Source organism: Hibiscus syriacus, unplaced genomic scaffold, assembly GCF_006381635.1.
Source record: "Hibiscus syriacus cultivar Baekdansim isolate YM2019G1 unplaced genomic scaffold, ASM638163v2 tig00111973_pilon, whole genome shotgun sequence".
NCBI classification, from domain to species: domain Eukaryota; kingdom Viridiplantae; phylum Streptophyta; class Magnoliopsida; order Malvales; family Malvaceae; genus Hibiscus; species Hibiscus syriacus.
Genome location: NW_024063225.1, coordinates 406,791 through 478,879, shown reverse-complemented (window position 1 = coordinate 478,879; position 72,089 = coordinate 406,791). Strand labels below are relative to the sequence as shown.

The 72,089-nt window shown below is 33.3% G+C and overlaps 1 long non-coding RNA gene and 1 pseudogene across 1 annotated transcript; one reads left to right on the top strand and one right to left on the bottom strand.

Annotated features, from left to right (window-relative positions):
- Window positions 1–22,598: 22,598 nt before the first annotated feature.
- Window positions 22,599–28,835, bottom strand: LOC120173583 (annotated as a pseudogene).
- Window positions 28,836–31,176: 2,341 nt separating this feature from the next.
- LOC120173584 lies at window positions 31,177–33,292 on the top strand. Its single transcript, XR_005521083.1, has 5 exons — window positions 31,177–31,277; window positions 31,355–31,404; window positions 32,533–32,684; window positions 32,888–32,972; window positions 33,154–33,292. It is a non-coding gene; the product is annotated as an uncharacterized LOC120173584 (long non-coding RNA).
- The last annotated feature ends 38,797 nt before the right edge of the window (window positions 33,293–72,089 follow it).

Here is a 72,089-nt window from a genome sequence, read left to right as displayed (position 1 = left end):
AAAAAACATATATAATATATACAATTTTTGAAAACATATTATATAGTTTTTGAAAATATATGTTATATAGTTTTTTTTATTATACATTATATATTATTATTTTATAATTATTATATTATATTATATTATTATTATTATTATTTAATGTTATTTTAATAAGTCCAATTCACTCCAAAGTGCAGCCCAACCGAGCCAACAAGCCTGACCCAGCAAACTAGCCTTGTTAGGGGGCCTGACCCAGCTCGAAAATAATAATTAGGGTTCTATATCAAGCAAAGGCACCGCATGGGGAGCACGCGTGGCTTGAACAGTTTGAGAGTAGGTCGGATTTCTCGGCCCCTAAGAGTAAAATCCTAACAGCAACGACGTGCCGAAATATAAGCCAACACCTCTAGATATTTGAGACCAGACACAAGGCTATAAAAGCCCCCGACCAGGCAACGAAGAGGCACACAAGAAACCATCATAGAAAAAGCTTCAAAACAACAAAACCAATTATCATCGAGTAACAAGCATACAAGAAACCAATAAAAAAAAGAAATCAAACAGCAAGCATACAACGAAAGTCCACTAAAAAATCGAAAAAATACAAAGAGAAAGGTTTCGTCGTAGGTGATAGGCCAAAGGACGCCGGGAAAGCAAAGAGACGCTACCAAACTAAGGTAAAACTAAAACTCCAAGTGTAGATATATGCTTCTAGGGTCTTTTTAGGACTATTAGGCTTCGATTTTGTGCTTATCGGGTCAGAGAGAATATTTTTGGTGGTTTTAGGTTTTTCGACCACCCAGAGGCAGTGACCGGTGCGGCCGTTGGCAGTGGTGGGGTTCCACCGGAGGATGGCCGAAAATAGGGCGGTTGGGAAGTGGGGAGAGAGTTTTGAGAGGTTGGGGGAGAGTTATTTTTTAGGAATGAGGATGAAATAATTTTTTTGGGTTTTATGGGCTATTTATAGGGAGGGCATTTATGTAAATACTAAAATGTTAAATTATTTTTGTAGCCCCTGCAGTTTTGATGCATAATTCGTTTGGGTCACATAGTTTAAATTTTCCCTTGAATTTCGAATTTATTCAATTTAATCCTTGTTTAACTTTTTTATATCAAATTGACCCCTCCTGACTTTTTATTTTTTCTTGCAGCATTCAAATAATATCAATTTTGTCCTTAATTTTAAATTTGTTGCAGTTAAATCCTTTTAATTTAAAGTTTTATATTTATTAATTTAATTTGTTTTGCTTTAATATTTAACACTAATTTGATTATATTTTTATGTCACTTTTAAATTCTTCAATGGCAAGTAATTCGAATCAAATTTATTAAATTTAAATTTTCACAATTAAGACAACCGGGAAATTAAATTGGTACCGAAAGGGTAGTACAGGGGTACTAATCCTTCACTAACTGTAATCGGTTCTCGAATCCAACAAATTTCTTGTAAAACGTAGATCCGATAAAAGGTAAGTTAAGGTGTCCGATCAACCTAATTTAAATGATCGATGGTCGCTCCAACACATTAAATTTAAGTCGAAACCCGATTCCATACCCACCCAAAGGACGATTACGACAGCTTGGCGACTATGCTGGGGAATAGGTAAGAGAGTCAGGCTAAAATTAATTTCTGGTTGTCTTCTTGACCGAAAATTGTAAGTTTAAATTTAAATTTATCTTTTCGATCCTTATTATTTACCTTTGATTATTATTTTTCAAATAAATAGTCGTACTGATTTTTTTAATGGTTTCAGCTTTTTAAAAATTTCTCTCAGGCTCTATACCTGAGCTCCAAACCGTTTCATAAGTGGAGGTGAAAGCGATGTCTTCATGAGAATTTATTTTCCGTATAGGCCTAGCAAGTAACCTTAGGGATTCATATACCTTATGTCTTCGTGTGAATTTATTCTCCGTACAGACATAAGGGAATGTATCATGTCAAGTTTAACTTGGTTCATATGAGCTTGTAATGGGCTTAGGACTGATGGTCTGGAAGCCCAAGGGGGCACCAAAAAGGAGAACTCGGGTACCTGTTTTTAGAACCTAAACCTGGATGCTGCAAGGAATTAGAGCCCACTCCGAAACTCCATTTCAAAACCTAGGTTGCTTGGGTTATTTCTTGCTTTATTTTCTGTTCGAGGCATGCGAATTAGAAATATATACGGTTAGGATTTGTGTCGAAAATTAACATACGTGATAAAAATCATGTCCGAGTAGGAAAAAACATGTAGGGGTAAATATCATGTTGGGTAGGAATTTTTATTTTTATTATCATTTTTATATACCTTTATTTTACTAACTTGTTTTCTTTCATATTTTATTCTAATCATTTGCATCATTTAAAGAGGTGTTGATCCACAAAAAGTGTTCATTAAAACTCAAATAATTTGCATTAATGGACAATATGGGTTATAATGCAAGAGGTGAAAAATGAAGAGGTTTGACTATGGTCAGAGAAGACTCAGAAGGAAAAGGGGGATAGTTTGCAAAGTAATTATATGTCAGATCTAGTTGGCTATGCTTCTGTTAGCCTTAAGCATAACGATATTCAGGAGTTGCGGAGCATTTAGGATAGCTAGAAAAATGACAGGAAATAAAGATTCTGCCAGCAGTATGGTGATATTGTACATCTGCTCTATGTCAAGATTGATTAATCTTTGATTTGAGTCTTAGTGCAATTTTGGAATCCGGGTTACAGATGTTTTACATTTAACCAAGAAGACATGGTACCCACAATCGAGGAATACATACTCTCTTATATTGTGAATGAATCAGAATGGATCGAGTCTACACCAAATATATCAAAAGTCAGTCTTTCAAGAATGGGTTGGCAAAGATTGCAGGGTAGATGAAAAATAAGTAACTGATCGCATTCATCACAAAGGCAAGGGAGAAGGAATTGTTTGGAATCACATTAAGAAATTAATGAAGAACCATACTAATGAATGGAAGGTGATTAACCTTTTTCCGCTGGGTATATATGGCTTGGTTATCTTCCCAAAAACTTTGGGATACATCAAGGCACCTGTGGTGGAGCTGTTCGAACAACTACCTAAACGAGTGAACCCTACGCTAGGAATCTTAATCGAAACTTTTCGTTCAGTAAACCATTTCAGAATGAAGGGTGGAGGACGATTTATAGGGTGCATACAGCTTCTTCAGGTTTGGATCCATAGTTATTTCTGGAAGACATATGGGATTTTTTACCATTGTTTCAACACCACTTACTCTCATTTGGAGGAATTTCTTACACAAAGGTGGCGAGAAGGCATTTTGAAGGAAAAATGGTTAAATGTATTCATGCACCTTCAAGATAAGGAAATTGTATGGATAGCCCCTTGGATGACTCATGGTGACCTCCTTTATCGATATGGAGAGTCATGAGTCATAATGTTACTTGGGTTATGGGAGTGGTTGGCTATTCTCCACTTTGGCACTTTGGCGGTATGGGGTACGACAGTTTGTCCTAGTTACGCATGAGATATATGGATCAGCGTTTGCATACCATGAGGACAACTACAAGAAGAAGGTCAAAGATGTAGCTGAGTCATGAAAAAATATTTCACACAGATGTTGTAGCTACCAAAGACACACTTACTCCATATTATATAGAATGAAGTAAGCTAAGGAAGAATGACAATGTTCCCATATCAGATCACAAGGATACTTATACCATGGAATATCATCTTAAAAATGTTCCTTCTGAATTATAGATAGCAAAGAAGGAATTTGAAGCTGAAAAGGAAGAGATAAAACAAAGACTAAGGGAACTCGAAGCCAAAAAAATCCAATGGAAATTAGATGTCGATACTCAAAAGGATCGAGCAGACAGGCTAGAAACTGAACAAAAGAAAGTATGCTTTGAGTTGGAATATTTAAGAAAAGGTTATCAAGAGCAAGTTCAAAATAATTTCAGTTTAAAAAGATCTTCCAAATACTGGAAATTTGAAGCCAACAACTTGTAAAGGAATTTCAATGGACAAGATGAAAGAGAGACACTGAAAAAATAGATAAAGACTTCCCAAAGATGTTTGTTAGAAAGCCAACACCATAACAAATGGTTGAAGACTAAGGTCTCTTCAAAGACAGCAAGAACAGGATGGCAAAACCATAGCTGAGTTGGAGGCCATTGTGGATAAATTCAAGAAACAAGCAAATGAGCTTCAAATAGTTCCTTTTGATGGAGGAATGCAATGGTGTTTCCATTGTGAACTGGATCAGCAAAGGGTGAAGGCTAGAGATGTAGTTATTCGATACTTCTTAGAGAAGGTACAGAAAGTGGCATGTCACTTGCACAGTTTGGCGATAGAAGCCGGGGTGGTTTGACAAGGTATTCAGCCAGTAACAGATGAAGCAAGAAGACTTGTCAACCTATTAGAAGTTGTTTGGGGTCTAGAGAACTTAGTCAGAATGTACCTTTGAGTTGTTTTGATCTCTTATAAATAACATTTTTGTCCCCAATAAAGATTATATATAATAACATACATGTTTTAGATCAGTGCCTCAAAATTCATGCATCATGCATTCTTGCATATTTTGCATTTTTTCTTTTTCTTTTCATTTCTTTCCATTCACATTAACTAACAGAAAATGTCTCATAAAAAAGGAACAACCACTGGACTTACTACCTCAAGCATTGGACAAACATCATCCTCACAATACACGTTCAAAGAAAAAGAAGATGGAAGCTAAGATCGCTCAACTTGAAGAAAACATGCTAAGGTCACAGAAGGAACTTGAAGAAAAAATAAGTTAAAGTCAACAAAATACCTTGGATTCCATCATTAGGAACCAAGAGTCCTTAGTTCATCATATTGTTAAAAGGCTATATGGCCTAAATCAAATGAATGCTCCTGGGGCAGGGGCATCTGAAAGGGTGACTGTACCACCTACCACACAGCTGATTATCTCACCTAAAATCTTACCAGGACTTCAAGGAGACTCATCTGATGCAAAAGGAAAAGCTTCATCGGTTACAAAAGCATAAGCTTCTGTAACTAACCCTCAAAACAATTCAGATGACTATCGTATCTCGAATTTTGATGAAGAGGATAAAGAAAAGAATATGGAGGAAAACATTAAGTAGTAGAAGATTAAATGAAGTCAGTTAATAGAGAGGATAATTATTACAAAGTTGATGCTCTAGAACTAAGCTTAGCCCAGATCTAATTCTTCCTCCTAAGTTCAAGGTACCAGGTTTAGAGAAATATGATGGGAACAATTTCCCTTCAGCTCACATTAACATGTTCTATTGAAAGATGACAAGATATGTGGGAAATGATCAGCTCTTAATTCACTGCTTTAAAGAGAGTCTGTCAGGTTCACCATTCGGTGGTATAATCAGCTAATCGTTCATACATCAGAACATGGAAAGATCTCACCAAGTCTTTCTTAGAACAATAAAAGCATGTAAACAACATGAGGCCAGATCGTGTCATGTTGCAAAGTATGGAGAAAAAACATAATGAAAGCTTCAGACAGTATGCACAGTGACGGAGGGATTTAGTTGTGCATGTTCATCCTCATTTGGATGAAAAAGAAACAAGAAAGCTATTCATACATACTTTGAAGGCTCTTTTCTTCGGACATTTGGTTGTAATTACATCTGGGAATTTCTTTGATCTGATTATGGCTGGAGAGATGATCAAGATGACCATTAAAGAATGAAAGATATATGGAGGTGAATCAAGAAAGAGACATCCTATGAAGAAGAAAGAATGAGAGATCAATAACATCAACACCTTTAGTGCCAACAAAAGTGTTATGATCTCCAAGTCAAAACCAACTGCAGCTGTACTATCAGGTACTTCTAGACAAGATGCAAAGGAACCAATAAGGGAAAATGAGTATTTCAAACCAATTCCCATGACATACAAGGAACTGTACCATTAGCTTTTTGACACACATGTGGTGTCACCATACCAAGTAGAACCACTAAAGCCTTCATACCCCAAATGGTATAACGAAAACACATATTGTGAGTATCATGGTGGTGTCTCGTGGCATGCCATTGAAAACCTCCTCACCTTTAAGATGATCATTCAAAGGATGCACAACATGATCTGGATTCATTTCAACAACTTAGAGACACCTAAAGTTGCATAAAACCATCTACCTAACCACTAAGAAAGTGGGGTTAATGTAATCATCGAGGAGAGAGGCAAGAAGGTCAAGATGAGTGTTTCCGAAATAAAGTCTCCTCTGCCTGGGTATGGAGATAGATGGTAAAGGCAGGATTTCTTGCACCACATTATAGCACAACGAAATACGAAGGTGATAACCATTGTTGTTATCACAATGAAAAAGGACATAATGTGTAAGAATGTTCTGAATTTAAAGCTTTGATCCAGCTAATGATGGACATGAAAGAGCTGGAATTTTATGAGGAATATAAGGATACTTCAGAAGTTGTTATTTGCGCTACTGGAGATTCATCTGATAAAAGATTCGGTGCGACTCATCCTTTCATAATCACTCCTAAGGAAAATGTGGTAATAACGGCACCAAGACATTTTTCCTATAAAGACAACAAACAAGTACCTTGGAAGTATGAATGCCAAGTGAGTTCTTTGAAGGAATAAGTCAGTGAAGTGGGAAATATTATTGGGAAATACCACTCCCAACAGTCTAACTTACCCCATAGACCACTCGAACCATTCAAAGAAGATGTACCCGCAGTAAATGAGCCAATAAAAGAAGAAGAGGTTGTAGAGTTCTTAAAATTGCTAAAACACAGAGAGTACAATATTGTGTAACAATTACATAGCCTATCAACACGTATTTCAATGTTGGCACTGCTAAGTTTGGAGGAACATAGAGAAGCACTTCTAAAGGTCTTGAATAAGATATTTGTGCCAAAAGACATACCAGTCAATAAAATAGATCGACTGGTTAACTACATTCAAGTTGATAACCTCATCTCATTTTCTAACGATGAGATTTCATCCAAAGGAAGGGGTCAGGCAAAAGCATTACACATCACCACTCATTACAAAGGGCATGCTTTGACAAGCATGCTAATTAACAATGGCTCAGCCCTTAATGTAATGCCCTTGGTTACTTTGAAAGGCTACCAATGGATACCTCTCACATGAGAGCATGACATAGCTTGGTTCGAGCATTTGATAGGATAAAGAGAGAAGTACTCGGAAAGATTGAGGTACCATTGACCATTGGACTAGCCACTTATAACATAGAGTTCCTGTGATGGACATTATGTCTTCTTACAACTACATTTTAGGAAGGTCGTGGATCCATCAAAATGGAATAGTAACATCAACACTACACTAGAAAGTCAAGTTTGTTATCGACGAACTCTCATAATCATTAATGCTGAAGAGGATACAGTGGTGAGTGTGACCACTGATGCCCTTACATAGATGTTAAAAAGGAGGCTTTAGAGTGTTAGTTCCACTCTATAGAGTTTGTTAATACAACATTTGTGGCTGAAGGGGGTAAGATTTCCAAACCCAGTTTTCATAATGCACCAAGATGGAAATTAAACAGACTTTGGGGAGAAGTGCAAAGATAGGAAAAGGGTTTGGGAAATCTCTACAAGGAAGAATTAGCCCAATTTTTCATGTTACCAAGCTAGATTAGTTTGGGCTCGGATTTCAACCTAGTCATTAACAAAGAAGGAAGGAAAACTAGAAATGCCAATAAAGAAGAATGGCAAGATTGACTAGGGAAGAAATTCAAGGGGAGCCAATGCCTTTTCCTCCTATTCACAGTACATTCAGGTTTGGTAGTTATGCTTTTAAGGAAGAAAAAATAAATGACATACCTAACATAAGAGAAGCTCTAAAAGACTTGAGCATCAATGTTATATCAACAGATGACAATGAATACATGGATAGATCTGGAATTTGTCCATTACCGCCAAGGTTTGTGCTTAACAACTGGGCGACTGAAGAATTACCTGCGGTTTTCAAATCCCTTTCAGAGTAATACTCAAACTTTCCATATTTACCTATACCCAGGGCAATAGGTGATCTTTTGTAAGGGTCAATGGATTGTTTTATTTATATTTTAATAAAAGATGCAATTTTCCTTTCTGACAAACATTTCTTTTTCTTTTGTTTTCTTTCGTATATAATTTTATTTCCTTTCTTCATTCTATGTGGGATATTTCTCTCTCTCGTATATACATATTTTTCTCCTTACCCTTTAGGTCTTTGGATCTTCATGATGTGGACAATAACAATTCTAACTCGGAGGCGGATTTTGAGCAGTTCAAGTGTCTTGGGGAAATTGATGAATGTGACCACGAAGAAGAGTACAAATTACCTTTTGAGCTATTGAGAATGATGGACAAGGAAGACAAACAAATATTTCCCCATGAGGAGAAAATTGAAATTTTGAATTTGGGTACTGAATAAGAAAGGAAATAGGTTAAAATTTGCATAAAGATTTCGTCTAAAGTAAGTCAAAACTTGTTAGACTTACTTTGGGAGTACAAATATGTGTTTGCATGGTCGTACCAAGATATGTGTGGGTTGGATACAGATATGGTGGTTCAAAAACTTCCAATCAAGCAAGAATGAAAACCTGTACAACAGAAACTAAAGAGGATGAGACCATAAAGGCTCCTTAAAATAAAAGAAGAAGTCAATAAGCAGTTCGATGCTGGTTTTCTCCAGGTGGTCAAATATCCGAAGTAGGTGGCTAACATAGTGCCCATGTCAAAGAAGGATGGAAATGTGTTCATGTGTGTCGACTACCGAGACCTTAATAAAGCAAGTCCTAAAGATAACTTCCATTTGCCGCACATAGACACTTTGGTGGATAATACAACCATATTAAGATGCATCCAGAGGAAATAGAGAAAACCATATTTGTCACGATGTGGGGTACATTTTGTTACAAGGTAATAACTTTCAGATTAAAGAATGCAGGGGAAACATACCAAAGAGCCACAGTGACCTTGTTTCATGACATGATGCATAAAGAAATCGAAGTTTATGTTGATGACATGATTGTCAATGAACAAACTGAAGATGAACGCATCGAGAATATGAGGACACTTTTCCAAAGGCTGGGAAAATTCCGATTAAAGTTAAATCCAAACAAGTACACCTTAGGAGTAACATCTGGGAAACTGTTGGGCTTCATTGTTAGCAGAAGAGGCATTGAGGTTAATTTGGATAAAGTCAAAGATATCTAGAATCTACCTCCCCACGAATACAAAAATAAGTTCGAGGTTTTCTGGGTAGATTAAATTACATTGCTCGAGTTATATCCCAGTTGACAAACAAATATGATCAAATTTTTTATTTTCTTCGAAATAATAATTCTGGAACATGGGATGAGGATTTCCATATCTCTTTTGAGAAAATAAAAGAGTATTTGTCTCGCACTCCTGTTCTAATGTCTCCCATTCAAGGCAACCCTTTGTTACTTTATCTCTCCAAATTTAAGAATTCGATGGGATACGTCCTGGGATAACATGATGAATCTGGAGGAAAGAAATAGCCATTTACTACCTGAGTAAGAAGTTCACCGACCGCAAAGCCAGATATCCACCCATTGAAAAAGTTTGTTGCGCTTTAGTCTAGGCCACACGAAGACTCAGACAATATATGATATACCATACCACTTGGTTAATTTCCAAGTTAGATCCGCTTAAATTCATGATGGGCGTGTCTGCTCTCTCTCTTGAAGGTTAGCCAGATGGAAAATGCTATTATCTGAATTTGACATTGAATACATGAGCCAAAAGGCTATAAAGGGAAATGACATATCTGACTTTCTAGTAAGCAGAATGTCTAAAAACTATGAACCGTTAGACTTCGATTTCCCAGATGAAGACTTGATGGCCATATCTTTATAAGAAGCAAGTAACTCTTGGAAAATGCATTTCGATGGTGCATCAAATGCGTTGGGGCACGATATTGGGGCTATTTTGGTCTCACCCAAAGGAAATCATTATCCGTTCACTAACAGATTAAACTTTGATTACATTAACAACATGGCAGAATATGAAGCTTGTGTTTTGGGAATTGGAACTGCTATTGGACAGAACATAAAGACTTTGAAGGTATATGGTGATTATACCTTAGTGATATATCAGCTCCGAGGAGAGTGAGAAGCAAAAGATGTCAAACTACTGGAATACAGAAAGCTCATTCTGGATCTACTTAAAGAATTTGATGAGGTCACTTTCCATTACGTACCAAGATAAGAGAATCTTTGTAAAAAAAGAGAATTAAATGACAGATGTTTTAGCTACCTTGTAGGCAGTATTCAAAATTGGTGGGGAATTTGACATGATGCCAATCAATATGAAATCATGTGAGTACCCGACTTATTGTTATCAAATCAAAGAGGTAAAAGATGAAACACCATAGTACCATGACATTCTACAATATATCAAAAATCAAAGCTTTTGTTCGAATGATAGTAGACGATTACACACCAATAATTAATGTTTATGATATCGTTGAGGCTGCTTCAAAGGGACAATGTATTGATATTGAGGGTGAATTTTAGGAGGCAAAAATTTCATTAGTTAATGCATCGCAGAATGCTCCAAGGGGCTAGGCCCATTCAACAACATCCCCTCAGCCCTAAATACCTCAACCCAAAATACCTCACTATTATCATCCAGTTGCAATGCATGACGTAAAATATGTTTTCAAGATGAATCTTAATTAATGTGAGCACACCAAAGCCATCTTCAAAGGATATGGAAGTAATGCCACAAGGACCAATCACTCGATCAAGAGCAAAACTGTTCAGGGAAGCTCTTACAACCAAATGCATTAAAACCTTTGAATCATTTAAAAATACATCCCCAACCAAAAGTAAGAGCTTGTCCACCGAAGGAAACCACTGAGACTAAAAAAAGGACAATCAGAAGAATAGCAGCTGAATATGTTCTTGATGGAGATGTCTTATACAAGAAAAGTCATGGTTAAGTCTGCTAAGATGTGTAGATGCAAAAGAAATGAAAATGATCTTAGAAGAGGTACATGATGAAGTGTGTGGAACACATATAAACGGGTATATGATGGCAAGACATGTTATGAGGTACAACTACTTTTGGTCCACATTGGAGAGTGACTACATCAATTATGCCAGACGATGTCATAAGTGCCAAGTCTACGGGGATAAACTAAATGTTCCACCTAGTCCACTTCATGTGATGATATCATCGTGGCCCTTTTCCATGTGGAGCATGGATGCCATTGGACAAATCCATCTAAAAGCTTTAAACGATCATTGATTCATTCTTATGGAATTGACTACTTTACCAAATGGGTCGAGGCTTCATCATATGCCAATGTCACTCAGTCCACTATTGTAAATTATTGAAAAAAGAGATCATATATCAGTATGGTTTACCAGAAAGGATCATTATCGATAATGCAACCAATTTGAACAACAAGATGATAGATGTTGCATGTGAACAATTCAACATAAAGCATCACAACTCCACTACTTATCGACCAAAGATGAATAAAGCGGTAGAAGCATCAAATAAAAACATCAAGAAAGTAGTGGAGAAAACGACTAAGACATATAAAGATTGGCACGATGAGTTATCTTTTGCCTTGTTTGCTTACCGAACTTATTTTCAAACCTCGACTGGGGCAACCCCATTTTTATTAGCATATTGGATGGAGGTTGTGTTTCCCATTGAGGTGGAAATCCCATCACTCCAGGTTTTTTTCAGAAGTTAAACTGGATGATGCAGAATGGTCGCAAACTCTATATGATCAATTGAACCTAATAGAAGAAAAAAGGTTGAAAAACATTTACCATGGTCGACTCTACCGAAAATGAATGATCCGAGCACAAAATAAGAAGGTGCGCCCAAGAGTATTCCATGAAGGAGATCTTGTACTAAAAAGAAATGGCCAATCCAAAAAGACTTCAGAGGAAAGTGGATGTCAAATTAGGAAGGGCCTTATGTCATGAAAAAAGGCCTTCTCCGGAGGAGAACTAATCCTGACCAAAATGGACAGGCCGGAACTACCAAATCCTGTAAACTCTGATGCAATCAAGAAATATTTCGCTTAGGGTGAAATTTTGAAAGGGCACTCTAAGTTGAAAAAAGGGTTTAGGGAAAAAACCTGAAAGGGCACTCTAAATAGAAATAAAAATGAATGATGGATCCAATATGAAAACCCACAAAGGGTGCCTTGAAACCGAGCGAGGATCAAAGTTGAAAACCTGAAAGGGCAGCTTGGGTAATGATCTAGGATTCATGCACAGGAAGTCCCGGATCAAGGCAATAAAACATCACGGCATCCAAGTCTTCAGAGAAGTTAGTGATTTGGGAGGAGTTTTTCATTCTTCCAAACGTTGTCACATCTTCGAAGTCCCCTTGAAAAAGTTGCACTCAAAAGTCATCTAACGGCGTGCCAATTTAAAAGCGTCCATATTATTGAGATCTAAGGCACCTATTTGTATTTTTGAATAACTTCGTCTTTTTATATTTGCCATGTATTTTATTTTTCCACATAAATAAATATGGCCATTTTTATGAGAGAAATCAACCCCTTCGCATCTTACATTGAATTTAAATAAGGATAATTTATTCGTTTTTTAAAAAGATCATTGTGTATTATTGCACAAAAATTTCTTGAAAGGTACATGTGTTTAGAAGTCTATAATGGTTCTTGCACCATACTCGAAATAATGGCATGGATATTAGGCATTGATCAAGATTAGAAGCAAAGTTTCTTTCTGAAAATTCCTGAAGGATATTAGATCAAAGCTCGTCAAGGATTAGAGAGTCCAAATCAAGAATCATAAATTCAAGATTGACAGGGATCAAGAGACGTCAAAAAATTCAAGACTGACAGAAAGTGATTGAGATTTCTCTCTAAAATCCTAAAATAACGTACTTCACATGTAATTTTATGCATACTGCATTCATAGCATCACACATGCATATTTTTTACATATTTTTATCAGAGTTAATTTCAACTTCACAATAAAGGATATTGAAATTGGAGAACAAGCAAGGTTAAGGACAATGCATTCCATCCAAATTGGATTTCAACTTCATGACGAATGATATCCGACTCGAAAAATATATTCAATTTGGACTCAACTTCACGACGAAGGAGTCATCCACGATTTCAACTTCACGACGAAGGATACCGTGCCCGTAGATCGACTTAACTTCACAACGAATGAGGTATCTTCAACAACGAGGAACTATCTCAACTAAAGTCATCTAGTCAAATTCCAACTTCACAGCGAAGGGTATTAGGCTAGAAAAAGATGGCGATGACTTACAACCTACTCCAGACATCGAGCTTTATTTCAACTTCACAGAGAAATATATCACGCTCTATTGACTCAACTTAATGACGAAGGGGTCAACCACGATTTTAACTTCATGATGAAGGATAGCATGTTCAAATACATATCAGGATCGACTCAACTTTACAAAAAAGAAGTCACCCGTAATACAACTCAACAACACGAAGCCATATTCTATTTTTACGTCGAATTTCCACTCAGCGATGGAGGATATTCGAAAAATAGTCGGCTACAACAGTGAGTCAGATTTTAAACTCAGGGATCGAAACCCTCACAGGAACATGCTTGCGTCCAAGTCTATGTCCACCGAACGAAAATTTGTGTCTTTTTGTCTTTACCCTATTTTCGTTGCATAATAATGGACAAAGAAGGGCAGTTGTAGTCGTTCATTTTCGTTCGAGGCTTATTTAGTATATAATAAATAGTATAGTTTTTGAAACTATTTTTCAAACAATAATATATAGGTTTTTTTTCAAAAATCGGTTTTTGAAAACATATAATATGGTTTTGAAAACACCTTTTTAAAAATGTATAATATATAGTTTGAAAACATATTTTTGAAAATATATAATATGGTTTTGAAAATACCTTTTTGAAAATGCATAATATAAAACAGATTTGGAAAACATATATAACTTAGTTTTGAAAACATATATAGTTTTAAAACGATTTTTGAAAACATATATATATATAATTTTGAAAACATATTATATAGTTTTTGAAAATATATGTTATATAGTTTTTATTATATATTATTTATATTATATTATTATTATTTTATATTTATCATATTAGGTATATTATTATTTTTTATTTTAACAGGTCCAATTCAGTCCAAAGTGTAGCTAATCGAGCCAGCAGGCCTGACTCAGCAAGCTAGCTCGGTTAGGGGCTTGACCCAGACCAAAAATAATAATTAGTGTTATGTATCAAGCAAAGGCGTTGTATGGGGAGCGCGCGTGAAGGCCACGCGCTCGAGCAATTCGAGAGCTGGCTATTTCTCAGCCCCTAAATGTTAAATCAGAGCAAAATCCAAACAATAACAACGTATCGAAAGATCAACCATCACCCGAGATATTCGGGACCACAACGACTGACCACAAGGCTATAAAAACCCCGGTGAGGCAAGTAGAGACACATAAGAAACCATCATCGAAAAAGCTTTGAAATAACAAAACCAAGCATCATCGAGTAACAAGCATACAAGAAACCAACCAAAAACAACAAAATCTAACAATAAGCATACAACGAAAATCCACCAAAAAATCGCAAAAATACAAAGAGAAAGATTTCATCCCTGGAGATAGGCCAAAGGACGCCGGAAAAGCAAAAAGACGCTACCAAACTAAGGTAAAACTGAAACTCCAAGTGTAGATCTACGCTTCTAGGTCTTTTCTAGGACAAGTATGCTTCGGTTTTGTCTTTATCGGGTCGGGAAAACATTTTAGGTAGTTTTAATTATTCTGACCACTGTAGGTGATGATCGGCTCGGCGGCTGGTGGTGGTGGGTTCCACCAGAGGATGGCCGACCATAGGCCGGTTGGGAAGTGGGGAGCGAGTTTTGAGGTGGGAGAGAGTTATTTTTTAGGAATAAGGATGAAATAATTTTTTTTTGGGTTTTATGGGCTATTTATAGGGAGGCCTTTGTGTAAATACTAAAATCTTAAATTATTTCTGCAATCCCTTCAGTTTTGATGCGTAATTGTTTTGGTCACCTGTAAATTTGCCCTTGAATTTTGAATTTATTCAATTTAATCATTGTTGAACTTTCTTACATTTCGCAAATTGACCCCTCCTGACTTTTATTTTTTATTGCAGCATTCAAATAATATTAATTTGGTCCTTAATTTTAAATTTATTGCAGTTAAATCCTTTTAATTTAAAGTTTTTATATTTCTTAATTTAATTTTGTTTTGCTTTAATATTTAAGACTGATTTGATTTATATTTTTAGGCCAATTTTAAATTCTTCAATGGTAAGTAATTCAGATCGAATTTCAAATTTTAATTTTAATTTTAATTTTTGCAATTAAGACAACCGGGAAATTAAATTGGTACCGAAAGGGCAGTATAGGGTGTTATCCTTCTCTGACTGTAATCGACTCCCGAATATAACAAATTTATGGTAAAACGTAGATAGATAAAAGGTAAGTTAAGGTGTCCGACCAACCTAATTTAAAATGATCGGTGGCGGCTTCAACCATTAAATTTAAGTTGAAATCCAATCTGGGCCCACCCAAGGACGGTTATGATTACTACCAAACGCTGAAAAATAAAATATTTTTTCATAAAACCAATTACAACTATCAAATTTATATTAATCATAATCAGGGGCAGATATATATAACTACATAGGAGTCATTGCACACCCATTATTTTGAGAAATATATTAAATTTAATTTAATTTGTTAATAGAAATAGAAAAAAATTATATACTTAATTTTTTTATAATATAGTATTAAAATTTTAGATATCTATTTTTAAATTTTTAGATCATCACCATCCATCATAATATTTTGACAGTTAAATGTTAGATTGTGTGTCAATATACGTCTTAAATGGTGAATGTCAAAATTGAGATAAAACTTAAAAATGAAATAATTTTATTAATCTGATATTAATAATTTAAGATTCAAATAAAATGTTTTACAATTTAATAATAAATTAAAATATATTTGTTACATTTACACAATTTCACTTTTCAAAGTGTAGTTTTATAAATTTATTAAGTGATCTTAATAATAATAAAAATATTTTAAATTTTTAAATTTAAATAGTTATTTATAGAATGTAACATTATCTATATCTAAAAGAACTAGAAACAAATACTAATTTATAATAATTTGAAATTATTAAAAAAAATATAGTTTTGTCATTATCAATCCCTTTCTGATTCATACTACCAAACTCCACCGACATGGGGCTATTGTTGAGTAAGTTTGTTGTATGATAGCTTAATTTAATGGTAAAGAAAATTAGAGAATGGCGTAATCGAAAAAATTATAAAAATATAATATTTTTATTGAACATAATTTAAAATATTAATTTTTAATATTTTTTATTTAAAAGAAAATTATAAAAGAATATAATATTTTTATTATGAACGTAAAAACTTACCATACAGAAAATAAATAACAGCAAAATGTTAAGAAAAATTAATATTTAAATTCTACTTAATTAAAAATATTATATATTTTATAACATTTTTAATCGTGCTTCTCTCCGCGGTTCTTAGTTCAAAATTCGGCGGTTGTACTTTATACATTCTCGTAAAACTATATTTTATTATCACACGAAATGACAAATAAGGAAAAGCCGATTTGTCTCTCAGGGTTTATCAGTTTAAAGCTAGACAACCTTAGCCGACACATGGCATAGGTGTCTAAGGAAAAACAAATTAATATACTGTTAGAAATGATGTGATCGAAAATTTAATAAAATATTAATAAAGTCGGTTTAATTTAATAAAATACTTAACAAAGTCGATTTAACGATACGAAGTTATTGAGTAATAATAATTATAGGTGGAAACATGAAAAAATATTTAAAAATTTGACAGCAACAAACTTAGTTTATCAGTAAGTATCGATACCTTATACACATGTATCGATACATGAGAATATGACATGTTGAAATTTGAGAAATCCGATTTCAATTTGACAAAACATGAATTGGACAAAACTGATTGGAAATTGAAAAAATCGGTTGAAATCTAAGAAACATGTAAAGAGCTACCGACATTGTTGAAATTTAAAAGAATCGTACTGTAGGGATTTAAAAGAAAATTAAAATAAATGAAAAAAAAAGAAAATGTCTCGAAAGTATCAATATCTGACACACATGTATCGATACATAACAATATAACATGTTAAAGTTTGACAAAACCGGTTTCAGTTTGACAAAATCGGTTTCAGTTTGACAAAAACGGTAGAGATACCGGAATTGTTGAAATTGTATCGATACTTTTCTAAGTATATGCACCAAAGTATCGGTACTATAGGAATTTAAAAGAATTGCAATAATATCACCTAGAAAATATCGATACCTTATAAACTTGTATCGACACATGACAATATAACAGGTTAAAATTTGACAAAACCGGTAAAGCGCTACCGGATATGTTGAAGGTATCGATAATTTTATTCTCAAATGCATTGATTCTTAGATATACCAAAATTTCCAACTGTTTTAAACTCATTCTAGACTTCTAATCTTCATTACCTCATTAACAAGTCAAATCTACCATAAAACATCATAAACACTCCTAGATTAACATATCCTTTCAAAACCCATTTTATAAAATCCCATTATTTTCTTATCTCTTCATTTAATCACATTTAACCCGTTCTTATGCACATATTTACTCAATTACCAAGGTAACCCATAATCTAAAGAAAACACTAACTAATAAAAGTTTACCTTATGATAAGGAGAGGATGAAGAAGAAGAAGAAGAAATGTAGGAATTACTTTACTTTCCTCTTCTTATCTATTTAATTTCAATTTTATTTAAAAAGACTAAAATGCCTCTTAATAATTCATTGTCACAATTTAGTCTAATTCAATAATCCTAATTATTCTCATCTTATATCATTTAATCAAATAAATCCTCCTATTTTTGAATCATTTCAATATAGTTTTTAAATCGGTATTTAGGGCATTACATAATATCTATATATAAATTATTTTCTGGTTAAATACTGTTACAAACATGATCTATAATTAATGCAAATTGAGATTGTATTAAGCTTTATAGCTCATTCCTCATTTCTTTTTTCCTTTCAGATTGTCTTGTCACTGATATAGACTATTGAATGGTATCCAATTTGGCGAATGAGATGCTAAGCGGTAATAGAGATGGTTGAAAACTCTAGATGCTTTGGGTCTTCACGTGGGCTTCTACTACTGATATTTGTTTAGTAAATTGAATTTTGTAATTTAGACCTTCACCTTTCTGTAATATTTCATTTCTAATAATAATAATAATTAGAAACCTTTTCAATTCATCTTACAATTTCACCTATTATATATTAATATAAATGATTTCTCATTATGAAAAACAATGTTTGTTATAATTTATATTTTCGTCACAAATATATTTCTGATGTTAAAATTTAAGCTAATTGTGATGAAATATACATGTTGTGATGAAATAAATATTTTATTTTATCAAATATTTTGTCTTTATAAGTAACATTTAGTGATGGAATAAAATTAGTGAGAAATTTAATTTTGTTGTAATAAATATTTTTGTCACAAAAATCTTTTTTGTTGGATGTTATAATTTAGGTTTATTGTGACAAAATTTACTTTTTTGTAATAATAATTATTTTATTCTAACAAACATTTTTCTCTATAAGTTACATTTACTGACGAAATAGAAAAAGAGAGAAAATACTTTTTTTTGCAATGTATTTTTGTCACTTTTTGTCACTAAAACCCTTTATATTCGATGTTAAAATACAAGTTATTATGACAAAATGTACTTCTTGTGACGAAATTGTGACAAATGTTTTGTCATGATAAGTTAATCATAGTAACAAGATTTATTTGTTACTATAAATAGTATAAAATCATAACAACCACAATTTTATCACAATATACTTTAAATGACGAGGTTGTTCTACAAACATGGTAACCAATAAAATTCGTCAAAATAAATATATCGTGGTCAATTTAGTACTTTTGGTGACAAATAATTTTATTGGAAGAATGAAAATTTCTTGTAGTGGTTGTGGTTTGAGATCACTTCATTTGTGGGAGTCTTTACACATGCCCCTTTTGTCCTCTTTTTCGAATTTGAGATCTCAACTTTCTGAGCAAAATTTACATCTTTTATTACTCTTTTCTTTATTTGAATATTCAAACCTATCATATTAGGTCAATGTGGTTATACTTCATCATATCAGATTGAATTATCTTTACTTAAGTAAGTAGATTTTGCTCCCCCAGTGAGGGGAGTGATCCTTGGTTAATTTTAAATCCAAAGAAAGAATACTTGATTCCCAAAGGGGACATCAATGGATATATTTTTTTCTTTTTGTGAAGGGGATAATGAAACAACGTCGTTCATCATCTCATACGTAAAAAAAACTAGTGAAAGAGATATCCTTAGAATAATAGATGTTCAGAGTTAACCTTTTTAAAAAGATCATTAATTCATGATGATTCTTTTTTTTTTACCCCATTTATTTTAGCTTAATCTCCCTTTCTTGTCTTCTTACTTGTCGTTTGGATCTTGTTGTAGTATAAGAGAATTGTCTCAAGTTATTTGAAATAAATCCTCGATTAGGGTTATCGTTATCCATACCATTGATATCTAAAGGCCTAAGGAGAAATGAAGGAAAAGATATATATACGTATATACATATGAGATCTCACATAGAAAGTAGAAATATATATATATATAAAAGAAAAAAAAGAATGAAATAGATGTTTTCAAATAAAGATATGAGATGAATCTTTTATTTAAATTGATTATAATATAATTTATTCACACTGATAAAAGATTACATATTGACCCGGGTATGAGAAAATAGGGAAAGTGTGGGCATTACTGTGAAACAGATTTAGAAACTGCATGTAGCTCTTCAGTAGTCCAGTTGTTAAGCACAAACCCCAGTGGTACTGTAAGAATTTCAGATCAATCAACCTCTTCAGTACCATCCTCTAATGGTGTTACCTCTTGATTCTCTGTGATTAGAACTCTATGCAACATTAGAGTCTTTTGAATCATTGAAACGAATGCGATTTTTGTCTCACAACTTTTGGATGATCCTCTTAAAGGCGGGATATGGTGGTTTTAGGGGATCCGTTGGATAAGGTGATATCATATGCATTTCATAAAGTTGTTGAAACAACTCTTTATACGTCATCAGAATTGGGTCAAATTGTTTTGGATGATTTGATGATGCAACCATTGTTGACTTCGACCGAGTGACAGTGACGCCCTTCTATAACTATAAGAGCTCACATTGTTGACCTCTCATTCTTTATTCTTTGGGGCTAGCCTCCTATGAGATTTATTCCCCTCGATTTCCTTGTTTGATGGCCATTTCTACCATTCACCGGCCATCACAATATCGGTGAAGCCTTCAAAGTAGATTGCTACCAAATGCCTAAAGAAATGAGCCTTTAGGGTGTGCATGAAGAGTTCCCTCATCTCTTTTTTGTCCAAGGAAAGATGAACATGCACAATTACATCTTTCTATCGTTGCATGTGCTGGCAGAAACTTTCGTTGGCCTTCTTCTTCATACTCTGAAAAATAACCAAAATGCAAAATGTATGATGAATGCATGAAGATTTCGAGGCGTTTGTCCAAAAGTGTATGTCATAATGGAATAGCATTCATTGAGACAAAAGTGTTTTACAAAGAAAAAATATTTTTACGCTTGAGCTAGATCTCTAAACTTCGGCACTTCAAGCACGTTGACAAGTCTTCATGCTTCACTGGTCACTGACTGATACCCAACTTTCCTCATCGAACTCTAAAAGGGATGAGCTATTTTATGAACCCGATCTAAGAACTCTCGGATGAATTTATCTTTTATATTCACTTTTCACTAGGCTAGTTTCCCATCGAAAACACCACTACTATCCTTCATCATATGGGACTATTTGAAGTTCTTTCACTTTCTTTTGTATCTTCCACGTTCAATGTTTCAATCTTCCTCGTCTGAATTATTTCGTAGTGCAAAAAATTGTTGTGTCCCTTAATAATGGACTTCACACCTTCTGTTATTCTTGGGTTCAGAACTGTGCTAATGCTCAAATTAGAACCTTATCCACTTGTACTAAAGTGGATATGAAAATTTTTACTTCATCTCTACTTTCGATTTCCCCACATGCTTCGTATATCCTAAATGTTTTCCGCTTGATCGAAGCTTAGCCAGCTAACTCTTGACACACAATCATCTTGTAGATTGTTTACTTTTCTTTCCAAGTCTTCTCAGACAATTGACATACATCCACGTTTTGACCTCTTGCATCACAACGCCTTTGTCCATTAAGGAAGACTTTCCAGAGTTTGACAAATACTTTGCATATCATATCACTATGGAATGATGCATATGATAATAAATAAAAAAAGGAAAAAGAAAAAGAAAAGAAAATAAGTTAGTATGTTGAATTAATAAAAGACAACATTATAACAATTTCAACCCCCGTATGATAACTACCACACATGCTTTTATCCTACTCGATCATGGTTTTCTATCTCACATGCTTTTCGACGGAAATAACCAAACCACATGAATTTCTAGTTCACATGCTTTGAACAATGAAATTAAAGCAGAAAATTAAAAAGCAATCATCCTAGAGTTTGCATGTAGTTTTTGGGTAGGCTTTAATCTCACATCACACAAGGTTTAGTTCTATAAAAGGGACCCGAGTTCTCATTATTGGTGCCCCTTTGGCCTTCTAGACCCTTGATCATAAACTCATCACAAGCTTATGTGGATCGAGTTAAACTTGAGGGGACACATTCCCTTATGTATAAAACGAGGAATAAATTCCTACGAAGACATAAGTTATATGAATCCTGAGGGCTAATTGCTAGGCCTGACACAGAGAATAAATTCTCATGAAGGCATCGTTTTCACTCCTAATTAAATGGGTTCGGAGCTTAGGTATAGAGCTAAAAATTTTTGTTTTTAAAAAAAATATTATAAAACGGTTAGTACAACTATGTATTTGAAAAAAAATCAAAGGTAAATAAAACAGATCGAACATAAATTAAAAACCTAAACTTACAATTTTTGTTTAATAACACAACCGATAATTAAATTTTTGGCCTGACTCTTAAAGTCTCCAACTAAGTCGTCAAACTATCGCAACGACCTTTCAAGTAGTCCCAAGTTCGCGTCTTGACTTGGAATATATGATGGAGTTACTATCGAGTACCGATCGCTTTGAGTTTCATCATTATTAAAAAATAATATTAAAAAATATTACTCTTGTACGAATCTATATAATTTTTAATAATTTTTAATATTTTTATAATTATTAAAATAATTTAGAACAATTTGAATACTTTTAATATTTTGTAATAATATTTTATATCTTAATATTTTGAAATGATTTTAAATTTTTATAGTTTTCTTTAAATTTAAAATTTTCAAAAAACTAAAAAATGTTTTATAGCAACATCATGATACCAAGTGACATTACTAAAAATCATTAGATTTAATTATTAAATCAATAAAATTTTAAAGTAGCAAAAATTAAATGCATAAAAAACCATAGATTTAATTGTATTTTCCAAAAAATTGAGAGATCCCTACACCCTCAAACCAAAATGTTAAATGATCCTCTCAAGGCTAAAAATAACCAATTTCTTAATTTAATTATTATAGCTTAATAATAATTTACAAAAGCTGTGTTGAAAATCAAACTTTCATATCCATTTGATATTTATCAAGGAGACATTCCTACACTAGCGCATGTATCTTTACCAATACACAAAACTCGACGACTCCTACTTGTACTTAGCGTTGCATCTACACTTGCATCACTGTACGACTCCCTATCTGTATCAGATTCACAGTCCTCCCCCTCTACTTTCTCCACTGTATCGATGATCGAGTGCCTCGGATTCCTCACTTTTATTCCGGGAAAGCACCACGTTGCAATACTCGAATCCTGGTTATACAAACTATCTTCCTGCACAATTTCTCCCATCCTGCACATTATGCTGAATGCCAAGCTTTTTAAGACACGAGAATATGCTTCCAGAATTGAATGACCAACGTCCTGTGCACCAATCATTTTAAGATAAATGCAGGATAAAAGTTGCCATCGCATGTATGTATAATGAATTTTACTTTAAACACGCCAAACTTACCTTGCCATATTGAATTTTCGTAGCATCGATAAAAGTTTGAGGAAGGTTTGGATATGCACTCTTTATCTGATGTAGAAGTGCTTCGGCTCGGTCCACTAGTAGCCCCGCCTTATCTATTTCGGACAATGGATCCTTAATGAAAGACCATGATTTTCGCACTAGTGATTTACCTCTAGTTTGTTCTGTAAGTCTCCCTTTCCATGCAAATACAGCAGCTTCCAGCCTATTAATGGCCTCAAGAGCATTATTTTCCAAATTTAAATTGAGCAAAACGAACATTTCCTCGACTGAGCTGGACTCGAGGGTCAAAACCTTGTACAATTCGTCACCAAGGCTTGCCTTCCCGGACTGCAAACATGAACTTGTAATCAGGGCTTCAAGCTATGATATAACATCACATAAAACTATCAAAAGGATCCAACAGTGAAGTTAAGAATGCCCTGAAGGCACCGAGTATGCTCACCTTGGGAAGGGCATCCCTAATGATGGATGGAATAGGCATTTCAAGCAAAACATTCTCATTAATAGATGCCGCAGTCTTAAATACTTGATATACCACCTTGCCTTTACATTGCAGCCTCTTTCTTTCGGTATCTGAGAGCCCGCTTTTCGGTACTTGTGGCAATGGAAGCCACCACTTCTTGCTCTCCCGTGCACTCTTGTTTCTTCCTTCTGCTTTGCTTCCAACTTCTGCATAACAAAATTCGGTATTCACCATCGACTCCAGGGTTTCCTGACAATATTAAAAATTTAATCAGGTAAATGTGGGACGTGTTCATAAAAGAATATACAAACTATTAGGAAGTAAAGAGATCGCCTACTATAAGCATCGAATCCAATTTCTGAAGTGCTGGGAGATTCATGTGAACATCCGCACGGGCTTTTGGAGTCATTATCTGCTCAAATGAGAATTTACGTAAGTATCACAATATTGCAGAATGCACATTGTCGTTTTAATCGGAACCCAACAACCAGATGAGTACCTCCATGGTCCTGCCATTCACACCGTTTTGCTTAGCAGGCACTAACTCGACCATATAGTTGGTAGGAGAGAGTAACCAATCCATTTCTTTTCGCCATTTGTTTTTCCTTTCTTCAGCTAGTGGCTCCAGTTTCCACAACTCACCAAAAACTGAAGCTGCACATTCGAATTTGTGTACCTTATACGATGAAGATGACTAATGAAAGAAGCCGATTCTATGGTAACAGGAAAACAAAATGAACTTTGTAAAACGTAAATGCTTTTCAGGTTGCAGCCCTTCCTCATTAAGCATGTTTCCCATTGACGGGAGAATAAATGAATGAACTACAACATGAAGTGCTATGACTTTTCTTGTTTAAAACACACAAGGATCTTGAAACAAACTCACCTGCAAGATTTGTTATGGCATTCGACAAAGCTAAAGCGGTGGAGACACCCTTACGTCCACCTGTAATATCTTCTCCCAATAGAAGCTTTGCAAAATTTGCTTTCATTGTCTCGACATCTGAAAATTGAATGGGATAAGCAGGTTCTCTTTGACATAAAAATGCTTGGGGCTTTCTGAGAGCTCCCATTCATCCAAACCCTGTTCGTCTCTCTTCATCCACTTGGAAGAAAACGATCCGAAAGCATCTTTGCTAGAAGAACAGCTGGAGAAATCATCATCCATGAAATCAGATGCACATCCATCTCCTCGGCTTGTTCTGCTTTCATTCTCATAAGGCTGATTGTTGAGAATGCAGCTCTCGAGACCATTATATGTCATTATCCCTGAAAATTCTAAATTTAATATCCATTTACTGAAATCAAGTTGGAACATACGACAATTAGAACATAATCAGCTAGAAAACCATTGCAAAATGGTTTACACGTCGTTACCGGCTTTAGGCAGGTCGAAAAGCAAACATACATGAGCTCAAGTTTATGGTGTATGATGTTCTAACTACATAACATTGTGCAGAAATATAAGCCTTTTCATGACGGATTTGTTTGACATTTCATGGACGCTCTTAAAAGAAAACAAGACAAGGAATCCCACGTGGCATGCTTTTGAAAATCCCATTTCATGTTTAGCAGTTTGAGGTTTTTTAACGATGTGTGTTACTCAAATGAATCATGTGATGATAAACATGTCCTTGCCAATTGGCACTAGAATACATGATTAAGTTTACCATTCAAAATAAAGACGAGATTATATCAAGGCAGAAGCTTCCCAAGTTTTAAGAGCTAGCACTAACATCCAAGAAGAGAAAATTGCAAATAACAAGTGCTCAACAGAAAAGCACACTCGAAAATAGGCGTGCACTACTTAAAAATTGCAAGTCAAGATGGCCTAAAGTTAAAACGGGGGGATAATTTTATATATGTTCCTTTCACCATACTTTCTTTTTCTAGTGATAGGATGAATCTACTTTTTACTTTTGTCTGTTGCTTTGTAGGGTAAGAGTTAGTAAAATTTGACTCGATTTAAAAAAGTTGATATTTTCAACTCAACTCGAATTGACTCGACTTGTAATTTAGTAAACTCGACTAGACTCGAAAAAAAAATCAAATTCAAGTCGAGTTATAAAATAGAACTTGAATAACCTAAAATTTTTATTATTTAGTAGATTGATTTTCAAGTGTGAGTAGTCCCTCTATTCTATATAATATATGTATATCACCTACGAAAAATATATGTATTGTTTATGGTTACAAAAAACTGTTTAAATTGGAATCAAATAATATAATAATATTATATATATACAATTAAATTTAAACATAAACTCAAAAAACCTCAACTCATCTCGACTTGAATTTTATAAAATCAACAAGAAAAATTTCAAATAAAGATTGAGTTATAAAATAAGATTTGTTAATTCAAATAACTCGAAATTTTTTTTACTAAACTCGATCGAACACTCACCCTTAACCGAGTATACTCTTTCTGCACTTGGTTGCGGTACTTAATTAAGTAAAGTGGAATTTAAGCAAAAGGAAATTAATAGTGAAGAAATGGGTGAAATATAATAGTCTTAGCATACAATAGTTCAGTTGGGGGCCTAACCTAAAGCTAAACGGTATGATAATCAAGGCGTCAATAGTTACAAGTAACTCAAACCATTCAGGAGAAAGAAAAGTCGTCTATCACATGAGTTTTTAAATTTAGGATAAACTACATGTTTAATACCTTAATTATTATTTTTGTTTCGTTTTACTCATCAATTATTCTTTTTTTCAAAATCATACCAAACATATTTAGTTTTTTGTTTCATTTTGATCACTCATCATTAAGAAATTAATGATGATGTTGATGAGTAACTATAAGATAATGTTACATCATTATTGAAAAAAATTTAAAAAATATCACATCAACAATTCTATTAATTTTTTATCGGTGAGTAACCAAAATAAAAGCTACAACGTGATATTAAGTATGATTTAAAAAAATTATATAAATGATCAAAATAAAACAGAATTGATAATTAAGGTAGTAGACGTATAGTTAACCTTACATTTATCTCGCCCATTCAATAACAATTTCACACTGTCTACATTGACTGTGACTCTGAAGAAGACTTTAAATGATGGTAACACAGCCGTACCTACTCTGCTTCTAAAGAAAGGAAGGGAAGAGGCCACCACTAAATACCAGCAAAAATATAAACACAGTAACTTAGTAATTACTAATGAAATGATCATTATTTCATTTTGCTTTATATTACCAATAAATATTAAAAATATATGATTTTCATTTAAGTATCTCAAATATTTTTTTATTAAAAAAGTATTTAAAATTATATTTTTGTCAAAACAAATATTTAAAGTATTTAATTTTTTCATCGAAGTACTTAAAGTATTATTAAATAATGTTATGTGTCAAAACTTTTTAAAATTTAAATGAAAATGATTGAATATCTATTTTGGTAAAAAATATTTTAAATAACTATTTTGATAAGAAAATAACTTTAGATATCTATTTTGATAAAAAGATACTTTAAACTTAAATAAAAAAAGATAATATATTGTAAGTAGTTATTTATGATATAAACCTCTGATTTGTGCTTGTGAATTGTGATTATATATCGGTGCCATCAGCAGCACCCTTGGAACTTCCAAGTTGAAACAAAACCAAAACCAAAAAGCTTGAAATAATGAGAAAAGCCCCACCCCCATGTGGTTTGTTTTGGATACCATGACCATGAGGCATATCCATGGGCCCACAAAGGAGATCTGTTCATAGTGAAGATGATGGTAGTACAACAGGATTATGTTTTCTACCCCAACAATAACCAAATGAAGGCTCCATTAAGTTTTAGATTACTTAATGATCAAAGACCGGAGTTTGACCGGGAACCACTTGGGTTGGCAGAATGATTGGGGTTTCTCTAGTTGTCTTAATTAAAAAAGGTTCACACTAAGGAAAGAAACAAAGGAAATATGGCTGTTGGACGGTTGAAGAGCTAGAGAGGAACATGGCATTCACACCTCATCTTCAGGTACCCATAAATGTTCTGCCAAGACTTAAATGGACGCAATATATTGCTGCCTGCATGATAATGGCGGTGACTAATACAAGTGAAGGTTTGCTAATGGCCAAAATATAAAACAAGACCCACGTTATGTGACCCTTCCCATCCTCCCACCACAATCCCCTACATTTCAACTCATTCACATAGGGATCAATTTCTTAAAATAATTTGTAGAAATTAAATAGTATTATTTGTTCAGAATATTTTTAATTTATTGACGATATATATATATATTATAAATTCAAATTCAATTGTTCAAACTTAAAACTTCAAAAAAATAAAATTTACTTTTATTATTAAATTTATTTGAAAGTTCACACAGTAATCATCTTTAAATAATAAAAGAAATTCGCATCAAATACAATAATGTTATACATGCATAGATACGTGATATATACATGCTAAAAAGGCTAATGTGTTAAGTTAGGTGTGTGTATATCATGGTTTCACAAGAAAACAAAATTAAGAAAGAGAATAAAAAACAAAGACTAGAATCACATGGCATGGCATAAATCACGGAAATTTCTTCACGAAATAGTAACACGCCCATTCAAACCATACAACCATAACCTAAAGAAATTAAAATTAAAATGGCAATAGGTGTATTAATTAAGAAATAATTAACTTACTAACTTCTCGCTCATCAAAATCGAGGCTAAACTGCCTGTCGCGCGTACAGCACGCCAGTCTTTTCCTCATCGTCATCATTTTCATTCCTTCGTGCCTTCTTGATGACCATAAAGAATAAAAAAACATGGTTTGATTAAGGAAAAAGGCAATGAGATTTTAGGGGTTTATGAAAGATTTCATGTGCTTTTTCCTTTTCTTTTGTAGAGGGAGAAAAAAGGCGAACAAAAGAGGTGTGTGCTAATTTCAAAATTAAGATCATTAAAGAGAAAAGGGGTGGGGGAATGGGAACCGAAAGAACCAACCACTAAGTAAGCAAACAAGGATTCGTTATGTGTAAGCGAAAGGCCCAGAGAGATGCATTTGTTAAACACCAACAATATAAAACATCTAAGATTTTTAAAAGAAAATGTAGTTTCATAAACCCAGACATTAAAAAGAATAAATTTTAAAAAAAATCATTCCAACATGTTCCAATGGCGTTAAAAAAACTGCATTTGGAGAACTTACCTGGGAGAGTGACAGTGGAAGAGCTAAGGAGTGAGTGGTGATGAGGCTTCAAAGTTCAAAAGCAATCAAATGGGAAGCCAAAATCCAAAGGAAAAGGGTGAGAAGCTGCGATATTCAAAATAGAATTGATGTATTAATGGCGAAGCATTGGGTGTTAGTGTTAGGCTCCTTCCTTACTGGACTGGAAAGAGAGACAGAGCTTTATATTCACACTGTCATTGGAGAAATTATTATTTGCTCCTTAACCAAACCAATTGCTTAGATTTTAAACTCATAAAAGAGGATAAGGACCGTCTATAGGATGAAAGATTGGATGAGTTCTGGCGTAGATGGAAAGTGAGGCCAATCACCAAAACATTTTTTAAAGATAAATACACATTTGAAAATACAAATTTTTTAAATAGAAGGGACATGGTTAATAAAATAAATAATTAACTGAAAAAAAATTGAATTTAAAGGCGGACACTATAGATCCACCATTGGGCCAAAGCCCATGAAACGTTAAGTGACGTAACTCAGTTCTATCAAAAAAATCTAAAAATATAATTTATTAATATAAGGTTAAAGTTTGAAATGTGAATAATTATTCATCCTGCGTGTGGTATGTAGGTGGGGATGGAGAAGCATGTATGTAAGGTATAAGCAAGTTTTTTATTAAGCGCAAGTGAAGGTGCAAACTCCAAAAATTCAATCCCAAATTACCTTGGTTGTGAAATTCGTACAACAATTAGGTTTTAAGTGGCGTAACATTTTAGGCGTTATCGAAAATATTAATATTTTTTTAACATTTTTTATAGAATACTACTTAAAATATTATTATTTTACTAAAAATATTAATTTCGTTACCTAAAATAAATATTTCAAATTTAATATTTTCGGTAGAAAAAATTATATTTTAGATAACGATCTACAAAAAATATTAAAAAAATATTAATATTTCTGACAATGCATTTACTTAACCTTATATTAAACTGTATATCTTTAGAAATCATCGTTTCATACTATCATTTATATAGAATATCTACTTGTACTTATTGCAAAGGGTACATGTTATGCTATATTTAGATTATGTTTTTTTTATCTTTTGCTTTAGGTTTGAATCTGTTAAGCAGAAGACATGGTTGATATTTGAATCAAGGGGTTGTAGTATCATCAATCAATATCAATGGACCAAACTTTTTTTTTAAAGAAAAGAGAAAATTTGATTATGGTGGGGAGAAGAGGCGCCGGAAGAAAGGGACATTGTGTTTTGTCTTGTCCGGAATGGAACGCTCTTTGGTGGAAGCGGTTTAGGTTACGAGGATGGAGCAGAGCGGCTGTCTCCTTATATGCAAAAAAATATTGTTATTATTGGCCACCTTTTAAGTTTTCATTTTGTAGCAACACCAAACACAACGGTATACTTGATTGGAATTGAATACCTCGAATCTCTCCTCATCCGCTCCTTTTCTTTCTTACATTTTGTTGGGTCGTTAACCAATAAAAAGTTTCATTTAGGGGCAAATTAAATCATCTTAATAGTTTAAAGTTATCTTTCAAGAAAAATTAATAGTTAAAAGTATGATTATTATCTCTAAAAATTTTAAATTCGAATATTAGATACTATAAAATATTTGAGTGTTTATTATCAAATAATTGAAAGTCTTTAAAATATGTACTTTCACTTATAAAATTATCCTAGATTAATAAAAAAATCATTTACTATTTGCAAGACATTTGATCCAATTACATATTTGTTTAAATATCTAAGTCCTTCAATTTTACTATATATTAATGTGGCACTCAAATGGTTTTTGTACTTAATTAGTTTTTGAATGGTTTTCGTGATTGATCATTTTGATGATAATGTTAGAGGTGTGCAAAAAAAATTGATTCAACTAATCTAATCAATTGATACATTGCTAAAATATGAAAATTTAAATATCAAGTCCATTTTAAATTTTTTGGATAATTCAAATCGGATGTAAAAAAAATGAATAATCATATATGTCGCAAACAATCTTTCGGGTAGTCTCAGGTTCGCGCTTCGACTTGATTCGGGTGATGGAGTCGCCCCCGATTGTTTTCAAATTGGGTAAATCGAACACCTCAAAATTAATGTTTTACTGGAAAAACACCGCTATTTTTGTAACGATGATTTTAGTGGCGTTATTTTAAACCAAACGCCGCTAATTTATTTCATATAGTAGTATTTTTAGATAAACATTACGATAGATAAATATACAATGACATTTTTGGAAAAACGCCGTAATATTTTGGTACTATAGTAACATTTTGTTTAAAAATGTTGCGATAAACTGTTAAAAGGTGACTTTATTGGAAAAACGCTGCAATAGTTTGAATTGTTAGTGGTGTGTCATTAAAAAAAGCCGAAATTGTGTGTACTATAGTGGCATTTGGAAAATAAAACACCTCAAAGTCTAATAAACCCCCCCCCCCCCAAAATCTCTCTTCCTCTCCATCAGTCACCTCTCTGCATCTCTCAATTGTTTCAAGTGCTCTAACCCTAACTCAACATAGCCATCAGCTGCCGTCGTAAATCGGATGTAAGTTTTTCCCTTATTCTCTCTTCTTTCTTTCCATCTGGCTTAAGATTTAATTCCTCTTTGCTTTTCTCTCACAGTTTTTTTGCGTGAGGGATGAACATTTGAAGATGAAACATCACAAGAAACGGTGAGCAATTCCATGTTCTAGTTTTCACGTTATTATTTTTTGGAACTATATCTCCTTTTGTTTCTAACTATTAGAGGTTATATGCTTTGAATCATCATATGAGTTATGATTGTTTCAATTGTTATTGAGAAAATTTTGTTGTTACAGTTTTTAGCGTATGCTTCGCAAATTCTCAAAGTGTTAACATAGATCACAGGTTCTAAACATTATGTTTCATATTCTTAGTAAACTCATAAGCACTGCGTCTGATTATTGCCGAATTGCATTTGATTTTCATGTTAACTTAAGCTAGTCCTTCCATATTTGTTTTTTAAATCTTTAATGAAAATGGTATGTTCCATTTTTCTCTGTTTCAACTCAATCATGTAGCTTTTCTTTCCCTTGCTTACGCTGGTCTTCCTTATTCAATGGAAGAGTTTATTGTTTTTTATTTGAAGTGTTGGTTTTTAAATGTAGGATCTTGAATCCTTCTCTTAATTTGTTGTTCTTTGTTTAGGGTTTTTTGTAGCTCTAATTGTATTGCTCCTGCTTTTGGTTCTAGATGTAATGGAAAATTTAATTTTATTTCTGAATTTTGATCATATTTGGTTCTAGGTTTTTAAGTATTGAACAGAAATATGATTGGGCTAATATTTAATTGATGTATTAGTTTATGGAATCTGGGTTCTACTTATGAATGTGGAGAATTACACATGAATAACACTTGTTTGGAATTACTTTATAATTTCCCTTTTCACCATAAGTGTATTTGTCTCCATCTTCAATCATTTATTACTGTATAGAAAAATTCTAATTTTAGGTGTAGATTTTACATTATCTTTGGCCTACATTATATAGATTCTGCATTTCCCCTAACATATTTTCAGTAGTTTGACACATATTCAGATGTACACATGGTCTTAGACCAATTTATCGGATTGATTGTAGACATATCGAATGCCATTCTGAATTGGGTTAAGTGGGATTTAGAAACTTTGGGTTTCAAGTTGTATTGAGGGTTGAGTTGTTGGTTGGGTTGTTACAATCTCAAATTATTTTTGAGCTTTGGTCACACTCGGTAAGTTGTTCGTACCATTTCCCATTTTTTGTCTGTTTGTTACAAGCTCGATTTAATGGTGTTTATCTCAGGAAGACACGTGGTATGGGAGCTGGACGCAAGCTGAGGACCCCGTATGTGTATTATAAGTGCTTCATACTTGAGCTTCACCGACTGCAAAGAAAATATTAATCACTTTGTGTATTATAAGTGCTTCATACACGAGCTTCACCGTATGAAGATGGTAGTTTCTATTTGCATATCTTAAATTTTGTGTATTTTCCGAACTCAAAGAAAGGAGATGTTGGTTTCCATTAATGGTAGATTTTAGTAGTTAATTCATAAGCTTTATTTTGAACTTTCCATTCATCTGAATGGTCCTATGACCATGAGATGATAGCTGGACAAAGAGGAATCTAATTGGTTTCATGAGCCAATATCTTTTAGGTTGGAATTGGAGTACTTATGCTGCAACAACTTTCTAGCATTAATGGTGTTCTATTCTATTCCAGTACAATTTTGGAAGCTGCTGGTGAGTTTAACCTTGTTGAACTTTTTTTCATTGGTGTTCCCTTATTTATTTATATTGTTTACAAACATGTCAATTGCCAGAGTTTATGTTATGTTAGCCATATTTTTTAGCCAAAAGTTTAATGTTCAAGTTCAAACATCAAAGGCTTATTAACTGAATGATTTAACCTTGATTTGAGCAGGGGTTAAATCAAGCAATGCAGCCACCTTTGGAGTTGGTCAAGACATTCACCAGAGCAACCTCGGCTGGTCTCATGTTTATTGTTGAGTCAAACCTTAGGTTCATATTTTGTTAATTATAATGAACAATGTTGAATTACGTTACATGTCACTTTAATGTTTATTGTTATTGGATAATTTTTTTGTAACACCCCGAAATCCTAGCCTAAGAGAATTAAGCTACATTGCCTAGGGTAAAAACCAAATTAAATTGAAATTTAAATTAATGGGATTAAATTAAGATCTAATTGAATTGCCTAAGGTAAAAATTAGGTTGAATTGAAAATTTAAGTTAATTAAATTTGTCGGAACCGTCTTTTGGATGAATCCTGGAATTAGGCTTCGACTTGAATAATTGGGATAGAATCGCTACCGATCATTTTAAAAAAATATTTAGGCTGATCGGATACTATTTTACCTGATCTGCGTTTCACTAGAAATGTGTCGGGTCTGAAATTCGGTTACAGTCAAGGAAGGATTAACACTCTGGTACTGTCCTTTCGATACCAATTAATTCGTCAATTGTCTTAATTGCGAAAATTTAAATTTAAATTGAAATTTAAAAATTTAATTCAAATAATTACCTTTGATCGATTGAAAATATCCCTAAACAGTCAAAAATATTATATTTGAAATAATAAATATAAATATTAAATAAATTAAAGGGAAAATAATAAAAGAATAAAAAACTAAATAAAGTGGAGTGACAGTGTTCAAGGCCACAAAACATTTGTTGCGTGCAACATTTTATCTGCTGCTCGGTGAACTTGAGATATGTTTTACTATTTACTCTGAAGCCTAATTAAGAATAGTCAAGTTAGATCCACATTATATCGACAAGAGCCTTTGGAATTGGACCATAACGGAAGTATGAAATGTGGGTCAACTTGATACACCTCAAAGCTAAGTATATGCATAGAGGTTCCCTACCGTAATTACAAGATCCTTTACACATATATGCTTTCCACCAGAAGCTTCCTGTAATGAGTTCGGTTGGCTCCTCTAGCTGAATGTAATGAAAATGTTTATACCCAATGGCTATCACTAAAGCATCAGAGTTCAACTCAAAGACCTTCAATCATCGATTAAATTGCCATGTGCTCAACCATAAATATACTAACCTCTAGACTGGCCATAAAACACTGGGAAAACCAATCATGGTAAATAAATCCAGCATTACCAAAGAGATAGCACTGCATTAGATGAAAATCCTCTCCTTGAAAGTACCTTCTCTTTTGCAAACAGATGGTTGTGCTCCATTGAAAAACCAACGAGCCAAAACGGAGTGATCGGAACTGGACCGCAAAGCCACTGCTTGGTGCTTCAATGCACCAGCTGAACTAATGAACTTGATGCCCTTAGCAATGAATCATTTTCCCTCTCGGGTGTAAAACTTCAAATAACATGGGTTTGAACTCCAGGTGCTTGATGAAAATCTTCGGTGCCGTTTGCGTCCTCGTCGGCCCCAGCAGCCCCACGCGAGCACCAACCTGTGCAGCTCTCCTGCATTAATTTCTATACCCATCTAGCTCACCAAGTTAGTTGGAATCAAATCCTCCTCAGTACCATGCAAACAAAAAATCAAATGAGTTAGAAATACATATATATTTGATATTAGTCGATTGGAACAAATGGGTATAAGAACCCCAATCAAATTGTAAACAGGGGTCCCTCTTCCCTTCAATTTTACAGAAGCAAGCAATAAAATACCGAAAATTTCCTATGGTAGAACCCTAAATTTTCTGGCAGTAACATTTTCTCATTTCCTTTTTACATTCCATTGGCATCATAAAAATAAAAAAGTAGAGAAGAGGGATTAGTTCTTTCACCAGTTTTTTGTTTCTGCTCAAGAATAGAAATTGGCTCCATGGCAATTACTTTGAACTGGCGAGAAAGTGTTACGAACTCTGGATCTTGTTCCACTTGCTCCATCTCGGCCTTAGTCATCTCAAGTGGAGATATCTTTGTAGTGCAATAAGGTCCTCGTGTGCTAAGTTCCTCTATATTGAATCTGCATAAACCTTCAAGCACGACGATGTATGTCATGGCAGCCTCTCTCTTTTCCCTTAGCTTCTTCCGGTTTATCTGACGAAAGTAGAGAGAGAAACAGAGTCTGAAAGAAAGCAGAGAAGATGGCAATGTGTGAGATCTCAAGACCCACAAAAACAACCAATGGTAGATTTTTTAAATAAGAGAATACAGAGAAACTTGGAGAGGTGAGTTTGTGATCATGGCTGCAATCGGGAAGTGAGGAGAGAGATAGATTGATGTTTGAATAGGCAACGTGGAATCAGTTACTAATGGTTGCTCACTAAATTTTCCTTTTCTTCTTTCATTCCCCCCCTCTCTCTCCTCTCTTTTTCTTCTGTTTACTGGCAACAAACGTTTACTTTGATTCCCCACCATAGAAAAAGAAACAGAGATATGCATCAATTAATAAAGCAAAAATGGTGGCCCCCCATTCCCCATTTCTTCCCCAAGTCAAAAGCTGATTTGAATAAATAGGCAACACTCCCACTTTCATTTAGAGAGAGACGTTCTGGAGGGTGGGTGAAATATCTTCGTAGAGTACAATGTTTTTAATTTTGAGGTCGTGAGATCGAGTCTTACGGAGGATATTTTATAATTCGGAGGTCTTCTACGGAAGCTGCTCTCAATCTGGTATTAGGGACATCCTACTATCTTACCTCTCCCTTACCCCATTACATATGAGAACAAAAGACAACCAAAAGTTCTAGGTGGTGGGTGGGGTTGGTAGTTAAGTGTTTAGTGGGTTGAAGATGGGGTAGTGGAAGGTGAGTGATTGGGTAGTGTTTGAGTGGGTTGTTTTCTAAGTGGGGTGCAAAAATATTAATAAAAATATTAATAAAATAATAATAATAATTTATATAAATATATATTTGTATAGTTAAAAAAGTATGTTTAGAGTTGTCTCTTTTTGCCTATAGTCGTGTAACGGGTGTAGGGCAAAGATTAGAAAACATACTTTTCGTGAATGTATCCAAATTTAACACCATCCATTATAGGGATGAATTCCCATCTTTATCAATATCTTCTGTTGTAGAGTTGAAATCTGACGTCATAACTGGTTTGTCAATCTGAATTGAATCCGAAATGACTCCCTCGTCGTGAGGTTGAGTTAAACTGAAAATTTCTAAGCACGATATCCTTCGTCGTGAAGTTGCAATCGAACTCAAAGCTTTTGGCACATGGCCTCTGAACCGTCTTCTAGCTTAAGATACTTCGTCGTGAAGCTGAAACTTGACCTGAAGACTTTGGTGTTGCTGTGCTGCAGATGACTCATTCGTCGTGAAGTTGGGTCAATCTTTAGGATACGATATCCTTCGCTGTGAAGTTGAAATCATAGAAGGCTCATTCGTTGTGTAGTTGAGCCTGGATATGCTTCGTCGTGAAGTTGAAATCCAATCTAAAGATGAATGTTACTAGTGAGCACGTTTCCCTTCGTCGTGAAGTTGAAACCGTAGATGACCCATTCGTTGTGAAGTTGAGCCTTGAATTGGATATCCTTCGTTGTGAAGTTGAAATCCAATGAATGTTGCTGGTGAGCACGATTCCCTTCGTCGTGAAGTTTAAACCGTGGATGGCCCTTTCATGGTGAAATTAAGCCTTGAATTGGGTATCCTTCGTCGTGAAGTTGAAATCCAATATGAAGATTAATGTTGCTTTGAGTCCAATATCCTTCGCCGTGAAGTTGAAATTGGCTCTGAATGAAACTGGGAAGCCCCTTCGCCGTGAAGTTGAGCTTTGAATTGGATATCCTTCGTCGTGAAGTTGAAATCCAATCTAGAGTTTGAACGATATCATTCGTCGTGAAGTTGAAATTGTGGATGGCCCATTCGTTGTGAAGTTGAGCCTTGACTTGAATATCCTTCGTCGTGAAGTTGAAATCCAAGCTTGTATTGTTTCGAGTCCAATATCCTTCGCCGTGAAGTTGAAATTAGCTCTGAATGAAACTGGGAAGCCCCTTCGTCGTGAAGTTGATCTTTGAATTGAATATCCTTCGTCGTGAAGTTGAAATCCAATCTAGAGATGGACACGATATCCTTCGTCGTGAAGTTGAAATTGTGGATGTGTGGGCATGATATCCTCCGTCGTGGAGTTGAAATCGTGGATTTATGGGTACGATATCCTCCGTCGTGGAGTTGAAATCGTGGATGGCCCATTCGTTGTGAAGTTGAGCCCTGAATTAGATATCCTCTGTTGTGAAGTTGAAATCCAATCTTGAGAAAGTTGGTTTTGAGTTAGATATCCTTCGTTGTGAAGTTGAAATCCAATCTCGAGTAAATTGTGTCGCTTCGAGTTCAAGACTCTGAACAAAACTTGAAAAGTTGTTTGTCGTCAGACAGTCGCCCCTTCGTTGTGAAGTCGACCAACCACCATCAACTTTTGAATGTGCTTTTGAATCGAGTATCTTTCATCTTGAAGTTGAAACTTGACTAAAAAATTGCACAAAAAATTATATATGCTAAAAATGATAAATGCGATGCTCTTAAGTATGTCTAAGATGCATGCAACATGAATTAATTCTGTTTTATCTATTGGATGGAGCCTCATTTTTTGTCTGCTGGTCTTGTCCTTGGAATCGACCATGCCCCATTATCTTATTGGTAATGTCACAAGTTCTATCTGATCTTTTTTCCTTTCTCTTATTTTAGGAGGGAAGAAAAAAGATATAAAAATGTAAGAATTCTATAAAACGTTGCCCCTGAATCTAGGCTCACAATCGAATCACATCAAATTATAAACATGAGTTCAAAGAATATCAAATGAATCAATAGCTCTTTTAATGCTTTCAGAGTTATAGCTCTTTGACAAATATTCAAGTGGATGAGTTGGCTGTAAGTTGACCTAAGGTTTCAGCCATTAAAAAAATATCTTTTTTCGGTCATTGCAACATGCCTTTTTCTTGGCTTGGCATTTTAATTGGATGCAGACAAAATGACGCAACTAACATGATCGATTACTAGACCTTCTATTTCGGTCCTCTGAAATCCTCCATTTGTTCAAGCTTCGTAGGCTCCTCTAACAAAAGTAGTGCAAAAATGTCAGTCTAAAAATGAAATTCCTGAGTGCTCGTGTGAAATTGACTATAAAAGGTGTTCCATAACTCCCTTAGTCCATCATTACCGAAAATTTATTGATTAGATAAATTTGATTTAATTTGCCGTTATCTGGCTAGCTGTATCCATAAAGCCGACACATTTAACCAATTGCTTTAGTGGGACAACTTAACATTATAATAACTTTTATCAAGTTAACTGAAGGGTTCATCTCATCACAAAGTCTTCGGCCGGACAATAGTAGTGGAGCAAACACCGAATTGCCAAGTGTTCGAGCAATGTCATGGTTTGAATGTAATCTTTTCATAAGGCCAAGGCTTTCAAGTTTCCTCTATAACCAATTGCCTTAGTGGAATAGCTCAGTTTTACGGATTTAATTTCTTAAGATTATCAAGAAGAATTTGTTATAATCTAGGTATTGTTGAAAGTCAAGGAATCTCATCTTTAGAGTTCAATTTCCCAAACAACTAACATAAACTAGATTTGATTACTCAACTATTCCATCTGTGAAGATCATTATCATCACTGAACATCTTAAACAAAAAGTATAATAATGTCATATGCACAAGATGACCCATGTTATCCGCACCTATGCATACCTAAATGCCAAGCCTCTTATTTATACCCTGATAAGAGGATAAGGCTATATCAGTTCTTGTAAGGGAAATGTATGGTGTTCGGGCTTTTCGGGGTAAAGTCATTGTTTTGTCATTTTGTCAAAGATCTATAATTCGGAATCATTTACAGAGTTTTTTAATTTAGCTGATATTCAAAGAATTTCAAGTTGTAAATTTGATTCAATGTTTAGCGTAAATTCATTGAAATATCATCATAAAAAGAAATATGTCAAAGTTCAAAAGCATGTTTCAAAAGAAAATGAGAAAGTTTAAAAAAAAACAAGTCCAAACAGGATGCTGCAAAATAGAATAAATCCTCATTAGGGTGCCTCATTAGCTGGATTAGGGCCTTCATCTGCACTTGCTCCCTATTTCTCGACCGTTTCATTTATCGGGGCTCCTTTTGATGTACCCTCAGATGCACAAATTTCTGTTTTGAGAATTTCCTTACTTTCATCCTTTTTTATGAGACATATCTTGTTAATTAATGTAATGGGAAAAAAAGAAGAGAAAAGAGAAAAAAATAATGCGAAATATGCAATAACGTATGATGCATGAAATGTTCGAGGCATTGATCCAAAAAAAGTGTCTGTTATTATAAATGATCCTTATTGGGGAAAAAGTGTTACATCTAAAGAGACAAAAAACATTTTGATGGTATAGATCCTGGACAACCTCTGACATGTTGATTCGTCTTTTGTCTTTTTCTATCACCGGTTGAATACCCTGTCGAACCGTTCCGGATTCTTTGGCTAAACTGTGCAAGTGACGAGCTGCTTGCCCCAAAAAGACTCGAAGGACTGCATCTCTGGATTTTACTCTCTGTTGATCTTGTTCCTAATGAAAGCGTTATCGAAGCCCTCCATCGATAGGAACTATCTGAAGTTTATATGCTTGTTCCTTGAATTCGTCAGCAATGGCATCTAGCTCAGCTAGGGGTTTGCCATCTTGTTCTCGTAGTCTTCGAAAGGACTCTCTGGGTCAGTAGCCTTTTTTTGTCTTGCCCCTGCAACTTTCGCCATCTCGTTTTGGAAAAGTTGACTTTTGACGTGCCTGGTGTAAACTCGGTCCATTCCGAGTCTTTTCAGACCATAGCCGGACTTCTGAGCTTTTCATCTCTTTGTTTTATAACCCCTTTGTCCATTAATGTGAATTATTTACATTTAACGAACACATTTTTGGTGGATCAATACCTCTTTTGAATGATGCAAATGATGAAAATAAAATAAAAGAGAAAAAAATGGAAAGAGTTAGTGAGGTAAAAATAATTAAATCAGTAATGAAAATAAAAGTCCTACCCCACATGCTTATTATTCCTACCCATACATGATCTCTATCCCGCATGCTAATTTCAAACAAGTCCTAACTGCATATTTGTCTAGTTCACATGCTTTGAACAGAAAAATAAAGCAGGAAATAATTCAAGCATTCTAGGGTTTAAATGAGGTTTTGGGGTGGGCTCTAATTCCTTGTAGTCTCCCAGTTTAGGTTCTAAAAAGGGTACCCAAGTTCTCCTTGCTGGTGCCCCATTGGGCTTGCCAAACCCTTATTCCTAAGCCCATTACAAGCTTATGTGGACTAAGTTAAACTCGAGAGGATACATTCCCTTATGTCTATGCAGTGAATAAATTCACACGAAGACATAAGGTATATGAATTCCGAAGGTTACTTGCTAGGCCTGAGCGAAGAATAAATTCTCATGAAGGCGTCGCTTTCACCCCTACTTAAAAAGGGTTCGGAGCTCGGGTATAAAGCCATAGATAGAAACTTTTCAAAAATCTGAAATCATTGAAAAAATATATGTACAACTATTTATTTGAAAAATAATCAAAGGTAAATAATTGGAATTGAATAAATAAATTAAAATTAAAATTTACTATTTTCGCATAAAAATACAAACGAAAATTAACTCTGGCATGACTCACTTATCTGTCCCCAGCAGAGTCGCCAAGCTGTCGGAACGTCTTTCGGGTAGGCCCGGAATTGGGCTTCGACTTAGGAAAAATGGATTAGGAGTCGCCACCGATCATTTATTTTAAAACAAATGGGTTGATCAGATATATTATTTCTTACCTGATCTGCGTCTTACCAAAGGTGTGTTGGATTCGGGAGTCGATTACAGTCAAAGAAGGGTTAGCACCCTTGAACTGCCATTTTGGTACTATACAATTTCCAGTTGCCTTTAATTAATAAAATTGAAAGCTTGAATTAAAAGGTAAAATAACGATCCAGGTTGCTTACCTTTGATAGTTTTTTAAAAAAGGTACCCTTAAGAAGGTAAAAAAATCATGTTAGATAAAAATGTAAGAAAAAAATAAATTAAATTAAATTAAAATAAATAAAAAATAAATTAAATAAAAAAGATAAAAAAGTAAAAATAAAATAGTAAGTAAAATAAATAAAAAATATAAAAATAAAGAAACCGAAGAAAAAATATACATAAAACGAATAAATAAAATAATGATAAAAAAAGTAAAAATAATATATATATATAAAATAGATGAAAACATAAAAAGGTATATATATATATAAATTAATAAAAATAAGTAATAAAGTAAAAAAAGAAAATGCAAAAATGAACCTAATACACCTAATATCTAACACCTCTAATCATCACGGGGAAGACCTTAGTTGCAGGGAAAGAAAATAATGGAAAGAAAAAAGGTGGGGGTGGCCTACGAAATGATGTGTTAGGTAATACCTATATATATGTATATATAAATAATGATATAAAATATATGTATAATAAAAAATATAATATAATATAAATAAATAAAAATAAAAATAGAAAAAAATATAAATATATATATATATTAATGTTAATGAAATAAATAAAGGTAAGAAAATAAATATACATATAATATTAATACTAAAGAAATTAATATACAAAAATGTAATATTAAAAAAAGAAATAAATAAATAAATAATGCGAGGAGACCAAATTGAAAGGAACAACCAACTGGGGGACAGATTTCGAAACAATTAGGGGATTCAAATGGAAGTTTTCAAAATAGGAGGGTCAAAAAGCGTAGTTTACCTTTTTTAAAAGCCAAAACACGCGGATCCTTTCACATCGGATCAGGTCCAAGTGCGAGTCATGGGGTCGCCTGATGGGTTGTATAAAAGTTAAATGTTTTTTTATATTACTCATTTCTCTCTTCCACTCAAACGAAACCCCCCATTCTCTCTTTTTTTTCTCTCCATTGTTCTTCACAGATGAAGAACATGGACCAAGCTTTCCAGAATCCGACCGTTGGCCACCCTGCGCCGCTTGCCGGCCGCCGATCATCGGCGACGAATATTAGAAAAAAAATTTGTTTTCCAAGAGCTTTCCTTCCCCTCTCTTTGAAATCCAAAATATTTTGTTGAAAAAACTATGCCTCGGGGGTAGATTTGAGAAAGAATTTTGAAACATACCCCCCGTTCATCGGCCGAATCTCCTCTTAGCTTTCTTTCGAACCAAAACATAAAAAAATGGCCCACAACACACATGAAAACGAAGAAAAATAAATAAAGGTAAGGTCTTTCACCTTGTTTATTGCTTTTCGAAATGTATTACAAGGCTTGGGCTTCTCTAGTTTCTCATATTTTCGGTTTTACTTGCGTAGATCCTCTGTGTATTCGTGTGATATTTTCGTCTGTGTATTCGTGTCTTGCTAATATTGTGTGTAATCGTGTAAAACCAGCGCCTAGTTCGTGTTCTAGTTGCATGTTTTTATAGTGAAAATAACTCTTATTTTTAGGAATTTTACTCCAAATGAAACACTAATATCTTGTGTTTGTTGGTGGGTTGTTGATACTCGTGAGATCCGTGTTGGTTGCTTGTTGCCGAGAGAATCGGGCGTTGGTGAGATGTAAAGCATGAGGAGATCTTAGGGGGGAGCGTGCGGCGCGGTTGGAACCTTGGCTAGGGTTTGAGACAATCCTAGATACCTTTGCTGTGGACCGTTGGATCTCATCTAGATCCAACGATCGCTGTTGCTGGCGGCTGGAAGCATAAGATGGGCAAGCTAGGGTTTTTTGGAAACCCTAATCTACTGCATGTGGGCTTGCTGGTCTGGGGTGTAACGGGCTGCTGGGTAGCAGTTTATTTGAGCCTGTAACCAAACAAAACAAATATATATATATATTATAAAGTAGCGTAAATATGTAATGAAATGTATTATCTAAGGGACAAAATTTGGTGTCTTCAAAATTGAAAGAGGACCTAATCGAATTGTCTAGGATAAACATTAAGTGAACTAAAATTTGGATTATTAAATTAAACAAGGACCTAGTCGAAAAGACTAAAAGAGTGGTGACCGAAATATAATGATCTGATTGAAATAAAAAGCAAATAATAATGTTGCATGCTAAATCATTAAATCCCTAGATTTGCCCTTGAATAGCTAATTACTTAAATATTAAGTGAGGTCAAAACAGACAAATTACATGCATTATTGGTGAAGGAAATAACATTATCTTCTTCCTCCATTTGGTGAACGTAATTGAGAAAGAAAATTGAGAAAAAAAATTGAGAGAATGCAAAGGGAGTATTCGGCCATGCATGCTTGGATTTCAAGCTTAGATTACTAAAGAATTCACCTAGCCTACAATTAATCCTTTCCCTTTATTTCCTTTCGAAATTTTAAGAGTTTAATTGAGTTGATCCTTTAGAAATTATAAGTTTGATTATGGATATAATTGAGAAAAAAATTGAGAGAATGCAAAGGGAGTATTCGGCCATGCATGCTTGGATTTCAAGCTTAGATTACTAAAGAATTCACCTAGCCTACAATTAATCCTTTCCCTTTATTTCCTTTCGAAATTTTAAGAGTTTAATTGAGTTGATCCTTTAGAAATTATAAGTTTGATTATGGATATAATTTCAATTGTTGGTTCATGATATTAGAAATATTTGATGGTCATGTTGAATCAAGTTTAAGAGAGTGAGAACCTTGCTAAATTGGACAATTATGGGCTATCATCTTGAAGTGATAACCGAAGGAATTATTCATGCATGTGACCAAATTAAGAAATTTAAAAGGTTGTGTACCGAATTGGAAGAATGAGTGTAGAACAAATTTGCTAAAAATTGAAAACTATAGGAGTTTCGATGCATTAAACAATAGAAAATGCGGTAAAATTATGAAAATTTGATCTTAGAAGTGAATTTAATCACTATTGCTGTAAAAATTCAATTAGGAACTGTTTTGAACAAATTAGAAAATTCGAGACTTAATTTGATAGTATTAAAGACTGGTAAAAATAATTGAGGATAGGACAGAGACCAGACTGAATAAATAATAAATTTTGAAGGCTCCATTTAAGAGAATTCGAAGGCTTATAGGTGATACATGGGTAAAATAGTGGAATTGGACAGTTTTGGGAAAACTGTTAATTGGAGGACTTAATTGAATTGTTAAAGGTTAAAGTTAATATGAAAATATATGGAAGGGATAAAATTAAATAATGGTAAAAAGATCTAAGAAAAATTGATAAAGATTCTAGGTGAATTAGTTCGCCAAAGTGCATTGAATTACAAGAGTGACAATTGGTCACTGGAAAATTGTCCAACTTCAAATGCAAAACTGTAATTGTGTAGAAGGAATTAAAATATGAGCCATACACTGTTGGAAATAAAATTGAATTATATTTATGGAGGTATAAATTAATTGAAAATCCGATGAGTAAATTAAAAGTTATGGACATATTACTCTAAGGTGTACAATCTGTCAGAACCGAATCTGTTTAGTGTCATGTTGCTTAATTGAAGTTGAATTGCTATTGTATTGATTCTAATGACTTCCCTATGTTGTATATAAATTACTAGAGCAAGGAATTGAGAAAGTGGTTGAAGGAAATAGGGGAGAATCCACCAAGAACAAGCAAAAAGGAATAGTAATTCAAGGCTAGCTTGGAGTATAGTGAGTGTAACAATGCTAGGGTTGGGAATTAGGTCCCAACCACCCCTTTTTATTTTATGTTCAATTTCTCATCAAATTGGTATGTTTATAAATGAAATTAATTATATTGGTAAATTAAATTACGGAGAAAGAAGGATTAATTAAGAATTATAAAGTTAATGAATGCAAATTGAAAATGAATGGTAGTTAGATAATTACTTGCTGCCATGATTGAATTGGACTGTATATGTTATCTTAGTTGGATTATTGTTGCTGCCATGATCGAATTAGATTGCATGTGTGATCTTGGTGCTTAAAATCTTGCTAATTTATGAGATATAATCCTTTTTACACTGCTATGTTTAAAGGCCTAAGGGCGTATTGTGAAAATGCATGAACTAATTGTCATTGATTAGTGTAACATATGAATTGCTACTTGAATAATTTTTACATTGAAGAATTCTTGATGAATAACTAATTGAAACATGATGGTTTGTCAAATAAAATTCAAGTCCTTGGTTAATAGTTAGTCCAAGATAGAAGGGCATGCAGAGTCTAGAGCTCAATTGTGTGTGGGGAGTACAGTCCAGCATTACGGTGCTTATTGGTGACAGATGGAGGGTACGATATATGGTTTTAGGCGATAGTAGGAGGGTTGACCAGCACTACGGTGCAATTGTATGGCGACAGTTGGTTAGAGATTTGCTTATATAGACTAAACTAGCAACCAAGGCTTAAATTGAATGATAAGATTAAATCGGAAGAATTATGTATATTTACATGAATTGCATAGTTCGATTATATATATGTATGTGTGTGCGCATATAATTGAGTTCTTCCTTCTTGTTCGAATAGAGGAAAGAATGTTATACATGTTCATTAAATTGTGTCGGTAGGTAATAAGGAGACCTTAGAAGTGGTGGCAATCTCTTGTGGATATCGCTTGGTTGCTTAAGAAAATCAGGAGTCAGTTTTTTATCACGACCCTATTTCAACTTTGCCTTGGTGGTCGTTTTTGTTAAAGTTGGCTTATTCTGAACTAAGTCCTTCATAGGCTGTTGGGAATTGTTTAATCCGATTGCCATATAGATTGCATGAATACATATGTGGTGAATTTCTTCTTGTTCGAATAGAGAAAAGAATGTCGTACATGTTGAATTGTTTAATCCGATTGCCATATAGATAACATGAATACATATGTGGTGAATTGCTTCTTGTTCGAATAGAATAGAGGAAATAATGTTATACATGTTGAATCGTTTAATCTGAATGCCATATAGATTGCATGAATACATATGTGGTGAATTGTTTCTTGTTCGAATGGAGGAAAGATTGAAATGCATGATTAGTTGGTTAGATTGATTGCTAAATTACATGTATATGATTATGATTTTTCTTCTTGTTCGAAATTGATGCAAGATCAATTGGAGTGTTTAAATTGAATGCAAATCTAGCAGATTGTATAGTGACTCATGAAACCAAAATATTAATTGAATGATAAAGATAATTAAATGGTAAAAGTTTAATAGAATTAAGTGTTACCTCACTAAATACTTTAAGTACTTATCACTCTTGTTTCTTTCTTTCCCAAACCATATATTCTAGAGTATTCGAAGCTCAACCTTCATAGCTATTCAACCCAAAGGAAGATTACAAGTATGGCTTGTTTTGTTATCCTTATACTCCTAGTTGGTGGCTTAGCATTGAGTATAGTGGTTCAAATCTCATGCATATGGTGGGTAATTAAATTGTTTATGAAATGTACCTAAGAACATAATGAAGTGTTATAGACTATGGAGTTAATGGACCCCTAATGTATATAATGTTAATGGCTCTTTTGGAATATATATATATATATAGGCTATAGGTATGTTCTTTTGTATAAGTCATCATGGGTCTTTCTTTTATGTAAATATACTAGTCGATTATGTATTAATGCTAGAACTTGTTATGTTCATAAAATTTCTATAGAATTAGTAATCGTGCTAATGAATTGGGAATTGAAATTAAATGAAACTACCTTAATTAAATTAGAATTCATGGTCTATTGAATTAATTAATAAACTAATGAATGAGATTAATTAATATGGTTGTAAGCTTAGAATGATTTATTGTTCATAAGGATTCGAAAAAAATATATGGCCCTGCACTTGTAATGTCTGCTGCACATATCTGATTCAACGTTTATTAATCTCGAACTTGCTTAATGGTCTCGGTAATGCTCATAACCCTCCATTCAGGTTGGGAGTGTTACATTTTTAATTAATATTTTGTTAAGTATTTCAACTTAACTAGTGTCCTAATTAAATTTGAAGTTTGTTGTAATTGAATAATGGTAAACAAAGGAGGAAAAACATTTTAGATAAAAATTAAATGAACCTTATCAAAGATTTGTCAGATTTTGGAGTCGATTACAAACGAGGAAGGATGAGCACTCTCGAATTGCCTTTTCAATACCAACACGATTACCGGTTGTCATAATTGTGAAAATTAAAATTCAGATAAAAATTACATAATCAATCCAAATTACTTACCTTTAAAAATTTACCAATGCAAAATTAAATGAATTAGGGTTTTAAGAAAAATAGATATACTCTACAAATATAAAAAGGATCATGGATACCAATATGAAAGAAACATATAAAAATATAAATAGAATTAATAAACATACAAACTTTAAAATACAAGAAACAAATATGAAAAATTAACATAAACATAAAAATCTAAAATTTATAAAAAAAATTAACTTAAAATAAAAGTAAATATAGTCTACATTGAATAAAATGAAAAAAAAAAAGTTAATCAAAGTAAACAATAAAATATATGGAACACGTTGTAAGCAAATTAACAAATGAAAAACAAAATAAAATAAATATACGATAAAAAGTAAATTAATGCAAGAAAAATCAAAATAAATTGTAAAAATGAGTTGCATACTTAAAGCAAATTAAAAGTGAAAATGGAAAGAAATTTATATTAGATTTAATTTAAATAAAAGATTTCACTTTTATTGCTATTCTCTTCGAATTACAATATTTTGGATGACTTCTCTCCCCATTTTCTCCTCTCTTTCTCTCTCTTCTTCTGTGTATTCTAAGTGACGAAAAATGCCTCAATTTATAGCTGAGCCTCCTTACATCCAATGGTCTATAGATTATTTACATCAGTGGCCTAGATTAAAAGCATATCTACTTAGTCCCCATATTTAAGAAAATTAAATCAATCATATCAATACATTCCATAGATAGGAGATTACATGGGATATAGAAAGAAATCAAAGATAATATTTTAACTAGAATTAAACTGATTATTTTCTTACCATTTAAATTAAACTAACCAGAAAACAATAAGTCTCTACAACCACCTCTCTTTGTCCATTATCGTGCAATGAAAATAAGACAAAGATAAAAAGACATTTTTTGGCATTCAAAATGGATAGACTCTAAAAGCAAGCATGCTTCCATGATTTCAAGGCATTTAATTTTTCTTCAAGAATCAAATTAGACTTTGGGTGACTTCCCTCTACGGGTTAAGTCAGGGTTAAGTGTCCTTCGAGCTAGATATTCTTCGTCGTCGTGAAGTTGAAATCTGACTCAGAATCAGTTATAAAATAACTCTTTATTGTTGATTTAAGCTTTTTTGTAGATGATTCCTCCATTTAGAGTTAAATCAATCTTGTATGATTTGGCTTTATAACCTTTGTTGTGAAGTTGAAATCTAACTCGGAATCTGGGCTAGAAAGTAGCTCCTCATTATTGAGTTAAGCTAAACCGTAGTCGATTTTGAGTCTCCTTCTAGTTCAATGTCCCTCGTTGCGAGGTTAAATTCGACTTAAAAACCTTAGTTGAAAAATAACTTCTTGTTGTTGAGTTAAACAATGTTGCAGATAACTCCTCCATTGTGGTTTAATTTGACCCTAGGCGACTCGAGCTTGATATCATTCTTCGTGAAGTTGAAATCTAACTCAAAATCTAGGTTGGGAAGTAGCCCCGTCGTTGAGTTAAGCTAAATCATAGTCAATCTTGTATCTCCTTATAGTCTAATATCCCTCGTCACGAGGTTGAAATTTGACTTGAAAACTTTAGTTGAAAAATAGTTCTTCGCTGTTAAGTTAAGTTATGTTGTGGATAACTCCTCCATAATGAGTAAAGTCGATCTTAAGCGATTCGAGCTTGATATCCTTCATCGTGAAGTTGAAATCTAACTCAAAATCTAGTCTGGGAAATAGCTCCTCGTCGTTGAGTTAAGCTAACTTGTCATAAATTTTTGGTTTTCTTCAAATATCATTTGTCGTTAAGTTGAAATTTGATTTGAAAACCTTGGTTGAAAAATAGCTCTTATTGTTGAGTTTTGCTATTTTACGGATGACTCCTCTATCGTGAGTTAAGTCGATCTCAAGTTTACTTTGAGCGCAATATCCTTCATCATGAATAGGGATGGCAAATGGGCGAGGCGGTACGGATACCCCTTCCTTCATCCCCATACCCACTCAATATTTTCATATCCATTGCCTATCGAGAACCCAAGATGGGTAAAAATTTTAAATCCATACCCGCTAATGTGGGTACATTCTCAAATCCATTTCCACACCCACTACCTAATTGGATACACACCACCCATATCAAACACGCATATACCTACCCATACTAATCTGATAGCAACCTCACATATTACATAAGCGACGATCTTCAATTCTAAAAATGTTTATACCCTAACATTTGGTTAAATTAGAAGTCATGAATATGATGTGTAATCCACGAAATTGTACCTGTCTGCCATCCTTAGTTGTGAAGTTAAAATTGTCTTAAACCATCTATAAAATTGTATATATATATATATGTATATGTTATGAATGCGATTCTCTTAGGCATGTCTAAAATGTATAAAATTAGCTCCTCATTGCGAGTTGAGCTAAATTGTAGACTACTCCTCTATTGCGAGTTAAGTCAAATTTTAGATGACCCATTTTGCGGGTTAAGTCATGTCAAGAAAATCTCTTGAGTGAGATGAACTTTTTCAAGAGAAAACATACAAATGAGATGAATTTTTTTTAGAGAGAAACTGTCTCGAATGAGATGAAAATTTTCAAGGGAAAATATCTCAAGTGAGATGAAATTTTGTTTTGAGAGAAACTATCTCGAGTAAGGAAAAAAATTTCAAGGGAAAATATCTCAAGTGAAATGAAATTTTGTTTTGAGAAAAACTTTCTCGAGTGAGACAAAAAATTTCAAGGGAAAATATCGCAAGTGAGATGAAATTTTGTTTCGAGATAAACTGTCTCGGGTAAGACGAAAATTTTCAAGGGAAAATATCTCAAGTGAGACAAAAACGTTCAAGGGAAAATATCTCAAGTGAGATAAACTTTTGTTTCAAGAGAAATTATCTCGAGTGAGACAAAAATTGTTTTCGATGAAACCTATCTCAAGTGAGATAAATGTTTTGTTTCAAGAGAAACTGTCTCGAGTGAGACGAATTTTGTTTTAAGGTAAACTATCACAAGTGAGATAAAATTTGTATTTTGAGGGAAATTTGTCTCATGTAAGACAAAACTTATGTTTAAAGAGAAACGATCTTAAGGAAGAAAAAGATTTATGAAAAACTTTAAAGATGTCATCAAGAGAGAAAAATGATTTTAAGAAAGATGAGATTCTTTGAAAAATATTAAAGGTGTCCTCGAGAGAGGAGGAATGTATATGATCTTGAGAAAGACAAGATTTTCTTGATTATTTTTTTATGTAACCTCAAGAGTAGAAAAATTATCTTAATAAAGACACATTTGAAATTATTCTCATGGGAGAAAAATGATCTTAAGAAACAAAAAATTGAGAATATCCTCATAAGAGGAAAACAATTAATGATGAATTTTTGATGTAGATATGTACATGATGCAAATGCATACTTTCATGAATGATAATGATGCAGAGGTGTGTGGGAAGTCTTTATTCTCGAAATTATTCTTTGTGCCCCAATAAACTTATTGCCATAATGTTTCTTCTTTTTGCCTCGAAATTGATCCCGAGCTTTTATATCTGAGAGAAATTGATTAGTTTTCAATATATATTCCCAAAGAGACTATGTTGTTTGAAAATATTTTTCTTCATCTTTTGTTTTTCAAAATATGAAAAAGTTCTCTTTTTTATGAAACAAAATTATGCCATTTATGTAGGCTCACAATTGAAGCAAATTATAAAACACGAGTCATTAACTATAAAAAAATCAATTATCTTTTTAATCCCTCAAAATTATAGTTATTTGACAAGTGTATAGACTAATGATTTTGAGATTTTGGAATGAAAAATGTTTTGAATTATGTTTTTAGGTTAACATTTATGGTTCTCTAATGTTCCTTTATCTGATATGTTCATCACGCTCATTTCCTAGAAATGTCAAAATTAGTTCCAAGTTCTAGTGAGTGCTTCCGGTACATGCGATGTTTTATCAAGAGATTCATAAGATTGCTTCTTATGTAACTTTTAATACCCCAAATATCAGGTCAATGATTATATTAAAAGGATTTAAAAATTTGGAGGATTAAATTGAATAAATGGTAAAGTATAATAAAATGATTTAGAAATTGGGTTTAAGACTAATTAGTAAAAATGGAAGAATGAAAGGAGTATTTTGGTCCTTTAGAGAGAAATGAATTTAAAAGTCATTTTAATTAGGGTATTAAAGGAAAAGGGAAAAAAGGGAAAGTTGAAAAATACACTAAGCTTTCTTCTCTTCTCCTTCTTTCCCGTGACTGTGCTCTCATCCATAGTCAAATATCATAACCAAGCTCCTGAGTCAAGCAAGAAAAAGGGCAAAGATAAAGTTTCAAATAGCCGGACATAATTACAGCTTATTAGCGAGGCTTATCAGGTGAGTGCATTTATGTATTTATACGAGATGAGGAAGACTCGCAATGAGTCAACTTATAATGTTTTGATTTAATGTATGTTTTAAGGTATTTAATATACTTTCATAAATGTGTATAGAAATGATATTATGAATAAGTTTTAGAGTATGAACTACTCTAAAATAAATGAAAATGCATAACGGTGCATTATTGGCAGAAAGGTGGCATAAATGAAAATGTATAACGGTGCATTATTGGCAGAAAGGTGCCATAAATGAAAATTCATAACGGTGCATTATTGGCAGAAATGTGCCATAAATGAAAATGCATAACGGTGCATTATTGGCAGAAATGTGCCATAAATGAAAATGCATAACGATGCATTTTGGCAGAAAGGTGACATAAATGAAAATGCATAACAGTGCATTTTTGGAAGAAAGATGTCATAAATGAAAATGCATAACGGTGCATTATTGTCAGAATGGTGCCACTCATGGTATTCATAAAAGGTGAATGACCATTTCGGCACTTCAGTGCAATGTACGTACCTTAAATTATTATTTAATATATATTGGGCAAAATAAAGTATAATTGGGAACAAAATACAGAATAATAAGTATGATTGGCATACTAAGAATGGTTTTGATTACTATATGAAAGAAACATGAGTTTAATTGAGATGCTTAATTGATTTTTATCAAGTATATGAATTAGGTTGTGTTTCAATAGATATGATATGAATATGTATGAATTTCAATTCAATAACATTATTATGCCTCACTAAGTAAATACTTAACGTGTGTTGATTTCACGCATAGGTAAAAGCCGAAATTAGAAGTAAAGAGTACTGAACAACTCCAAGCATCGAGGAATATATTGCAATATCAGTAAAACATCCTATGATAAAAATTTTGACTTAGTTTAGTGGTATGTACTTATGAATGTCCTATTAGCTCTATTTAAATATTATGAAAATTGGTTTGTAATAGATTAACTGGATCGTCATATATTGATTTTAAATATGGATAACATGAACTAATATTGATAATTAGAGTAGACTTGTTTAATATATATATAATTGAAGAATGCTTATAATCTATTTTATTAAATGGTTTTATCTGAAGAAAACGAAAATTTTATTGATTTCCAAGTATCGAGAATGTTTCAAAAGTCATGTGATATCTGTAACTCGTGTATGGAAATGTATACGTGAAATGAGTGTTACATTTATTGGTACCAAAGCTACAGGTTTAGCTGTTTCTGGACATGAAACACATATTAATTTTGTTAAGAAAGTGTACATGCCACTAGGATATCAAAAGTTTACTGATAGTTGTATATATAATGTGATGATGCTTATAAGGGAGTAAAGTTACTCTTTATTAATGTAAGATGATTTTTGATTGTATTTAGATGTCGGAACTAAAGGTAAATGTAAGAAAGTTGATAATGTTGAAAAGAAGGTCGAGATCAAAATCGACCCAAGAGAATCTGACATGACTTCAGTATCACACCTTAGAAGGGTAGAAGTTGCTAGGGATTTTCCTTCTTTCTGTGGAAGGAATGCACCAGCGTTTAACGACGTTTCTTTATTTGAGGAGTCCATTAAAAAGTTTGAACGATTTATAAGAGAAGTTAAATCGGATGAGGATCCAGAGGAGATTATTGAATCTAGTGATGATTATGAGGTTTCTTCAGGTAAGCTTAAATAATTGAGAAATATTTAAGTGAAGCATTAAATTGTTTAAAGCATTGTTAATTTGAGTAAGAGGAAGTGAGTAAGTGGTAAATATTTTGGCCGCTAAAAGTTTATAGAAAGCTGAGTTATTAGTGAATCAAATGATTATGAGTTTGTTTGAGAATAAATGTTAAGTTTTATGGACTTGATAGAGTAAATTTTAGAAGGTAATTTGTGAAAATGGATTGTCTACCCATTCCATGCTACAATGAATTATTATTTAGAATTTAGATTAATTTTTGAGAACTTGAAAAGTGTCAAGTTCATAATGACAGAAAAAAGAGTAAATTTGTTTACTCGGGTAATTTTTAGCATTAACTGCTATGAAGTTATTGCTACAAAGTTGTCAAGTTTTCTATTAAATGATGTGGATATTTAGACTTCCATAGTTGAGATATAAAATGTGTCAATTGCTTGAGAATGTTTTCAATGGATCCGGAAAAGTTAAATGGATTTCCTCAAGAAGGAAATAAGAAATTTAAAATAAAAGTATTATATTCAACTTAATCTCGAGTGAGATGATAGCGGCAAACCCAATGGGTCATGGTGCAAGTTTGAGTTGTACAGGTAGTAAATAGTTGATAAAGATTCCATAGGCTATGTTCTCGGTGAATCTGATGGAATTATCATTTGATGAGTTAAGATCATATTGGGTATAGATTGTTTGTCTCAAGATATTTCAGAAAAATGCAAAGAATATGCAAATTATAGTTATTGGAGAGAAAGCAAAATCATCTCCCAAGGTGATATCAACAATGATTGTGAAGAAAATGATTTCAGAAAGATGTATAGCTTTTTTGGCTAATGTGATAGATACTCAAATAATTAAAGTAGAATTGTATGATATTTCTACAACTTGGGAATTTATAGATGTATTTTCAGATGAATTACCTATATTACCTCTAATCGAAAGGTGGAATCTAAGGTTGATGGTTATCAAGGTACTGAGCATATTTCTATGATTTGGTATCGAATGACTTAGGCGAGTTAAGAGAATTAGAGGTTCAATTAAAAGAGTTGATTGATCAAGGTTTCATTAGACAAAGTGTTTCATCTTGGGGAATATTTTGTTATTAGTGAAAAGAAAGATGAATCTATGTGGTTATGCATAGATAATTGACAGTTAAATAAGGTAACAATAAAGAATAAGTATCCTCTTCGAGGATTTATGATATGTTTGATCAACGGAAAGGAACAAAATGTTCTTTAAGATAGACCTTAGGTCAAGTACCACCAATTAAAGATTAAAGAGGATGTTATATCAAAGAAAACTTTTTGGACTTGGTATGGACCTTTTGAATTTGTGGTGGTGTTTATAAATGATAGTTTGGTGTATTCCAAGCTAGAACAGAGTTTTGAAATGCTAAAGAGGATATTAATAGATGTACCAATGTTTATATAACTTGAGTTGGGTAAAGATTATGTGGTTTTTAGTGATACATCTTCTAACGGCTTAGGAAGGGTGCTTATACAAACATATAAAGTTATGGCATATGCCTTAACAAAGTTAAAGAATCACAAGAGGAATTACCCTACGCATTATTTAAAATTGGCAACAGTCAAGTTTGATTTAAATATATGACACCATTATCTGTATGGTAAGTGGTGCTATAGTTATGCTAATTACAAAAGCCTAAAGTTCTTGTGGACTCAAAAAGAGTTGACTCTGAGACAGGAAAGATGAAAATTTCATGATAAGAATGGTATAAGTAGAAAATGAAGAGATTGAGGACTTTTGAGGTCAGGTCCAATGGATGTTTGTATTATCATGGGAGACTTTGTATTCCCAACGATGAAAAATTTAAGAAAAATATTCTTTTTGGGCCATTAAGTCCGTTGACTATGCATTCAGGTGGAAACAAGAGGCACCAAGATTTAAAGAGTCGGTTTGGTGGACTGGTTTGAAAAGAGCCATCACAGAAATTGTGGCAAAGTATCTGACGTACCAATAGAGGAAAAACTGAACATCAAGTATTTTTCAAATTGTTTCAATCAATTTTGATTCATGAATGGAAGGGGAAACGAATCACTGTGGGCTTTGTTTCAAGGCTACCTTTGACACCTAGCAAGAAAGACTTATTATGGGTGATTTTGATAGATTTACCTAGACAACTCACTTTATATTAGTACGAACATATTATTCGATGGATAAATATGATGAGTTATGCATATAAGAGATAATTCAGCTATATGGAATGCCTATGCCAATAGTGTCCGATGGAGACCCAAGGTTTATTTAAAGATTCTAGAAGTCCTTGCATGAGGCATTGGGTACTCGATTGAATTTCAGAACAACTTTTCATCCACAAACAGATGGGCAGTCAGAATGAACTATTCAAGTATTGGAGGATATTTTAAGGGCATGTGTGATTGAGTTCAAAGGATCGTGGGAAAGGTACTTGCCTTTAGTGGAATTTTCTTATACCAACAGTTACCAATCAAGTTTTAAGATGGTTCCGTATGAAGCCTTGTATGGGAAAAAGTACAGAATACCTTTAAATTGGTTTGAACTAAAAGATCGAGAACTGGTTAGCCCATATTTGATGAAAGAAATGGAGGAGAAGGTGAAAATTTTCCAAGATAATATGAAGATAGCCTTTTATCGACATAAATCTTATGTTGAATTGAAAAGAAAAGAAATCGAATTTCAAGTGGGAGATAAAGCATTTCTAAAGGTATCATCTTGGAAGAAAGTATTACAGTTTGGGCGCAAAGGAATGCTGAGTCCAAGATTCATTGGACCTTATGAGATTTGAAATGGGTCTAGTAGCTTATCAGTTAGCTTTGCCTCCTGATATGGACAAGATCCACAATATTTTTCATGTGTCGATGATTAGAAGGTAACGATCAGATCCATCCCATATTATCACACCAAAGGAAATAGAGATCCAACCAAATTTAACTTACGAGGAAGAACCAGTGCAGATATTTGCTCGAGAAAGCAAAGAATTGAGTAACAAAAAGATTCCTTTAGTTAAATTACTTTGGTAAAACCCTAAGGTAGAAGACACTACTTGGGAAAAAGAGGAGGACATGAGGAAGCAGTTTCGATACCTCTTCATATCAGGTACTTCTTTAAATTCGAGGATGAATTTCCTTAAGGGGAGAATTGTAATACCCCAAATATCAAGTCAGTGACTATATTGAAAGGACTTAAAAATTTGGAGGATTAAATTGAATAAATGGTAAAGTATAAGAAAATGATTTAGAAATTGTGTTTAAGGTAAGAATAGAAGAATGAAAGGGATATTCTGGTCCTTTAGAGAGAAATGGATTTAAAAGTCATTTTAATTAGGGTATTAAAGAAAAAGGGGAAAAATGGAAAGTTGAAAAATATACTAAGCTATCTTCTCTTCTCCTTCTTTCCCATGACCGTGCTCTCCTCCATAGCCAAAGACCATAACCAAACTCCTAAGTTAAGTAAGAAAAAGGGCAAAGATAAAGTTGACGAATAGCCGGACATCATTACAGCTTATTAGCAAGGCTTATCAGGTGAGTGCAATTATGTATTTATACGAGATGAGGAAGACAATGAGTCAACTTATAATGTTTTGATTTAATGTATGTTTTACGATATTTAATATACTTTCATAAATGTGTATGGGAATGATATTATGAATAAATTTTAGAGTATGAACTACTCTAAAATAAATGAAAATGCATAACGGTGCATTATTGGCAGAAAGGTGTCATAAATGAAAATGCATAACGGTGCATTATTAGTAGAAAGGTGGCATAAATGAAAATGCATAACGCATTATTGGCAGAAAGGTGCCATAAATGAAAATGCATAACGGTGCATTATTAACAGAAATATGCCATAAATGAAAATGCATAACGATGCATTATTGGAAGAAATGTGCCATAAATGAAAATGCATAACGGTGCATTATTGGCATAAAGGTTCCATAAATAAAAATGCATAACGATGCATTTTTTTGCAGAAAGGTGCCGTAAATGAAAATGCATAACGGTGCCGTAAATGAAAATGCATAACGGTGCATTATTGGCAGAAAGGTGCCATAAATGAAAATACATAACGATACATTATTGGTAGAAATGTGCCATAAATGAAAATGCATAACAATACATTATTGGCAAAATGTGCCACTCATTTTATTCATTAAAGGTGAATGACCATTTCGGCACTATGGTGCAATGTATGTACATTAAATTCTTATTTAATATATATTGGGCAAAATAAAGTATAATTGGGAAAAATACAGAAAAATAAGTATGATGGATATACTAAGAATGGTTTTGATGACTATATGAAACAAACCCGGGTTTAATTGAGATGATTAATTGATTTTTATGAAGTATACGAATTAGTTCGTATTTCAATAGCTATGATATTATTATGTATGAATTGCATTTCAATTACATTATTATGCCCACAAAGTAAATACTTAATGTGTGTTGATTTCACGCTTTGGTAAAAGCCGAGATTAGAAGTAAAGAGTACTGAGCAACTCCAAGCATCGAGGAATATATTGCAATATCAGTAAGACATCCTATGATAAAAATTTTGACTTAGTTTAGTGGCATTTACTTATGAATTTCCTATTAGCTCTATTTAAATATTATGGAAAATGGTTTGTAATAGATTAATTGGATCGTCTTATATTGATTTTAAATATGGATAACATGAACTAGTATTGATAATTGGAGTAGAAGTGTTTATTATATATATAATTGAAGAATGCCTTATAATCTATATTATTAAATGGTTTCATCTAAAGAAAACAAAAATTTTATTGATTTTCAAGTATCAAGAATGTTTCAAAAGTCATGTGGCATCTATAACTCGTGTAGGGAAACATATACATGATATGGGTATTACATAATTGTTGCACAATATTCACATTCGATCCGTCTTTTTAGGTTTTTAACTGGAATCCTCCTTTGGTTTCAAGATGCCCTTTGTGGATTTTCATCTTGAACCCTCCTTTATTTTTTATTTTTCCAAATCATGCATTAAATTTTTTAGAAAAAATTCAAAATAAAAGATTAACTCTAATGTGCAGAATGAAAGTTGAAGATAGTCTCTTACACTTCGAAATTCATGTATGATTAGAAAGGACTTTCTAGGCACGTAACGTAGGCTATGGCTAACAGTTATGAAAGAAAGGGATATATAGGCCCAACCATGTGTTTAAAGGTGATTGAACCTATAATCAATGCATTTATTCTTCTTTTTCTTGAATCTTCTTTATCATGTTTTTTCTTCTTCTTTTGGATCCTTCTAGACTACCCATTTGTGGGTTTTCACCTTAGTGGTCATTTTATAATCCGAATTTTTGAACCAGCTTCAACTGACTAACATTATGGTTTGATATTTAATATAATCATTTCATATGTGGAAATATTTGCACGTGTCCCCTTTTTTGTTCTCCTTGTAAAACTAGAGACTTTAGTTTGATTCAAACATAAGTTACTTTTTGTATTTGTAACATTTCTTATCATTTTTATTTGATTTGAATCTTTAATCATATCGCATCTGGTCAAACTGGCGGCATTTTATCATTGATTATCTTCACTTATGTGAGCAGAATTTCCTTCGCCTTGCCCTTAGTGTGGGGAGTGATCCTTGGTTAGAGTTAAAACAAATTATTTTAGGCTCAAATTAGGACATCAAGGGATATTGTTTCTTTTTGTTAAGAGATGATGTGAACCGATTCAACATCATATTCATCCTTGCATCTCTAACCTTTCATAAAATTAAAAGAGAGATTCTTTTTAACTTATTCCTTTCCTACATTATGTTTATGATGAGTATATTAATAATATATGATTCATATTTCATTTGTTATAACATGGATATATTTATTTGTATATGTTATATTATAGTTATGATAATCATATTCATTCATTATCATATGATGCATGAGTTATTATTATAACCTATAGTACACATCTTTATATTAAATTCTTATTATTTTAATTACTTAGTTTATATTATGTTTCATTGTGAAGGTACATAGGTGGCCAAAATTTGGGAGCTGACTTAATCTAGTAAATGAAGTCCAAAGCTATGGAAAAAAACTAGGACAACTCTGGGGAAGCTAAGGATCAATTTAGAGAAAAGTTGTCAGCTGCCCTCCGAGCTCATAGATGACTTAGGCTAGATTTTTGAGCTAGCTAGTCTACTCAATTCAGCTGGGGAGCTACACCATCATCATCATCCGTCAGAGTACTTCAAATATGGGCCAAGTCAAATTTTCACAAATTGTACCTTTTAGAGAAGAGGTGCCTTTCCAGGAGATGACTTTTCACAAGGAGCTGTCAAAAGACTCATCATTATACAACTTACTTATGGTCAACTCACTTTCAGCTCAAACACTTTGGAACTAGTTTATTAATAAAAGGTTACCTTCCAAACATTTTGACCTTTCGTGAAAGTTGTTGTCCATAGAGATGCCTTATCACTTAGGTGCACGTTGGTGAAGAGTTTTTAGCCAAAGAAGGCATAATTCACAAAGGGACATGAGGAACACCAAGGTGACTATTCGGCCATACACATATGCATTGCACATTGAGAGTTTGGCGCCAAAGTGAACAAGTACAAGACTATTTGGCCAAAAGGGAGGTTCATTCATCCTAGTCAAATCATCATGCCCTTTTTTAAGAGTTAACCGAACCAACACAAGGCCTAAAGACATATGCATTCATTTAATAAGTAATGTACATTCATTAATTTATGTATTTTAGCTGAAACAACGCCTAGTTATTCGGCCAAGCCATTCAATTCCTATAAATAGGAAGACTTTCATCATTTTTAAACAATCTCATTCAATTTTATAAATCTTTCTTTGTGAGTTAAATCTCTCTTCAAAATTCTTTAAGAACTTCATCGATCATGCAAATATACTTTTTATGCCTATAGCGTCATTCATTTCACCTTGATACTTATAATTCCTATATCATATATCTAGTGGGTTTAAGTCATTCTCATCCCCCATTTATTAAGTTTATAAAGGTTGGAGCTATACTCCTTAGTATAGTTTCTTCTTTAACTTAATTAAGATACTATTCCTTTATCATCTTCCATTAGCATTCTTTCAACCATATTCCATTGTCGTTTATACAACAACATCAAGTCATCTTCATCATTAACACCCATTGAAGGCCACCATTACATCTATTAACTTCTGCAACAACTCTACTTCTATACTTACTCTATTTCATTTTATTTTAATTTCCATTTTTATCATTATCTACCATATACTAATCATATTTCCTTTTTTTCTTATTTGCATCCTTACTTATCAATTTAGGAGTAATACTTGCTATCATTTCCTAGACCGGGACAACACATTAAGGCTATATATTATCTTCTCCATTGAAGGTTGTGGATAGACTTACATAAAGTGGTATTCAAAGTATAGTTGGAACTGACAAACAAGTACATTGGCGTGTAAAATAGAAACAAAACAAAATGAAGAAAACAAGGCTCCTACATCAATCAAGGTGTTAAAAACAAAAGAGAAAAGCACAAAAAGGAGAAAAGCCAAAAAGAAATAAATTTTTGGCAAACAAAGACAAAAGTGAAGTACATTACAAGTTAAGACAAGAACGGTAGAAGTCTATCAACATACTGAAGAGATAAACTTATTGTGTCTCGGAAAAGGAAAGGTTATAAGTATTGTTCTTGGTTTGTAAGTCACCTTTTTCTCTTATTTCTTTCTTATCCAAACCTTTATATAATTCTATTCCTTTGTTCTTTTCTTTTGTAATCATTTTGTTCTCTATTTTTCTATTTCCATTTCTATTCATAACCCATCATTGCAATGACGTAAAAAGTTGAAAATTACTTGCCATAATCTTGAGTTAGTTCTTTCAAAGGACCTAACAAGAGAGATTGAGTGGTAAAAGGAAAATTGAGCGAGTGAGATCAGTAGGAGAATTGTTAAAAGCCAAGCATAATTCCCAAGAGAAAACTGAGCGTGAGTGGAATGTTCATCTACTTTTCTTTGGAGTGAAGATTGTGAGGCTTTATGAGTGTGCTGGTAAGGTTTTCTTTATTTATTATTTCTAACAATGTTTCAAAGCCCTCCTAGAGAAAATGCAGGTCAACCGAACTTACAAATACAAGCATTAATTAGTGAAATGATGCGAATGTTTCAGGAAGATTTTGATGCGAATGTTACATGAAAGGATGGATCAACAACAAGGTCTACAACAAGCTGGAAACAAGGCGACAACAATATTTCCAAGAAGATGACATTCCAGAAAATTATGAAGAGGAAGAACACACAACATTACAAGGACCCATGCGTCTAATATTGATTGACAACATGAGTAACATCAAGATCAAAATTTCGCAATTTCAAGGGAAAATTGATCTCGAAGCCTATCTTGATTGGGAAAGCAAAGTGGAACATGTCTTTAGTTTCCACAACTATTCAAAATTAAAGAGAGTAAGATTGGCAGCCATGGAATTATATATTATGCTTTGATATGGTGGGGTCAAGTTACTATAAGTAGAAGAATGAATGGTGAAAGACAAATCTCAACTTGGCATGAAATGAAAGGTATAATGCGAAAACGTTTCATTCCCGTTCATTATCACCAAGATTTATTTCAGAATTATAGAATATCAAATAAGGCCATAGGAATGTGGAGGACTATTATAAAGAAATGGAAGTGGCAATGATTTGAGTCAACATCGAGGAGGATCATGAAGCAACTATGGCTAGGTTTCTTGCAGGACTTAATCCAAAGATTGCTAACACTTTGGAGTTATACCATTTCATTGAAATAGATGAAATGGTACAAATGGCGATGAAGATAGAAATGTAACTCAGGAGAAGGCATACATCTCGCAATGTCATACATAACACTTCAAAATGGAGCCAAAACAATTTGAAGAAGTCAACTCCTACTCCTAGCAAAGAGCAAGCCGAATCTTCCAAGTCCAAACAAGTGAACAATGACAACAACCGAGGAAAACAAACAACTGAGCATTCGAGATATGTTTGATGCTTTAAATGTCTTGGGAGAGGACATGTATCTACTCAATGTCCTACCAAGAATACTATGGTTCTCATTGGAAATGGTAACATTTAATCTAAACATGAAGAATAAGAAGTAATAGATGAAGCCATTAAAGAAGAAGATGAAGAGATTGAGGCTCCCCGTTGATGGAGAAATTCTAGTGATCAAAAGGAGTTTGAGTGCATAAATAGTTGAGGACAATGCACAAAGAGAAAACATATTTCACACCTGGTGCCATGTGAATGATAAGGTATGTTTCATGATCATAAACGGAGGAAGTTGTACTAATATTGCAAGTAAAATTATGGTGGAAAAGCTTGGATTGAAAACTATGAAACATCCTACATCATACAAGCTATAATGGCTCAATGAAAGGGGAGAACTGAACGTGAACAAACTAATGATGGTTTCTTTCTCAATTGGAAGGTATAAAGATGAAGTTTTATGTGATGTAGTTCAAATGCATACAAGCCATTTACTTCTTGTAAGGCCATGGCAATATCATAAGAGAACTATTCATGATTCCTTTACCAATCAATATTTTTTCAATCATGGAGGCAAGTAGGTCATCCTTACTCCTTTTACGCCCAAACAAGTTTAGAAAGATCAACTTAAGATGAAACAAAGCGTTGAAGCCATGAGAAAGGGGAATGCATCATCTAGCATAGAGGACACAAATAAGAATACATGTGCTTATTCAACTAAATGCTTGACCCAAGAATACCTTCTAACAAGAAGGAAAGTTGAATATGATTTTTCTATCCATAAAAATGCCGAACTCTTCTTTGATTTACAGGATAATCCAAAAGACCCAAATTGTTACAATGAAGAACCAAGAGTTGTGATCTATGAAGGCTTGAAAGACTTGCCTATTCAAGTGCAAAAAGTTGTGACTCTTCATTCAAAGAACGTAACCCTTGGAGAGCTAAAGAACGTGACTTTTGGAGTGCCAAAAGAAATTACCATTCAAAGCAACATGTCTTGCGATTTAAAAAAAATAACTCTTCATCATCCAAATGATGTGAATAGAGAGTATATTTTTAACTTACTACTTATTAATAACTCTCTTGCTTATAAAGGTTTTCTATATTTTTAGGACAAGGACATTCAAGGTACTTATTCAAATGACATGGCTTTTGAAAAGAATCTTTTCATAAAGGTACCTATTGATATGTTGTTATCCAAAGAAAGGCCTTTGAAGGAAGATATTTTTAAAGAGGAATGTCTTGAACAAGTTGTTGTTAAATGTATGAATTTTGAAGATAATTCAACAACGTTTGAATAGAATGACACTTTGGAGAAGTCACCTTTCGATTTGAGCTCAAATCACTTAAAAGAAGGGGAGGATGATGTGAATTGATTCAACATCATATTCATCATTACATCTCCAACATTTCATACAATTCAAAGGGAGATTGTCTTTAACTTATTCCTTTTCTACATTATGTTTATGATGATTATTTTCATAATATATAATCCATATTTCATTTGATATAACATGGATCCATTTATTTATATATGTTATATCTATAGTTATGATAATCATATTTATTCATTATCATATGGTGCATGAGTTATTATTATAACATATAGTACACATCTTTATATTAAATGCTTATTATTTTAATTACTTAACTTATATTATGTTTCATTGTGAAGGTACATAGGTGGCCACATATTGGGAGTTGACTTAAGGTATTAAATGGAGTCCAAAGTTATGGGAATATGACTAGGACAACTCTATGAAGCTAAGGATCAATTTGGAGAAAAGTTGTCAGCTGCCCTCCAAGCTCATAACTGACTTGAGCTGGAATTTTAAGCTAGCTAGGCTACTTAATTCAGCTGGGGAGTTGTACCATCATCATTATCCATCAGAGTACTTCAAATATGGGCCAAGTTAAATTTTCACAAATCGTATCTTTTCGCAAAGAGCCGTCTTTCCAGGAGATGACTTTTCACAATGAGCTGCCAAATACTCATCATTATACAAATCACCTATGGTCAGCTCACTTTCAACTTAAACACTTTAGAACTAGCTCATTCATGAAAGGTTACCTTCCAAACATTGTGACCTTTCGTGAAAGTTGTTGTCCATGGAGATGCCTTATCACTTAGGTGCACGTTGGTGAAGAGTTTTCAGCCAAAGGAGGCCTAATTCACGAACAGACATCAGGAACACCAAGGTGACTATTCAGCCACACAAACATGCATTGTACATGGAGACTTTGGAGCCAAAGTGAACAAGTACAATAATATTCAGCCAAATGGGAGGTTCATTCATCCTAGTCGAATCATCATACCATTTTTGAAGAGTTAACCAAACCAACACAAGGCATAAAGTCATATGTATTCATTTAATAAGTTATGTATATTCATTAAGTTATGTATTTTACCCAAAATAACACCTAGCTATTTGACCAAGCCATTCAATTCCTATAAATAGGAAGGGTTTCATCATTTGTAAACAATCTTGTTCAATTTATAAAACTTTCTTTATGAGTTAAATCTCTCTTCAAAGTTCTTTAAGAACTATATCGATTAAGTAAGTATAATTTTTATACTTGTGGCGTCATTCATTTCACCTTGATACTTATAATTCCTAGATCATATATCTTGTGGGTTTAAGTCATTCTCATCACTCCTTTATTAAGTTTATAAAGGTTGAGGCTATACTCTTTAGTATAGTTTCTTCTTTATCTTAATTATGGTATTATTCCTTTATCATCTTCCATTATCATTCTTTAACCATCTTCCATTGTTGTTCATACAACGACATCAAGTCATCTTCATCATCAACACCCATTAAAGGCCGCCATTACATCTATCAACTTTTGCAACAACTCTACTTTTATCCTTACTCTATTTCATTTCATTTCATTTCATTTTTATTTCCATTTTTATCATTATCTACCATATACTTATAATTTATGGAGCAATACTTGCTATCATTTCCAAGATTGGGACAACACAATAAGGGTATATGTTATCTTCTCTAATGAAGGTTGTGGATAGGCTTACATCAAGAGATAATGAAACAAGGCCGCTCATCATTTCATACATAAAAATCCTCGTGAAAGAGATATCATCAGGGGGATAGATGTTCAGAATTAATCTTTTATTCAAAAAAATGTCATTAATGTATGTTGATGATTCATTTTTTTATTATTATTATTTATTTCAAATTACTCAACTTGTCCACATAAGACTAGTGTGGGATGCACCAACTTGCTTTTCTTTGGGGAAGATTCACACATGAATCACATCTTGCATATAATGTCTTAGGTTTTATTGTGAAAGGGAATGTTGATTCTGTGTCTAAGATTCACACATGAATCACATCTTGCAACTATGAAGTTGTGTTTATAGGGAAATGTAATGACAAGGTTAATTGTGCCTGCGAATGTGAGGGCATATTGTTAGAGTATGCCCAAAGACCAGACATATGATGATTATAATGATACATTTTATTTACCAATTTTATTGAATAAAGGCATTGCCTCTATTATTTTCAGTTATATATATGAATTTAACATAAACTGGAGGATAATAAAGTTCATATAATAACATAATTGTTATTATTAAAAGATCCCTAGTAAAGTATTATTATGGGCATGGACAATAATAATACGCTTAAGACTAACATGTTATTAATTGATGACAACGAGTTGTCATTGACATAGAGATGTCAGAATTAATACATGATTATATTATTAGAGAACATTGTATTGGACTGACCCACAATGAGCATATGTCTTGGATTATTATGTGACAGTCATAACATTGCTCATGGTGATGACTATATGTATGATCCTCAGACTTGAGATCAATACTATCCCAATATATATTGTTGTATGTTTTGATGCAGTTAAACAAGCTCCATAACTAGTTGCTCTATAAAGACTCTTATTGAATATATCTCGATATATGTAGTGGGTGTGTATGATTAAGATAGAATTTGTCCTTTCTACATAATAAGAAATATATCACATGCCACTTGATTGAGTGAGACTAGAAATGCATGACCATGCTCCAATAAGTTGATATGAGATATCACAAATTATTCGTTAATTAAAGTCTACTCTAGATATCAAGAAACAATATATGGGCTATACAAGTGTGACTATTCCAAGGCTTGTGTCTATTCTAGATATAAAGGACAAAAGGATGTAATACATAAAAGAGTTAATCACGAAGATGATATGTCGAATCATATTTTCTTGTAACTTAGGTGACAATGATATTTTGCTAGATGTTACTCATTGTATGTAATATTATAATTGTTCTAATAATTACTACTAATGTTACAAGAACCGACAAGGTCACACCCTAGGATTGAAATGAGTAAAGATGTACAATTTGTTGTATGTTACTAAAATATATCTAGAGTTAAAGTATGTTTGAGATACATATGTTGTAATACTCTTGAATATTTAATTTAAATTAATTAAATAAATATTTAATTAATTTGAAATAATAAAATCCCTAATATGTTAGGGTAACTTGGATATAAAAGGAGGTGTATGGTTTAGCAGCTGTTTTTTTACACACATTATCTTCAGTCATTTTTCTCAAAATAGTTTTGGGAAAAGCAAATATTGCTCTCAATCAGGTGAACTGAGTAGAGGCCGAGATGTGGTTTTGTGGAGGCTTATGATTTGAATCGATCGATACCACCATTTTTCGCTGCTATCCTTGTTGTTTTTCAAGGAAACCGTTGTAAGTATTCACATCATTTTCTCCCGATTTCGGTTTATCGTACTTGGATTGCTGGTGAAACCTTCGAATTTTTGTTTTCGCTGCACCATGGGATGAGCTGACGGTCCTAACAATGGCAACAAAGCCACTTGTACGATCTAAATTCGGGTTAAATTCTTGGTTGATGCGATATGTATGAGATGCATATTCTAGTTTTATCATTTTCGGTGAATATGTATGATTTTATTGTTCGATTTGATAACCGCAATGATTAATATGTTATTTTGTTAATCTGTTTTTTACAATCTGTGTGTTGCTGCTAGGATTTTACGAAATCCATATGTCAATTATTGACATGATGATATGTGGGTGTGCGATATCAGATCGTGTTTGGCAGTGGAACAATGGTTGTTCCGATGTAGAAAACCTTCGAGATTGAAAATCCCAAAAACACGATTGTGTTGACAAGTGTTATCAAATTGTGAAGTTTTTCTATAGAATCGAAGTATTATTTTTTCAAAAAAATCCCATCGGCAGTCACGATACGGCCGATGCGCGCTAGGGGCTCCGCCCCTTGACCCTTCATCAACAATACAGATTGCAGGCCTATATTAATATTTTTAACAAAGGTGTAACATCGTGTATATACATGATATGTTTGTTTTACACGGTGTTTGACATGCATGGCTATATCCATTGTTTAATTTACAATGGTTGAATTTGAATTACAACCTGCGAGTCGTGCTTTTCTATATCTTATTTGTATTTCTATTCTCATCTTACTGCCTCGTATGTAAAATGAGTTTCTATTCAATCCATTGTTTTGCTCCTTGTGAATCTTCATAGGAGGAAGTCTTTGGTTTTAGGGTTTTTGGTTCTCCCATTGGCTTAGAATAGACCACCTTAGTTATTATTTTTGGGCTATAACTATTGCATCTTATTTATTTCTATATATGTTATGTATGCAATGCATCAAATGATAAAATAAGAATGAATATTGATGAGATCAATAAGGGCCTAATATTAAAATGAACAATGATGAGATAATTACGCAAATCCCTCTTTATAATTAAAGTTAACTTAACCGTCCAATATTTACCCTCGTTAAGGCTTCGATCGATATTGTGTGGGCTTTGCCAAAGCATTGGAACATAAATCTATCTTGGTTAAACGCGAAGAATAAGCAAGTGATATTCACAGTTAAGATATTGGTAATAACTTAGCTAGGTTATTGTAATAGGATTAGAAACCTAGAAGTTAAGTATTTGGATAAGTCATGAGGTCACTTGAACAAGAGTTGTTCACCAAAAAGAGGAGTTACATGAGAAGTAACTAGTAAAGTGTTACTTACCTAAATTGTCACTATCCTAAAAGAAAAGCCAAATATAATTTAGGATATTGATGAACTATGAATCCTCACCCACTAGAAAATTTTCGGTTAATACTTCCGAAATTAAAAGGGAGGGTTTTTAATTTTGAATAAAATAGTGGGAGTAATTTGTAAATAAAGGCCTATTTATAAATTTTTCGATAAATTTACTTACTTTAATATTTCTATTGTTGTAGATTTAATGGTAAACAACACTTTATCACTGTGATCACTCATTGAGAAGGAGAAGCTTAATGGCAAAACTTCCTTGACTGGTTTCGTAATTTGAGAATTGTTCTCAAATAGGAAAGGAAGGAATATGTCATTGAAGAACATGTTCCTGATGAACCAACAACTAATGCTTATAGAGCTGATAAAGACAAATTTAAGAAACATATGGATGATATGTTAGACGTAGGATGTCTAATGCTTGCCACCATGACTCTCGAGCTTCAAAAGCAACATGAGAACATGGTTGCATATGAGATGATTCAAAATCTCAAGGAAATATATGAAGGGAAAGCACGTCAAGAGAGGTATGAGGTCTCTAAAGCTCTATTTTAATACAAAATGGCAGAGGGATCTCCAGTAGGAGCTCATGTCATCAAGATGATGGGCTACATCCAAACATTGGAAAAGTTGGGATTTCCTCTCAAAGATGAATTGGCTACCGATGTTATCTTACAATTGTTGCCAATAGCTTTAGCCAATTTGTCCTTAATTTCAACATGAATGATATTAACAAGACTTTTCCACAATTACTTGACATGTTACGAACTGCTAAAAGTAACATGAAGAAGGTTGGACCTAAGCCCATTTTGATGGTCCACAAGGACAAAGAAAAGGGAAAGAAAAAGGTAGCGACAAAGTCTAATAGAAATGGTAAGGCCAACCTGAAAGGAAAAGATGCATTGAAACCCAACGGGGGAGTTAGCAAGGAAGGAAAATTTCCATTGTGATAAGACCGGACACTGGAAGAGAAACTACCCTGTTTACTTTGAAGATGTCAAGAAGGCAAAAGAAAATGGAAAGTTTGTTTCAGGTATTTATGTTATTGATATTAATTTGTCAACATCTACTTCCTAGGTATTAGATACCGGTTGTGGTTATCATATTTGTACTTCTGTACAGAGACTGCAAAAGAGAAGGAATCTGGCTAAAGGAGACGTAGACCAACGAGTGGGAAAGGAGCAAGAGTTGTTGCATTAGCTATAGGGACATATGTTTTATCTTTGCCTAGTGGACTTGATTTGAATTTAGAGGATTGTTATTTTGAGCCTAGTTTGACTAAGAACATTATTTCTATATCTTGTTTGGACAAGATTGGTTTTGAGATTATTATTAAGAATAATTGTTGTTCCTTTTATCTCTATAATGTTTTTTATGGTTCTGTACAATTGGTTAATGGTCTATATTTTGGATAAAGAAAGCACCATTTATAAAATAAATACTAAAAGATCAAAAACAAATGACTCAAATCAAACTTATCTTTGGCATTGCCGTTTAGGCCATATAAGTAAGAAATGCATATCAAAATTCCATAAAGATGGATTCGTAGATTCATTTGATTTCGAGCAATATGATGTATGTGAATCTTGCTTGTTGGGAAAAATGACTAAACCTCATTTTAATAGTAAAGTTGAACGAGCAAGTGATTTATTGGGGTTAATACATAGTGATGTATATGAATCGATGAATACACAACCCAGAGGTGGATTCTATTACTTAATTACTTTCACCGATGACTTTACTCGGTATGGGTATATTTATCTTATGTGCCATAAATCTGAATCCCTTGAAAAGTTTAAGGAATTTAAAAATGAAGTACAAAATCAACTAGGCAAGATTATTAAGGCACTTCGATCAGATCGAGGTCAATAATACTTAAGCATAAAGTTTGATGAACTCCTTAAAGAATGTGGGATTGTCTCACAACTTACACCACCTGGTACACTACAGTGGAATGGAGTTTCTGAAAGAAGGAATCGAACACTGTTAGACATGGTTCAATCGATGATGAGTCATAATGATCTTTTGACTTCTTTTTTAGGGCATGCACTTGAAACAACCACTTTCACACTAAATCGTGTTCCATCTAAATTGGTTCAAAAGACTCCATACGAGATATGGACTGGGAAGCATCTTAGTATGTCTTTTATGAAGATTTGGGGTTGTGAAGCTTATATAAAACATTAGATGTCTACAAAGCTCAAACCTAAATCTCATAAGTGTATATTTGTTTATATTCTAAAGAAACTAAGGGATACTATTTCTTCAACCCTAATAAGACAAAGTGTTTGTTGCTCGAACGAGAGTTTTTCTTGAAAGATAATTTCTCTAAAAGAAAATGAAGGGTAAAAATATTAAAACTTGGAGAAGTTCAAGAACAACAGATCAATGAACCTGAAGTTGAGTATGTTTCACAAGTTATTGAGGAATAATCAACATATTTATAAACACAACCACTGCGTAGATCCATAAGAGAACGCCATGCACCTGAGAGATTTGGATTTCTCGTTACCGCACATGGAGATGTTCTTCTTATAGATCAAGATGAGCCTAGGACTTATCAAGAGATAGTGTCAAGCCCAGACTCTGAGAAATGGCTTGAAGCCATGAGATCTTAGATGGATTCTATGTTAGTAAACCATGTGTGGACTTTGGTTGAACCACCTGAAGGGGTCAAACCTATAGGTGTAAATAGGTTTTCAAGAAAAAAATCGACATGGATGGTAATGTACAAACATACAAGGGGCGATTAGTCGCTAAAGGTTTTCGACAAGTTCTTGGTGTAGACTATGGCGAAACATTCTCCCCTGTAGCTATGGTTAATTTCATCCAGATCTCGCTTGCAATAGCTGCATCCCATGATTATGAAATATGGCAAATGGATGTCAAATATGATTTCCTTAATGCAAAACTTGAAGAGGATGTGTATATGACATAACCAGAAGGTTTTGTCGTTCAAAGAAATGCTAGAAAGGTTTGTAAGCTACAGAGGTCTATTTATGGACTAAAGCAAGCTTCTCGAAGCTGGAATCTTCGTTTCAATGATGCAATCAAAGAATTTGGTTTTATCAGAAATGAAGATGAGCCTTGTGTTTATAAGAAGACTAGTGGGAGCATTGTTTCTTTCCTAATCTTGTATGTAGATGCCATACTCATCATAGGAAATGATATAACTACTTCACAGTCTGTTAAGACTTAGTTAGGTAGTTATTTTTCTATGAAATATTTGGGTGAGGCAGCGATATCTTATGAGTTGAGATCTATAGAGAAAGATCAAGACGACTTTTAGGTCTGAGTCAAAGCACATATATAAACAAAGTGCTGAAAAGGTTCAGTATGGAAGAATCCAAGAAAGGATTTTTTCCTTTGAAACATGATATTTCTCTTTCAAAGGAAATGTGTCCTTCAACTCCACAAGAAAGAGAACAGATGAATAAGATTCCATATGCATCGACTATTGGTTCTATCATGTATGCCATGATATGTACTCGACCAGATGTATTATATGCTTTAAGCATGACGAGTCGGTATCAGGTAAACCCTAGTGAAAATCATTGGGTTTTAAAAATATCCTTAAGTACATAAGAATAACTAAATATATAATTATTGTCTATGGAGTGAGGAAGAGCTTAGTGTTAAAGGTTATACTGATGCCAGCTTCCAAACTGAC